We start from the raw sequence: 67,587 nt of genomic DNA, 5'->3' as shown, positions 1-67,587 counted from the left end.
CCTTACCAATTTGATTATGACGAAAGAGATTTAAAATAAAAATTAAAGATGAAAAAAAAAACTGATTCAGAGATTTAACTTGCGCAGTCATAAAAATTATAAGAAAATAAAAACCACGTCTTAAGCTATATAATAAGTTTGTTTTAATCTTCAATTTTTATTTAAATAATCTTTGTATAGAATTATTTCTTCCATATATAAAACGTATTATTATTATTTTTTTCTGCAATTATTCCATTCAATTTTTATTTGTTGATATCTCTCATCAAATAAATAGATAAAAAAAAATTAAAATACATTTTAAAAAATTCATCTTTTTATAGATTTTTAATTATAATATTTAATAATGAATTAAATTTATTTATAAACCTTTTGAAAAATATGAATTTGTTCTTTATATTTTTTTAATTATCATATTTAATAATAACTTAAATTAATTTTAAAAATATTAACACACAAGCATAATGAGACGTGCTTTTCACTTCTACTACTTTATATACAAAGAAAAATTATTATTTTTCTCTAATTTTATTTTGTTTTTATAATTTCTAAGTTCTTCTCTTTCGCATTTCATTTATTCTCTCATTAGTCTATTAGCTCAAATTTATTTGATATTTAAATATCTTAAATAATATCTCAAATTTAAATCAAACAAAATATATATATATATATATATATATATATATAATTATCTCATTTTGTGTCTCAAAATCTATCCCTCTTCATAGACATTTTAAATATTTTCATAAAGTTAAAACAAAATAATCATTTCCATCCTCCAACTTTTTACTTAGGAGCTCTATCACATGTAGCATCATCTACTCTCGTGTAAATACACGATCATCACATATTAAGTAAAATAAACACAATACAAACAATAGGGTAAACTAACTATTTTTAAAATTAAATTTCTAATATAAATATAACTTTAAATATCAACATAAAACCATCCATTCTCATGCATTTTCACAAAACCATCAAGTGTCTATCATAATTCATAATTCATCTTTCTCATGTCAAACTTCTACTTGTTGGGTCTATTAGTGTCTAAGTCCAAGAGGGGAGGGGTGAATTGAGCTTATAAAATTTTCGCAAGAACACACAATTTTTCAGTATTCCAGAGGCAAAAAGAACAGATTGTTTTTACATGAAACAGATTGATTATTCAGAGCAGTCTTGGCACAATTTGAATTTTGTTCAATGTAAAATTGTGTTCAACAAGAAATATAACAGAACCATATCAGCTTAGTATTGTGAGGATGAAGGATACAGCTATGCTTAGAAATCAATCAAAAGCTACACAACACAAGATTTCAAGAAGTATGATCCTTTCTCAGGTTTTAATGAATGATCAGTTTGTTCACAGTTCACTTAAACCATTATATGCAGCAACCTTGTTTATGATAAGAAAACTTTAACAAATCAGGAAGAACAGTTTTCACTTAACCCAGAATTAACAGATTCAATTTAAAAAGAACAGATTTAGTTCTTGACAGAATTAAGCAAAAACCAGAAAAGAGTGCAGGGATGAGAATACAAGATACACACGTTTTTATACTGGTTCACTCATACAGAGCTACATCCAGTCTCACCTTACCCCAAGGTGGAATTCACTAAAAACAGTACCAATCACTTACAAAACCAGCAGTTCTTGAACACTACAAGAACAACACACACAATGCTGAAAAACCCTATTTCAGCACACCTTGCACTCCAAGAAACCCTATCAAGGAGTGACTAACACTTACACCTTTACAAAACAGAATAAAGGAAAGATTACACCTGAAAAGAAGATGCAAGAACTCAAAACCAGTAGTTCAATTTGCTGCAGAACTGCACCAGCACCTTCACCAAGATTCAAGGTTTCCTAGAACAAGCACACTTGAAAATCTCTTTGGAAAACCTTTCAAAAACTCTTTCAATCCTTCTTCTCACATGGAAATTGTTTGATCTCTGTCAAAAGCGTAATTCCTCAGCACTTTTTCATGTGAGAGAGACATTGTTTATATAGAGAACAGTTTCTAACTTCTTTTCAAAAAACAGTTGAAAAGCAGTTAAGAAAACAACAGATTCAGTTTTGAACTTAACAGATTTATTTTGTGAAAACTGCCAACTCAGCTTAACAGAAATAACTGTCTGAGTGGTACCTTTGGTGCCCTAACTAACTTGTGAAAAACCTTTCAGTAGACCAAAGAATAAACCTGTTCTTTCATAGTAAAACAGATTAAAGTATACCACACAGGCCAGCTCAGCTTAACTGAAATAACGAACTGAGCTTTCCCTTGGTGCCCTAACAGAAATTTAGAAAAGCCTTTTAACAGAGAAGAAATAAACAAATTCTTTCTTCATAAAAACAGATTTATTTGTGTACTGTTTTAAAACTGTTAAAACCATTTTAAAAAGCTTTTCAAAAACCATTTAACAAAAGCCTTTTTTAACAGAGAAGAAATAAACAGATTCTTTCTCCATAAAACAGATTTATTTGTGTACTGTTTTAAAACTGTTAAAAACATTTTAAAAAGCTTTTCAAAAAACCATTTAACCACATCATGTGCTTGATCTAGACTTGGTTAGGCATCTAGGATAGGTTACACAGCAAAAGGCAATCATACACACTTACAAGCCTAATTACAAATGAATCTAAAAACCTATTACAATCTTCAAAGCACTCAAGCCATTTTCTTCATCAAACACACATCAAGCCTTGGTAGGGAAGAAGCTTCCTCCAGCTTCAACACTACTGACTCATAACACATAAACACTTGACTGTACTTCCGAAAGACTCGTGTATTGAAATTAGCATCCATAGACTTGCACTTGTCATACTACTCGTTGTGAATCCACACAGTCATGCGCATAATCATCTCATATGATAGGGTAAATTCATATGACCTGAAAGACCAGATTATATTTCAAACTGCAGACAAAATCATATAAACCTCCTTCGACTCTCACCAACTGAATAACTTCATCTATGTGATTCCATTATATCAGTAGGGTCATGTATGTTAGAATTAGTGGCCTAAACAAGAGGGGGGAGGGGGGGTGGATTGCTTAAACAATATTTTCGCAAGGTTTGAAGGTAGAGTGAAAAGTTTTGAAACATCAACCAATTGATTTTTTGTCAACTCAATAAAATTATGTTTTAAGTTTATTTCTAGAAAATCAACCTATTGTTTTACGAAACAACCAGTTGTTTATACCAGCAGAATTTAAAACAAAGTTAAAATAGTTTATGAGAGTAGAGATAGAGAGAATCACACAAGATGTTTATACTGGTTCACTCTTAACCAAGAGCTACATTCAGTCCTCAGCTAACCATTAAAGTATTGCACAAGGTTATACGAAAATATCAGCTGCACCTTTCTCTTTCCTTTCCCAAAAAACATAAATTGTCAGCCTGCATTTTCTCCAAAACAGAAAATCCTTCTTTCGAGATCGGGCAACCACAATACACTTCCACACCTTCCAAACTAGGCAAATCCATTAAAAAAAAGGTCGTTCCATATCGCAGTGTTATCAAAAAGTTATTAGCTATCAACATCATAGATGTAACACACTCTTCTGTGGTGAATTGACTAATAAAAAATTCTCTTGGAACCCGACCTTCGCCATGCCTTTACCTTCATCATTGCAATAGTTCCTTTACAAATATTCATCAAACCCATGAACACCAATGTGATTGCCATTCATAAAAAGCTTTGAATTTCCAAGAAAACAACATAATATATTCCCTTATGACCAGATTTTGAGGCATACATATTGCATATTTGACCAACAACTGATTTTGAAAAGTAGAAACAGGTATAACCATGCATAAGCAATTATGGAAACTTTATTTAGAGGTGCCAGAGGCAAAACAATAGGTAGTTTCGTACTTTCAACAGGTTGTTTTACTGTGACAACAAAGAGTACATTTTCCAGAATCAAATAATCACCTTTTAAAGTGATGAAAAATACAATATGCAATTTGTTCATACCTTAGCAAAGAGAACCCAAATAGATTCACCCAAAAGAATACTTTGAGATGTTCATATGGTCACAAGGAACACTTACATAAGTTGAGAAATGAAAACACACATACTTTCTTTATTCTTGAAGTTTCTATTTTGAGCAACCATTATGCATGTGTCAAGGATCTCTCTTGACTTTCAAAAAGCCCTGGAAGACATATGCAATTGAAAAGTGTAGGCACAAAGACTGACTTTACTCTTGATGTTTTTCCTTTTGCCAGTCATTCTTCAAACCCAAAAGTGATTCTTGGCTGCCAAGAATCCCTACAAGAAAAGTTCAAGAAGCAAGATTTGATCCCCTGATAAATTTGGGTCCAATGATGTTAGTAGGAACCTTAGAAACCTTAGAAACCCATTTCAAAATACCTTTAGGAACAAAAAACCTCCTCACTTTGTAGAATCTAATAGTGTTGTCCCTTTTCATGCAGTAAAAGAAAATTTCAACCGGTTGTTTCGACAAAACAACAGATTATTTTTCAAAGAAACTAGAAAAGGGTTTTGAAACTGATTTGTTCTTGCTGTTTGGGTTAAATCCCAATCCAGCCTATCTTAAAACACAATTTTGCGAGGCAAGAACAGTTTCAAGATTTGATTGGCCTTTGGAAAAATTGTCCATAGTTTTTAAAAGATAGTGAACTTTCTTTTGATGAGATTCACAATTTTCATAAAAGCTTGAATCAACACCCTTACAAGAAGAATTTTGGTAAATCATTTCCAGTTTTTCAAAATCAGTTTTTGAATTGTTTAACTCTTTTTCAAAGGTCTTGACTCTATTTTCCAACTTGTTGTTTAACCCTTTCAACTGGTTATTCAAAAGGGCCAGCCTATTAGCTTCCTCGTGAATTTCTTTGAAGGAATCAAGAAGTTGACTATAATTTTCAAAATTAATAGAAGTGCTTGAACTTACACTGCTTGATTCTTTCCTTTGCCATTAAACATAGATTAGTTTCTTCATCTTCCTTAGATGATGAACTTGAGGATGAATCATTACTATCTTGCCAAGCTATGTAGGCTCTTCTTGCTTTGCCTCTCTTTTCAATTTTCTTGATTGCCCTCTCTCTTTGCTTTCATTGTCTGGACAATCAGCCTTGATGTGACCCTGTTTACCACATCCAAAACAAGTATAGTTTGTAGAATTGAAATTCATTTACTTTCTTACTATTATACCTGTGTGATGGTTGATTCTTGTCCCGATTGTTCTTCTTCAAGAACTTGCTAAACTTCCTTGTGAGCAAGTTGAGAGTCTCACCATCACTGCACTCACTTGAGTCTTGACCATCTTTATGACCAACAACTCTTAAAGCAATGCTCCCTACATGTTTTTCTTCATTTTCTTGGTCATTTAGTCGGTTCATCTGAAGTTCATGCTCCCTTAACTTTCCAAACAAGGAGGTTATGGTCAATGTAGTCAAATCCCTGGATTCAGAAATTGCACTGACCTTTGGTTGCCAAGATCTATCCAAGCTTTTGAGGATCTTGATGTTCAGTTCATCCCTTTCAAAGATCTTGCCAAGGCTAATGAGGCGATTCACTATGTGGGTGAATCTTTTCTACACATTTGAGATGGTTTCCCCTTTAAACATCCTGCACATTTCATATTCTTGGATCATGACATGCTTCCTTGCCCTTTTCACATTAGTTATGCCTTCATGGGTAACCTTAAGGGTGTCGCACATCTCCTTTGTAGATGCACATTGTTAGACCCTGAAAAATTCATCAGGATTCAAAGCAAAAGTGATAATGTTCTTGGCAATGCAATCATATTGAGCTCTTTTACTTTCACTCCCAGTCCATTGGGATCAAGGTTTTTCAATGAAAACATCTCAGATTCCTCTATCAATTGATTAAACAAAAGTTTTCATTTTTACCTTATAAAATTAATAGTTCAATCCACAAAATAAAGGTGACATGCTTATAGAAGCACCCTCCCCAAAAGGTAGTTTTTCAGCCATTTTAGAAAATGTTTTAGGATCGAAACTTGAGTAACTTTCTAGAACTACTCAGCTCATGATGCCAATTTTTAGAATTAGTGGCCTAAACAATTATGTTCAACTCAATAAAATTTTGTTTTAAGGTTATTTCTAGAAAATCAACTCGTTGTTTTCACAAAACAACCGGTTGTTTATACCAGCAGAATTTAAAACAAAGTTAAAACAGTTTATGAGAGTAGAGATATAGATAATCACACAAGATGTTGATACTGGTTCATTCTTAACCAAGAGCTACATTCAGTCCTCAACTAACCACTAAGAATTCACTATATAATCTAACATAGACTACAAAGCACACACCAAAAGCGATGATCTTGAACCCCTCAAGAACACACACCACTTTTTGGCAACACCACAGTTTCCAGAAATACCTTTTTGAAACTGCCTTACACAGGAACACACAAAAATACAATGTTCAAAGAGAAGAGAAGAGAATACATATGGGTATACAAAGCTTACGTTCAGAAGAATACAAAACCCAATCTTATTCCACACACTTGAGATGAACCAAAGCTTTTGAATTTTTGAAAAACGTTTTAAGTAATCTCTCTTTCTTAGAGTCTTGAAAAGAATGTCAAATAGCCTTTATCTAAACCCAATCAAGTGGTCAAAGTTGTTAGATAAAAAACCAGAAGTAGTTGAAAGCATTTAAAGTAGTTTAAAACACAACAAAATTCTATTATGAAAACAACATTCTTTTTTCCAAAACAAGTTATTGAAATAAATTTTCTGTTATGGTTTTCATAAAAACAACCAGTTGTTTTATCGAAATAGCAAATTGTTTCTGTTTGACAGTAAAGACAAAACAAAGGAAAGCTTTTCCAAATCATTTTAAAAACCACTAAGTGTCAAACAACAGGTTGTTTTGACATTTCAACAGGTTGTTTCGACATTTCAACAGGTTGAAATTTCACAGCCTTTTAGAAAACCCTTCTTTTAAAAAAGATAAAGATTCAAATGAACTTGCATCATCTTAAGGAGTGAATTAACAAGTTAAAAACTATTAGACAACACACACACCAAGTAGCAAGGTCATCAAGGTTTCCACCTAGATTTGGAGGCATCAAAGCATCTTGTTGAACAAGGTATAGTCTCATTCACAGGATACTCACAAATCAATCCACCCTAATAACAATATTGACATTGTATTTTCTTTCATGAAAATATTATGTATTGATCACACTTTCACATCATTACATACTTCATATAACACATTAATACACTATTCAAGTACATCTCACATGAGCTTTTAAAAAAATCCATATATATATATATATCCTAAATTAAACTCATAATTAATTACTTTTAATCATATTTTTAAATAAAATTTAAATTTTTCACTTAAAAACAATAAATAATAATAAACTAGGCTCTAAAAAGCAAAAATAAAAATTAACCTTTTTTTACTGGCTTGAGCGAAAATGAGTCTCGCCCCAAGCGAAAATTCTCTCGCTTGAGCGAGACTGAGATCCTCTCTTGCTTGAGCGAAAATGGAGCCAAGAGCACCTCATATTTTCATTCTACTCTCGCTTGAGCGAGAATTTTCTCGCCTAAGCGAGATATGCATAAAACAATTTATAAAAAAATCTGATTTATTTCACATTTTCATCCGAAAAAATCTCATTCAAACTGTTATGTTATCAAATATACCAAACCAAAGTAACAAATTCCTTGCTAGAGTTGGATAATTACTCTAATATAACTACTCTATAAATCTACAATACCATATATCCAATATCTCTAAATCAAAATCAAACAATCAATACTCATCAAACATTACCCTTTAAGTGATTCATCAAACTATTCAAATACATTCATTTACTTATTCAAATCAAAACCAATATAATTCTACAACATCTGCCACTTTTACAATTTCACATTTTAATCTCAATCAAATTCTAATAAACAAAAGAAGTAATGCTGCAAGAAAAATTGGAACTGGTGACCACGTCACTCCCACATCCAGATCTTCTAACCTAGGGTTCTATCGAAAAGAATAAAGCTAGCTTCCCCTACCTTAACTTGAGGAAATGCTCACGAAGAGCTCCAAATCCTAAAATTGTTCAAGGGTAGCTTAACCTGCATCACAAAGTCCTGATAAATAATCTAACTATATTAGTAGGACCATGAGCTAACAAAGTATGGTTCTAAAGATAAATTCAATTATTAAAATTTCATTTTAAAAGAATCACTATCTTTTTAAGTTTTTATTTTTTATTTTTCTGTTTTGTCTCTAAGATTTTAACTTCCTCATTTATCATATTAACGATTGGAGTCCACCATTGGACTCCTGACATCGAACTCTAAGATTGTGTTTGGATTGGGGAGAGAATTTGAGGGAGTTGATTAATTACTCAAAGAAAAAAGAGACAAAATGAACTTATACTATCTGAGATTTTGATTGCACAATCTTATGCTTCGTTTGCATCCAAGTGAATATTGAATTTTCTATTTATATACTCTTTTAATTTTTAATAATTAAATATTTTAGTATCATTTAAAATATATCACTGTTGTTTTATAAATCCTTACAAATATATAAAATTATTACAAGAATTGATGTTTAACTTAAGAATTGATGTTTAACTTAATAACAAAATAACACGATAAAACGTTTCGTTAAAAAAATGAAAATAAAATAAAGTAAAAAAATATTAGTTAGCAATTAGAGAACTTCATGTTCTTATTTTATTTGTGTCGTGCATTTATCTGATTTAAAGGTGTTTTTGATTGATGGAGAAATTGAGTAAATAAAAAAAATTGAAGAATTAAATTTAGTAACGTAACTGATGTTCCTTTTTTTGTTTGAAATGGTCTACTAAATTAAAATAATCCCAAATCTTAACAACAAAACTTTGTCTTTTATTTTATATAAGTTTTGTGAGTTGGGTTGTAATTGTAGTGAAAGTGAAAAGAAAGAAATAGTTGACTTAAATGTGGACTAAAACAGAAAGTGGTATAAACAAAGTGCCTTCCTTCAAACTTCTCTCTCAGTGTGGACCCCACAAGAGACGTAGCAAACTGGAAAACGTGTGATATGTTCCCTTTCTTTCCCCAACTCAAATCCTTTCTTATCTTTTGCCTTTTTCTTTGTCTCTGCACCTTCCCAACACTTTTTTTTCCCCAACACTTTTAGTTCATAAAATATAAAATGTTTTATCTTTTATAAGTAAAAAATTAACTTACACACGAATTAAATTAATGGGTAACAATTTCTAATTTTTTACTTTTAATTTATATATAAACTCACAGAGTTAATTTTATTCTTAAAAGTTTCTTATGAAAAAGTCTTACAAATATGCATTTAAGATGTTAATATATGTTTGGACTTAGTAAAGACACTTTTTTTATAAGCATCTTAATGATAGTTTATGATTAGACTTTTTTAGTTTAACAAATCAAATTTGTTGAAAAGAATCTAACATTAGATAAATCTTAAACTTATCCTTTAAAAGAAAAAAAAATGTTTCCAAAATAAAAATCATAAATTTTTCAATTAAAGTTAAAAAATGTTAAAAAATAAATTTAAATATAACTCAACTTCACATTCTTATTATAAAGGGAGGTTGGGATGATTATAATTTTATTTTATTTTTATATTTTAATAATTAAATATCATAAACATAAGACCATATTTGTGAAAATGATTTTTATTAAGTAACATAATATAAATCTAATAAACTTTATTAAAATATATTTTAATATTATATTAAAAAATAAACTTTCTCGTAAAATTGATTTAAAATAAGAGGTTTTCAATTTATATGCTTTTATTTGATTTTATTTTTACTCTACTTGAAAATCACCTACTGCAAAAGTTACCAAAAACATGGTAAAAAGACAAATACAAAATAATTTAAAAAATTATTGTAATTTATGTGTCTATATAAACGAAAATATATTTATGTGTACAGGATGAGTAACCTATTTAAGTGGGTGAGCTAATTTTTTGAATTTATCAATTAGTTTAACATATTTAACCTATCAATTCGACGAATCATACTTCAGGCGATCCAGACCATCTAACATGTCCTTCTTTATTTTTAATACTTTTAAAAAAATTCATATTTTTTAAATTAAAATTAACGGTGATAATGTTTTATATAAATATTTTATAAATGATTTATTAAAATATTTGTTGGAGATTCCACATCGACTAAAGATGAGAGCCTTTCATAGTATATAAGTGGGTGCAAATCTTATGAGCTGGTTTTATGGGGTTGAGTTAGGCTTAAAGTCCACTTTGTAATAATATTGTTAGTATTATTTTTATTTTATTAGATATTAAATTTTTTATTAAAATATTAAACTTTTATTTTTCTTTATATTTTTATTATAAAAAAATAATATCAATAATTACAATCAATACACAGATTTTAAATAAAAATAAAAATGAGTTAGCAGTTTTAATTTCTAATCTTGACATCAAAATGACCCGGATTAAACCGTTTTACCACAAGTATTTGTGAATGTGAAAGAAGATGGAAGATTTGAATGCGTCTTGTTTGGTTCCCAAGGGACCCAATTTAACTTCTGAATTAAGCTCCTAACCCATCTTTCAATCCAACAAAACAACAAGACCGGATGCCAACCTTTTTCTTCCACACAGTGCTGCACGTCACATCCACCATTATTGCTCCTCTTTTTCATTCTCTACAAATTATTTATAATAATACCAATCATCTACCTCATACACTTGCTACGCAACTCCCCTCCAACCTTTCCCCTTTAAAGCTTCCAACTTCTTTTTCATCCATGGCTCTTCAACCTCCCAGGTTTTAGAAGCTCAGCTAAGCACAAAACACTGTTTCGCCCTTCAATATTTTTCATATGGGTCTGAACAAGCCTCATGTGCTTATGCTGCTCATCATCATGCTTGTTTCAACCACACTTATTGAAGGAAGGACACTTTCCTTGATATCTGGTCAAGGTAATTCAGAATCTTAGATTTATTCAATCTCATGTTTGTTCAAGACTTTCATTTTAGTGTAATTATTATAAAAGGTGTTTGTATTTGCATCGGGATGTTCTAATTAAGCTATTTTTCTTGTATTATTGTTTTATGTGTTTGATGTAATTGCAGGGTACTCGAAGATTTTTGCAACTCTTGGAGTTGTATGCAAGTGCTGTGATGGAGGTGCCTGCACTAGTACATGGACAGAATCTTGCAATAATCTACAGTGTTATCCTTGGAAATCACACTAGCTAGTTGTTTTGTAGTATTAAATTATATACTATTATTAAGTCTGTGTTTTGTTCTGTATAATGTGAACAGTTTGACTTTTTGAATCAAAATTTTGAGAAACACTCATCATGGTTCTTAATTTGTGGAAAAAATCAATAGCTGTCATTAATAGATGTAAGAACTCTACATAGTTTTTTGTGCTTTGGATTTGTGTTCAAAATAAACAGGTGAAGTGTAGTTATCAGATTTAATTGATGATCAGTGAAATTGACGACCATACAAATGTGGTTGACTGAGACTTTTGGGGTTTAGAAGGACAAGAAACTGGCTTCCACTGAAAGATGGTGATATGAGTAATATTTTACTATTCTGAATATGACATAGGGAGATAAAAATATTTGTTGGGGGAAAAATACAAACGGTGTTTCAGTATGGTAAATTGATAAAGATTTTATGCTTAACTCTTAATGTCATCTGGTTATCTTTGATTGGGCTCAATCACATAACACCAAACATTGGAACTGGTTTTGGGTTTGTTTTTGTTGAATGAAAACAATTATAAGCAATCTACTTCCTTTATTTTGCCAAATAAAATATGTACCCTTTTCTATGCAGATAAAAAGCTGCAAACCTCGATGCTTGAAGTTGTTTTCATTAGGTTTTCGATCACAACTGTTCCTAGTAGTAGAGTACTGTGTTTTTGTCCATGTTGAATGAACATGTGAGTTATACAGCTAGTGAAATCAAATTAGTCATTTCCCAATAAAAGGAACCGAGGAACTTCATGTTACAGATGCAGTATCTTACAGGCTTCTGAAGTTACTCTAATAGTTACAGTGAAAGTTTTATCTATACTCTGCATAATGCTTATTAGGAAATTAAGGTTTCATTCGTCAAAGAAATGGTTTGCTCTGGGTTCTTTATTATAAAAAAAAGAGGTTAGATTTACATTTTTCTTAAAAAAATTAATTAATAGATGCTTTAGAAAAAGTGTATTAAACCTAATAATCTGTCATGTTTATATAATAATAATGAATATTTTATATAAATAAAGTTCCAAATTTATATCATATTTGATAAATTCAAAATTTCTTTTATTTGAGTTAATTCAGTTGTTATAATTTTGATTAAATAATGAAGAGAGAAAGATAATATTTAATAGTTAATGACAGGAAAATTTATAAAAAGAATACAAATCTTATGATTCGAATAGAATTTTTTTTTTCTTTTGGTATTATTTTTTTCATTGCTTTATTATTTTAGATTATATTTTTTTTTCTCAATTTTTTGTATTTGTCACAAGAAGACACATTCTATGCTTTGTATGTTTTTCCACTTTTAATATAATAACTTAATCTTCTTTTAAATTTCCTTATTTTTAATACTAATTTTTAGAAAATAAAATAATGTAATATCCAAGACTTATTCAGAATTTTATGTTCCTTGAAGTACTTGAGTTTACTAACTCTTTTTATAAGATAGGTTACTAAGTAGAGTTCTAAATTAAACTAAATTTTCAGACAAGTGATATTCAATTTACAAAAACATATAAAGTTAAATAGGTTAGGCGTAGACTTAGTAATTATGATATAGTTAAGGTACATGTTTCCACCAAATGAAACAAAATTGATAATTTCCTAATAATAGGAACAGAGGAACTTTATGTTTGAGATTTTCGTTGCACTTATTATGTTGCTTGTAAGTAAACTATAGTCAATAATGATGCATTTAAAAATAATTCTCACGAAGAAATACAAGGAAACACCATTAGAGCCAAGAATCTTGAAAAAAAAAAAGTTAAAGACTTGGATTGAGTAGGATTCTATTACTAGACAAAAAAAATCATGAAAAAAAAATTAAATTTAAAAAAAAAAAATAATTAGTTACTATAGTAACTAAATTAAAAACCATTTTAAAAGTTAAAAAATTTTGATTTCTAAATTAGTTTTTATTATTATTAAATAGTTTCTAAATTGGTGTCTAATTAGCAACCAAGACTTTTGCTACCAATTATTTAGTTAAAAAAATTTGGTAGCAAAAATCTTAGTGGCTAATTAGACACTAATTTAGAAACCATTTAACAATAATAGAAACTAATTTAGAAATCAAAATTTTTTTAGTCTCTATAATGATCTCTAATTTAGTTCCTATAACAACTAATTATTTTTTGTCTCTAAAAATTGGTTTTTATTTCATGATTTTTTTAGTGTATTTTTAAGAAAAAAAAAGTTATCTAACCCAATTTGTAAGCTAATTTTCCCTTTCACTGATTTTACCTCTTCTAGAGAAGTTTACAACAAATTGGAGTTTCAAATTAGGGTAATAGTCAAGAGTCAAGGCACGTTGTTGAAAGAAAAAAGGGTTAATTCTTCATGAAAGATAGTACTACCTACTAGTAAGTGGCAATCATTTGGATTTTTAAGTTAATTTTTTTTAAATGTTAGTTATTTAAGTATTAATTATTTATTATCTTAAGGAGTTACTAGAGATTTTTTTTTAACTTTCAATGTAATTGTTTAGGTTATTTTTAGGAGTTTATTTGTGTTTTTATCTAATTCTATATTTTTTTAATTTTATTTTATTTTTGGTGTGATGAGACATGCTGCTTAACATGAGTTTTAATAAAAAAAAATAATTATTTTTGTTTCTAATGGAAGTTTCTCTATAAATATCATATTCTCTAAAAAAATAGAAATATAATTAAAGTCCTATTTATATATATGACTTCTTTGTGATGTAAAAAAATATTTAGACACTGAAACCATAATTCTAAAACGCGACTAACCCCATTTTTTTTTCTTTTCTAAATTTATTATTTCGGAACATTTAAAAAAGTCACATCCAATGAACCTAAAAAACAAGTGTTAGATATTAAATATGTTTAGTACAAGCTATGAAGAGAAGACAATCATTTGAATTTGAAGTTTATTATAGTGGATTATTTGTAACGTTCTTCCATGAAAACATATTTATAAAACCCACTATTATAGGACCCAGCATGTATGCTATCAGAAACATCTTGGGCCTACAACAATGAAGCAGTCAAGAGAGATAAATGCTTCACCAAATCCAAATTATTGTATCTCAAGCTATCACATGTTCCGAGTTAGGGTACATACTATAGCTACTTTTTAAAATAATTTTTTCATTTTATTTTTTATTAATATATTAGGCAAAACTTTATTCTATTTGAGTTGATAAATTTGTTTCAATTAATTTTGTTCAAACAAAAGGTTCTAAAACAAGTTGCATTTTGAAACTCATTTGTGGATAATACTTTTTAGTGACAATTTAAGTAAAAAAAAAAACAAAAATCAAAGGAGTAGAATCTTCCAAATTAATGGTAGTCGCTAATACTACTCACATAAAAATGATCAAAAGAAGTGGGATAGTTAATTTGAGTGATTACAGTAAACATACCTTATAATATAAATATAGTGCATAGTTGTTAATTTATGATTTTAAAGAATAATATTTAATTAATAAGATTGTTAAAATGATTTACTGATAAATTTTAGAATCTAGATTAGTATTTTATTTAATCTTATAAAATATACTAGTATTTCATTTTAAACAAGATGATTGTATGATCTATCAACCATTTATCAAGTTGCATTCTTCTTTATCATTTCTTTCTCTTCCAATATTCACTATGATGACTTTAGGATGAGTTTCAAATAATTTGTTTATTTCTTGATAGTTTTCAAACTTTAAAATTGTTGAAAATATCAAATGATCCAGTGTTGAAAATGATTATACGGTCTTATCATATCATTTAATGTAAGCATCTAGTGGTTTGATGTGGCCATTCAGCCATTTGGTGGACTGTCTAGTGGTACGTGGAGATTGTCTAGTGGTATGAGGAAATCATCTAATGATCCACAACTTTCCAGTAGTCTATGAAGATCGCCTAGGGGTTTATGAAGTCTGTATAGCATTTTACAAAGATCGTCTAGTGGTATGTGAAAATCATCTAATGATGCACAACTTTCTACTAGTCTATGAAGACCGCTTAAGGGTTTATGGAGTCTATCTAGCGTTTTACAAAGATTGTCTAGAAGTTTCTTGGTAATCACCTAATAGTTTTTAGTGATCGTCTGACGATTCATTCTCTTTATTTTTTTAGATACTCTTGGTTCTCTATATATTTGACCAAGAACACAGTGTGAACTTTTGTTCTTTGTTTTCATAAATCACTACAAAAAAACTTGTATAATGCGGCGGTTTTAATATGGCGGTTATTAATAACCGCCACAATCTGCCGTATAATACGACATTTTAGTAACCGCCACAATGATCCTTTAGAATATGGCATTTTTAACCGCCATAATTATCCTTCAAAATAAAATTCCCGCTTTTGCTTTCCCTCCTATACCATTCCTCTTTATTTTCATTTAAAAAAAAATTAAAAATTTGTTAAAAATTAATTTTGTTTTTGACCAGCCTTTGACCAGCCTTGTCTCCCACTCTTTGGACCAACCTTGTCTCCCACTTTGGAAACCAACTTCTTCTCCCTCGTGTCTTCAAGAAACCAGCAGCATTTTGTCTTCCTCTTCTTTGGAAACCAACATTGTCTCCCACTTTGGAAACCGTCTTGTAGTGTCTTCATGAAACCTTCACCTTCTGTTCTCCTTCTCCGCTAACGCAACCTTCACGACCCACGAAACCCTCAGGCGAGCTTCACGAAACCCTCTGTCCGCCATTGCCGCTCCGCTCAAGGTTGTTCCTCTGACCTTCAAGAAACCCTGAGTCCGCCATTGTCGCCTTCGCGCCAGGTTTTTCAGGTCTGTGCTCACGAAACCCTAAACCTCTGTCTTGGGAGTGTATTTTTTGAAATTGTTATAGGTTAAAATCGTTAGCAGATTTGGGATTCGTTGGTGGAAGGAATGCTCATTATCTCTCAATGAGATCTTTTTCTTCTTTAGAAACCAATAACTTCGTTGGTTTGGATTTTGTGGTTCTGTTCAGCACAAGGATCTCTTAATTCACTTTGAGAGTTTCCATATCACTCATTTGAGAGTTAAACAGAGCAGGTGCTGGCTGAAGGTGCTGCTCCAAGGGTGATCGGGTTTGCTAGGTGGCTTCCAGGTAACTCTGATGCCAGACTTGGAGGTAGAAGCCGATTGGAGGTGTAAAATGGAGGTTTGAAGTTGGTTGATGTTAGACAAAGAATGCTGGTGAGGTTTGTGCAGGTCAAGGTAGAGTGGCGGTAGCAGCATTTGGTTGATGTTAGACAAAGAATGCTGGTGTGGTTTGTGCAGGTCAAGGTAGAGTGGCGGTAGCAGCATTTGCAAGAAGCTTTAATTATGAGGTTTTGTGTGTGGAGCAGAGCAAGTGGTATGCACGATCACCTTGGGAGCTACAAGGAGAAAGGATCTTGAATTTGGTTGCAGAAATTCTGTTTTAATCATTCAATTTGTTGGTGTGTATACGTTGGAATGTAGAAGTACACAAATCAAATTGTGGTCTGCTGCTGGAATGTAGAATATAGAAGAATGGAAACAGAATGGAAGTATGGTTGAAAGAATGGTAGCAAGGGTGTAGAGCGTTTGTGTTGGGTATGCAGATGAAATAAGGAATGGAACATTGTTAATGAACCCTGCAGGTGGCCATGTAAGGTATATTGGATGTCAACAACCGATGCTGGTTCATGCAGGGTCATGGAAGATGAAGAATGTGAAGTCACTACATATCAGTAAACTAGAGTGTGGAAGGGAGGTTCAGCTTTGGATTCAAATTCTTAGACGTTGCCACCATCATTTTTATTATACTTGGTTTTACTGCACAAGTAACATAATGAGTGCTGAATTGTGGTATTGAGGGGACCTTAAACAATAGTTTCTTTAGACCATATGTGTAGGTTATTGGGTTGGTAATGATCGGGGTAAAAGGAAGAGGCCCGTAATATTCCTGTGGAAGAATCAATCAGTTTTATGCTTTGATAAAAGTATATGCCCATCAAATAAAATTATGAATAAACTAGATGTAAACAACTTGGAAGCAATGACTTTTTTTCTGTGCATGTGATAAGTTGCTTCACGAGAATTTGCTTAAACAGTGACAGTGATCCATTGGTTTTTTTGTGTTGGGTTTGGTCCCAAAGCAGTATAGGAACATGAAGGGAACATGAATGTGAGTTATGGATTATTGATTGGATCCTTTAAGATAGAATTTGGGTGAAGAAAAGCTAAGAAAGTGGGAAAATACCAAGGTTGCTGCTAAAATTATGCAGAAAAAACCTGCACACAACGTTTTTGACAGCAGGCACAGGGTGATTGTGTGCTAGCACTTTTATTTCCCTGATCAAGGCTTTTCCTGTAAAAACCAGCATGCTCAAAAGATTATGACCACAAAAAAGAGAATAAACTTCCCATAAGTGTAGCTAGATATAACCACTAGTGATACTACTCCTGCCACCAACCCTTACCAAACTTACTCAACATTTCCACATAAGGATTAATCATCCACCAAGGGGAGAAATCTGCCAACAGAGAAGTCCAATGCTTAAAAAAGCAGCTGAAAACAAAAAACCACCCCATTAAGTACTAGTTATTACACTTGCTTCCTATTGTTTGAGCCTGAGCCGTAAGACAACACCTCCCATTTATCCAATGCCCCTCATAACCATCTGCACACCTCCAGGCCCTCCCACAACAGAAACCATTATAGCATTTGCTGTCTGCCATGCATAAGACCGGAAAAAAACTTACCAGGGCCCAGAGAAAAAACCCCTACCTGCAGATCCTCTTTGCCATTCACTACTTAAAAACCACACCCTTTGCTGCCTGTTGTAGCTTTAAGGAAGCAAAGAAACATCATCAAAAAAACTACTACCGTACCACCAAGAAAGCGAAACCTCAACCCCAGCTGTTTCAAATTATTCATAGCAGAAATTGTAGAGGCAGAATAGAAATTATTCATAGTATTTTATTTGGATCAATTGACACCATTGAACTCTATAAAATGAATTATCTCAACTTGTTCTTGTATGTCTGCATTGTTTAAAAATTATATCTTAAAGGTTATTTTTATGTATTTTCCAATGTGTAACGTGTTATTTTTTTTTTTGTTTTCTTGCAGGTCTATTTTATTTCTTACACCATACTGTTCCCGGATAATATTGCAAATTCAGGTTCAACCCCAGGAATTTATTACAGGTTTAGCCATTTATTTTTATTCTACTTAAGCATGAGTCGGTTTTTATATGAATGGTTAACTACAAAAAGCAAGGGTTCATGTCTTACTTCAACTTTTATTATATATTAGCCTTTACAGACTTAGTTTCATTAATTTGAAGATGACCTGCACGTACTTAAATTTTGATTGCATTGTGTTAGCTTATAGAATGATAATGGTTATTTATAATGGTTATTTGATAATGATTATTTATAGAATGATTAAGAAATTCATAGAGACAACAATTGATCCAAACCAACTTGCAAATTGGTTTGGATCTAACTTTATATTCAACCATCCAGATCTGTTTTGAAGCGTATAGATTGGTTGTATAATTAAAATTTTGTTTGTGTGACCCATAAAATTTACCAAAAGCTAGTTTGGTAAATGTAGGTTCTGATTAACTATTTTATGTAGTTAACACATTTATGTAAGTAATTTTTTGTTATGGTGTTTTGTTTTGTAGTCATGCCAATTGATAAAAGTTGGATTTCTAAACCACGAAACACCATTGAATATGCAAATGGTTTGAATGAATTTTTGGAATTTGCATTTGGACATGCTAATGGTCTTGTCATAAAGTGTCCGTGTTCAAAGTGTGGTTTCAATAAGTGGCAAACAAGGGATGTAGTTCAAGAACACTTAACATGTAGCACTTTTCCTCAAAACTACCAAACTTGGTATATGCACGGTGAAGGACTAAGTGGAAATGAGTCTGTGGTTGTTCCAAGTGCGCATGTCATTGAAGATGTCATAGAATCTCATAATCCAATGGAAGACATGTTGAACGATGCATTTGGGTTTGTGGGGCACCACGATGATCACATTGATGAGGGTACTCAAGATGATGGTGTACAAGATGATATGTTGCATGGTGAAGGAAATACAAACTTTGATGCGTTGTTGAAGGACAATAATGAACCACTATATGAAGGTTGTACCAAGTATTCAAAGTTATCATTCATGTTGAAGTTGTATCATATAAAATGCATGTGTAGAATGAGTGATAAAGCAATGACCATGATTCTAAACTTGCTAAAGGACGCATTTGAACATGCTAAGTTTCCTAACTCATTTTATGAGGCCAAGAATGTGATTAACAAACTTGGTCTTAATTATGTCAAAATACCAGCTTGTCCAAAAGATTGCATGCTATATTGGGGTGAAGAGAATGAAAGCTTAGAAGAATGTAAACGGTGCAAAATGTCTAAGTGGAAAGATAAAGATAAGAAACAATATGCAAAGATCTTGCGTTACTTTCCATTGAAGTCAAGATTGCAACGATTGTTTATGAGTTCTAAGACAACTGAATCTATGACATGGCATGCATCAGAGGATAACCAGGATGGGTTGATGAGGCATCCTAGAGATTCCGAGGCTTGGAAAGCATTTGATGTATTACATCCAGAATTTGCAAATGATCCTCGAAATGTACGACTGGGCTTAGCTAGTGATGGCTTCAACCCTTTCGGAACCATGAGTACAAGCTATAGTATATGGCCAGTAGTCCTCATCCCATACAATCGTCCTCCTTGGGAGTGTATGAAGCAAACCTCTTTTATCCTATCCATGATAATTCCTGGAAAACAAATGACAGGAAACGACATTGATGTATACTTACAACCACTCATAAAAGAATTAAAGGAGCTCTGGTTCGATGGAGTGCAAACTTTTGATTATTCGAAAAAAGAAATGTTTACATTGCGAGCGGCTTTGTTGTGGACAATTAGTGACTTCCCTGGCCTAGGCAATTTATCTGGATGGAACACGCACACTGGTCTTGCTTGCCCAACTTGTAACTTTGACACTGAGTCTTCTTTGTTGTATAGGGGCAAATACAGCTTTATGGGACACCGTCGATTTTTACATAAAGAACATAGATTCAGATTGAGTCGTTCTCTTTTTGACGGAAGAACTGAACTAAGGGAAGCACCAGAACATTTGTCAGGGTCAGACATATTTAAACAAGTTGAGGGTATCAATGTTACATTTGGAAAACCATTAGAACCTACGAATACAAGTAAAAGGGGTCGGGGAAAGAATGTTCTTGAAGTTGTTGGAGCAGAACAATGGAAAAAGAGAAGTATATTTTTTGATCTTCCTTATTGGGAGACGAACTTGTTACACCATTGTCTAGATGTCATGCATATTGAAAAAAATGTTTGTGACAATGTTTTGTATACATTACTCAATGACCCTAAGAAATCAAAAGATAATTTAAAAGCCCGAAAGGTACTTAAAGAAATGGGTATAAGGAATGAACTTTGGCCAGATGAAAGAGGAAGATTTCGGCCAAGTGTGTTTTCATTGTCAAAACCAAAGAAAAAAACGTTTTTACAAACACTGAAAGATGTGAAAATGCCAGATGGATACTCGAGTAATATTTCAAGGTGTATTGATTTGAAAGCTGGAAAGATTTTTGGCCTTAAGAGTCATGATTGTCATATTCTTATGGAACATTTACTACCCATTGCCATACGTAATGTTTTACCAAACAATGTGACTGCAGTGATAGTAGAACTATGTTCATTTTTTCGACAATTATGTGGCAAAAGTTTAAGCCAAACCGAACTTGATAAACTTCAGTCCCGCATCATTGAAACTCTTTGCCACATGGAAATGTTGTTCCCTCCTACCTTTTTTACAGTTATGGTGCACTTAACTTGTCACTTAGTTGGTGAGGCCAAACTTGGAGGCCCGGTTCATTATCGTTGGATGTATCCCATAGAAAGGTAAATGTTTTTGGCACACATAGATTTTGAAGTTTTTTTAAGCTTCATATTTGATTATCCTAATTGAAAAATTATTTTATAGGTATTTGGGACATTTAAAATCATATGTTCGAAACAAGGCACAACCTGAAGGTTCCATTGCCGAAGGATACCTAGCTGAAGAGGTTCTGACCTTTACCTCTGAATATATGGAAGGGGTTGAGACAAGAAGTAACAGGCCTTCACGTGTGGATGATTCTTGTAATACAAATATGCCACAATTGAGTACCATTTTCCCACCAATTGGTAGAGTAGTAAGTGCCTCTTCAACTTTTGAGTTGTCAACCATGCAAAGAACTCAAGCACATCGATATGTGTTATTTAATTGCCCTGAAGTTACCCCTTTCATTCAGTGAGTGTTAACACAACTATAAATTTAATTATATTCAAAATGTGTTCTTAATGGAATCATTAGTAACACATTGGTTATGATTATTTTCTTAGGGAATTTAAAAGTCATTTGCGAAGGAGGTTTAGAGGGAGAAGAATTTCAAATATAGAGATAGAAAGGATTGTTAATAAGGATTTCATGAATTGGTTTCCTCAAAGGGTACGTAGAAACTGTTTTTATAATTGTTTTATTAAAGTTTGTAACATATGTTCACACATTCAATCCTTATTTTTGTAGATTAATAACCCAGACATTTCAAGTACAGTGTCAAATGATCTTAAGTATCTATCTCAAGGTCCGACTCCACATGCTAGAAGATTTTCTGCCTTCAATGTAAATGGATTCAAGTTTAGGACCGAAAGTCGAGAACATGGGTTAAAAACCCAAAACAGTGGAGTTTACTTAACTTCATCAACATCATGTGTTGCAAGTATGGCTGATCAAAACATTAGGGAAGCGGATTTGGCATACTATGGAAAATTAGAAGATATAATTGAGCTTAATTACTATGGTCGTTTTAAAGTGACATTGTTCAAATGTAAATGGGCTGACACCACAAGAGATAGGGGGCTTAGAAAGGATCCGTGGGGTTTTACTTCTATTAATTTTTCAAGATTAATTCACATGGGAGATCGTGAGGAGCATGATCCATATATTGAAGCTTCACAAGCTGAAATGGTATATTATGTTAATGATGAAGTTAACAAGGATTGGAAAATTGTCGTCCACTTGAAACCACGAGACTTGTATGATATGGGAGAAGGAGATAATGAAGTTTGTGAACTGGAACCATGTCCACAACAAGATTTAAACCATTTTTTCAGCGAGTCTGAACATTTGCCATTGTTTAGGGATGATGAAGATGATGAATTATTAAACGAGGACAACAATGATCACGAACTTCATGAAAATGACTCAATGTCAGAGTAATAATAAGCTTGGTCTGTTAATAAAACTGCACATGTATGGTTATTGTTAGTTGCACATCTATTTGATTATGTACTTTGATATGCATTGTTATATCTTGTTTTTGTATTTTATTCTTTCCTTTTTATGTGCAGATATGCCTAAGCCTAAGAGGATTAAGAACTTGCTTAAGGCAATTGGTGGACATAGTTCAGACACATCTGTGAGGAACTATGTTCAACTTAATGACACGCCTCAAACTACACGTCAACAAATAACTAAATCTGGTCAACCGCATATTGGATCTCCATTACCACAAGCATCTGGACATACACCACCACAAATCTCAAAATCTGCACAACCACGAGATTTACAACCTACTTTTGAATCAGCAGCGCTACCACAAACTGAGTCTACTCAACCACCAATCTCACAATCTGCACAACCTGAAGGCACATCTGAGTATGCACAACCACACACATCTGACTCTGCACTACCACATACATCTGAGTCTACACTGCCACATACATCCGAGTCTACACAACCACATACCCCTCAATCTGCACAACCGCATACATTAGAATCTGAAGCAGAAAGGGTGGCACCAAAAAAAGGCAGACATTCAAACCACTATTGGTTTGTTGATACTATAGGTAAACATATGTTAATTTTGTTGTTGTGTTTTTCTTTTTCATTTAATTACTTTCATTGCAGATACCTTAATGTATTATACTTTATAGATGAGCATGGAGTTACTCAGAAAACGAAGCTCAAGGTTAGGGATGCTCATAATTTGCCCATTGGAACACGTGTGGTTGTCAACTATGATGATAACTTTCAACCCATTGGAGAAGCATGTGGTTTGCTTGCTGGAGTTTGTGGACAGCTAGCAGCAAATCATATATTGTTGCCTATAAGTTTTGAAAGTTGGTCATCTGTGCCTGATACTTACAAGGATACTATATGGGAGAGTGCATTGAAGGTAATTGACCCTACATTCAATAAAACATTAAATATGTACATTCTTATTTCAGTTTTTGAATATATATGTGGACTAACAATTGTATTATTTGAAGAGTCGTTTTTGCTTCATGGTAAATGAAGATCTCGCTAAGAGAGATGTTATGTTCAAAATTGGCAAATTGTGGAGGGAGTATAGATGCAAGCTCTGGAATGAATTCTATGACCCAGTGTTAAGCAGAAATGACTTGATAAAGAATGTTCCAGATGGTCTTAACATGGAGCAGTGGGCTATATTTGTGGATTATCGTCTCAAGCCTTCCACAGTGGTACATACTTTTCATTTCATATATTTCTCACTCAACTTGATTTTAAATTTGCAAAAACTGATTTCATTTTATTGTGTAGAAACTGTGTAACAGGAATAGAGAGATAAGAAAGAAACAAACTATTCCTCACACTGGTGGAGCTATGGCATTGTCAAGAAGGAGGGATAATGTGGTATATTTACATATATGTAGCTTTGTGAATTTGGCATATATTTTGATTTATAATATATTATGTATTTTTGTAATTATATTATCCTTTTTGGAATGTATAGAAAATTGAGACTGGTAGGAACATTGGCCGAGCTGAGATGTGGAAGATCACACACAAGAGGAAGAATGGCACGTATGTTAATGATGAAGCTATGGAGATTGGGGTAACTTCTAATTATATCAGTTTTGAACCTCTCATTTTCTTCTTTATGTTGAACAGAGTAATTGTTTTCTGTATATACTATTTTTGAGACATACTATTTTGGATTTGGATACTGATTTGGATATTGTTTTAGACTATTTTGGACTATTTTAGATACTGTCTTAGACTGTTTTGGGTTATTTTGGACACTGTCTTGGACTGTTTTAGGAACATATTGTCTCTACCATGGGTATATATTGTTTTGGACTGTTTTGGATTGTTTTGGGCTATTTTGGATACTGTCTTGGACTGTTTTGGGAACATATTGTGTCTGCCATGAGTATATACTATTTTGGACTGTTTTGAGCTATTTTGGATACTGTCTTGAATTGTTTTCGATTGTTTTGGGAACACTTTGTCTCTACCATGAGTATATATTGTTTTGGACTGTTTTGAATTGTTTTAGGCTATTTTGGATACTGTCTTGAACTATTTTGGATTGTTTTGGGAACATATTGTCTCTATTATGGCTATATATTGTTTTGGACTATTTTGGACTGTTTTGAGCTATTTTGGATACTGTCTTGAATTGTTTTCGATTGTTTTGGGAACACTTTGTCTCTACCATGAGTATATATTGTCTTGAACTGTTTTGGATTGTTTTGGGAACATATTGTCTCTATCATGGATATATATTGTTTTGGACTATTTTGGATTGTTTTGGCCTATTTTGGATACTTCCTTGGACTGTTTTGGGAACATATTGTCTCTACCATGGGTATATATTGTTTTGGACTTTTGGATTGTTTTGGGCTATTTTGGATATTGTCTTGGACTGTTTTAGACTGTTTTGGGAACATATTGTCTCTACCATGGGTATATATTGTTTTGGACTGTTTTGGATTGTTTTGGGCTATTTTGGATACTGTCTTGGACTGTTTTGGGAAGACGAACATTAAAGTTGGTTGCTTCCATTTTTATGTAGGATAAAATTGATGAGTTAATGCTGGAAAATCCAGAAACTGCATCACATATATCTCCAAATGATCCTGTTGGTGTCATTTTTGGAAAGGAGCATCCAGGGAGGGTCAGAGGACTTTCATATGGAGCTTGTCCTACCCTTGCTTTCAAGAAATCCACAACAAGGGTAAGCAATATGAATAATGGTTCCTCTAGTGGTGGGTCTTCAACAAATGTTGAAGAAAAGGTAGAAAAGATGGCAACAGAACTTGCAGTTGTAAGGAGCCAAATGCATACTATGCTAGCCTACATTGCTTCTAGACCAGACGTGCCGGAACATTTTGCTGCAATGACATTAAATTTGGTACAAGCATCTATTAATGAGGTATAAATTACTATACTTAAAATTTTATTATAATATTGTTTTCATTTATTTTTTAAAAATTGTCAATTAATTTTAAACATATTTTAACTTATTCCAGGCACCGGATGTTGCTAGTGGTGCTCCATCACCAAACCAGAATATAAGATCAAGTGGGATTGAGAATTTACTTCTAATATGTTTAGAAAATGAAACAATTTACATTTTGACAATTTAATTTACTTGTTGTTTGGATTAGTTTGACATTATCAACTTTGTTATTTCAATGAATGAATGAACTCATCTTTTGATTATTATATTTCTCAATTTTAAATATATTATGAAATTAGTTTATGTTATAACTTAATTATATATATTATGAAACATAATATCAAATTAATTAATATTATAAAATCAAATTATAAAATAGAATTAAATAAATTATTATAAATATTAAAAATAAAATTAAAGTTTAATTATAATATCAAATTAAATAATATTATGAAATCAAATTATAAAATAGAATTAAATAAATTATTATAAATATTAAAAATAAAATTAAATATTTAATATTCGAATTATTACAGTTATAAAGTGGCGGTTAAAACTGCCACTATTTACGTTAGAATTGGTGTACCCAGTTTTAAAATTACGACATTTATAACTGACGTCAATTACACGCTTAAAACCGCCACTTTATACAATGCATAATATGGCGTCTGCTACAACGGTTCTTAATTGACCGCCACATTAAACTTTGTGGCGGCAAGAATTCTGGCGGTATGCGGTACCGCCACAGACGTATAATGCGGCGGTTAAAAACGCCAGTTTTTACGAAAATAACCGCCGCATTATACACGTTTTTTTTGTAGTGAATGACGCTCTGTTTTCATGCACGTCTGTGAATAATGTTTGTTTGATTCTTTTTTTTATATCAGTTGCTTGTTTGTTTGTTTTTAATATGAATTGCCATACTCAATATGGTTTCAAAGCTGGTTAAATCCTACTCTCTTTCAACTTTCTTCCTTCCTTTCTTGTTTCATGTGTTTTCTTTATTCGATGGAGTCTTCAACAACAGATATACAACACACAATGGATTTCTCCTTTAAGCCTCGAGTATGTATTATTTGCACTCTAGAGAAAATTCAGGCACAGTTCTTGTCTTTCCACCTTTGAACGAAAATCAATTACCATTCATGGAGTCAAAGTATGAGACACACGCTGGTATGTAATGAACCTTGGGAAGATGCAACTTGATGATATTGTCTTGTATCATGAACACTCTTTCACCAGAGATTGTAGCAAGTGTGTCTACATTAACATTGCCAAGGTTTTTTGGAAAAATTTAAAATAAATGTTTTCCAAAAGAGATCAATTTAGGATCTCTAATTTATTACAAGAAATTCATTCGATCAAACAAGGAGAGAGGGGCATAACAAAATTATGTTGAACAAGGTGCTTTAATGTTTCCAAATCTGCTTTGAAGACTTGAAGAATCTGTTGTTATTATGTACGTTTTATTTAGTAGATTTTGAGTTATTAATTTAGACCTAGTATTGATCCAAGTTCATTTTATTTTAAATCTGTTTTGAAAACTTTGTTTTCTAAAATCTTTGTTAATTTTAGTCAGCCGTTTCAAACTTTCAATCAGTTGAAAAAACTTATGTTCAAAGTCTGATGACTACAACAATTTTTTCAATCAGTTGATTAACTGTGACAACCGATTGAATTACACTTAATGTTTTTCAAAGGATTTGAAAAAGCTTTGTTTTCTTTTGTCTTTTATGTGAGACAAAAACAATCAGTTATTTCGATAAATAAATTGGTTGGTTTATGCCCTGTCCTTAACAGAAAAAGAAATCAATAAAGTGGTTTTAACATAATTATGATATGTTTTCAAAAGTGTTTTTAAATGCTTTTAACTATTTTCACTTAATGATCAAATAACTTTAAATACTTTTAAAGTCTATATAAAGATTTTTTTTTATCATTTCAAATGAAAAGAGAGTTTTATCAAAGTGCTTTTGGATCATTGCTTGTGTGTGATGTTGGAGTTGAGTTTTCTATTCAATTGTTCTACTGCTTTGTAAATTCAGGTGTATTCTAATTCCTTCTTTGAATACTGTAATTATGTGTAAGATAATTTCATAAAGAGGTTATTGAAGTTATGGTGTTGTGTGTTCTTGAGGAGTTCAAGATCAACATTCTTGGTGTGGTTTATAATCTAGTTTTGATTGAATAGTGGATTTTCAGTGGTTAGGTGAGGACTGGATGTAGCTCTTGGTTAAGACTGAATTATAAATCTCTTTGTGTGAATCTCTCTTTCCTTACTCTGATATATTGCTTTAAATTGTGTTCTTTATATTTTGTTGCTTTAAACAGTTAGTTGTTTCGACAAACAACTAGTTGATTTTTCTTAAAAAATTGCTAATTTGTTGAATAATCCAGTTGAACAGATAAATTAATTGATTTATTTTATATATGTTTTCACCCTACTTCCAATCTTTGCGAAAATCTTGCGAAAAAAATTCACCCCCTCTTGTTTAGGCCATACATTCTAACAAATTCTTTACCGATCTTAAGATTCTTTGGGAAGAATTGGAGTTCTTTAGGCCTATTTCAAAATGTGTTTACAATATTACTTGTAATTATGTCTTATTTGGGATCATCATGAAGTATAGAGATGTTGAGCATGTCATGTGTTTCATGAAGGGATTGAATGAAGTCTACAACACTATCACATCTTAGGTTCTTCTTATGAGACTTCTTCTAGGTATAAATCGTGTTTTCTCTTTGGTCGTGAAATAAGAGAGACAACTAAATGGAAACGTAAGTATGTCCCAATGATGATAAGTTTGTTATCAACGCTATTGAAAAGCAAAATAATTGAAATAATGAGAAGCAAAGTAATTGGAAACCTAAAAAATGAGGAGGTGGCTAGAAGAACAATGGTAGGGGAAAAGGATGATTCTCCACACAAGGTAAAGATTGTACCTATTGTAACAAAACTAATCATATTCTTGATAAATGTTACTCAAAACATGGATTTCTCCCTTCGTATAAGAAACAAGAGTTTTCTGGTAATGGTATTGATAAAAGAAGTGAGAAGGTCTCGGGATTGACAATAGTTCTAATTCAAGACTAGGTAGTAATCCTTTTACCCGTGAACAAGTTCAGAAGATATTGAGTCTTTTACAAGAAACGACCAACCATAATGTCAATCAAATACGAAGTCATAATGGTGATTTTATGAAACAAGCACAACAAGTAGGTAAGTTTTCTTAGATTCTTGATATTAGTGTCATTGATCATGTCACTTACGTTAAAAATCATTTGATCTCCTTTTATAAAATCAAACCCATTTGCATAAATTTGTCTAACAATACTATTGTAACTACCAATTTTGCTAGAACCGTCAACTTTGCATAAAATTTTATCATTTTCAACGTTCTTTATAAATAAGAATTCACTTTTAATTTGATTTATGTGCAACATTTGATTGAATACTTAAATTGTAAACTAATATTTTCTTGTAAGAGTTGTCAAATTCAGGACAAAGCTTCATTCAAGATGATTGGTCGTGCTGAATTAGATAAGGAGCTATACTACCTATGTGACTTTACTTATAATCAGTTCTGGATAAATAATGCTCAAAATTGTAGAGACTCTCAAATTGATATTTGACACTATAGGCTTGGACATCCCTCTGTCAGGATTCTTAACAATTATGCAAATATTTTCCTTATATTAGATTTTCTTCTAAAATTGTTTGTGATACTTGTCATTTGGCTAAACATCATAAGCTCCATTTTTACTCTAGGAATATTTATAGTGCTTTCAATCTTATGCATGTAGATATATGAAGACCTCTTTTTGTTGCTTTTGTTTATGAGCATAATTATTTTCCCACGGTTGTAGAAGATTTTTGGAAGATTGTCATCAGAATATTTGTTGAAGATGGATGAAGCTTCTTCTTTTCCAAGTCTTAGTGTGTGTTTGATGTAGAAAATAGCAAGTTTGCTTTGAAGGTTGTAATGTGTAATTAGGTGATTTTGTATATAGGTTAGAGTGAGTTTGAGGTTGTCTTTTGCTTCATGACCTACCTTATATGCCTAATCAAGGTGGTAAGATCAAACACAAAGAGTGATTCAATGTTTTCCTAAAAGCTCTTTAAGTTTTCTCATAAAATCAGGTTACTGCACAAAAATAAATATGTTTATTTGTAAAACAATAGATTTATTTTTTTAACTGCTGAAAGGTTTTTCAAAATACTGTTAGGGCACCAAAAAGTTTGTTTCAACCTTTTTTTTTATCAACAAAGAATAAAATAAAATAAAGGAGATACTTCAGGGGTATCTCAACCCGTATACAGAACCACGAAACCCAAACCAACTAAGGTTATTGGTTTCTTAAAAAGAAAATAAAACTCATTCAATCAATGAATATTCCTTCCACCAACCCATAAACCTACACAATTGGTCTAAAGAGACTAGTACTTACGGTCCCCCACAATACCACAAATCAGCATCCATTATACCACGTATGCAGCAGAACCAAATATAATAATAATGATTGTGGCAGTATCAGCCAGTTATTACTGTTAAGATGAGCTGACAGTTTTTTCATAAAAATAATATGTTTGTTTTGCATCTAATTTGTTCATTTTATAACAACTTTTTAACTGTTTTTTGAAAAGTTGTTAGAAACTGATTTTTCTATATAAAGAAAGGCTCTTCTCACATGAAAGGTTGTTGTGCAATCACGTTTTAAACAGTGATCAAAAGTTTTCTTTGAGAGAAGAAGGATTTGAACGAGTTTTTGAAATGTTTTTCTAAAAGAACTTCAAGAGTGTTTGTTCTTAGTGTGTTTTGATCTTGGTGAAGCTGTTGGTGTTGTTGTGCTGCAATTTGGGCTACTAGTTTTCAGTTTCTTGCATCTTCTTTCAGGTGTTATCCTTCCTTAATTCATTCTTGTGTAAAGGTGTTTGCGTAAGTCACTTCTTGATAGGGTTTCTTGAAGTGCAAGTAGTGCTGAAATAGGGTTTTTCAGCTTTGTGTGCCTTGTTCTTGTAGGTTTCAAGAATTGCAAGGTGTTATATTTGATTTGAACTGTTTTTAGTGAATTTCACCTTGGTGTGAGGTGAAACTAGATGTAGCTTTTTATGAGTGAACCAATATAAATTGTGCTTGCATCATTCTTCTCATCCCTGCACTCTTTTCTGATTAATTGGATAATTTGTCAGGAAAGAAATTTGTTCATTTAAAATTGAATCTGTTATTTCTGGGCTTGCTCATACTGTTCTTCTCTGTTATGGAAAAATCTTTTAATCACAAATAAGCTTTATGAATCTGAGTGTTGACTGGTTTAAGAACAAACAATTTCTTTATAATATCTTTGTTAAAGATTCACTTTCTTTAAAGAATTGTATCAAAAGAACTTGTGTTGATCTCTTGATGTAAATCTTGTTCTTATAATTGTTGTAAAAATAACTCATCTTGTTCTGGAGAATTTCTTTATTTGATCTGAATGCTAATCTGAACAAGTTCTGGTTTTGTTAAAGTGTGTTGAAAAATAAATTTGTTCTTTTCAAAATCAATCTTTTCTTTTTCTTCAGAATTTCTGTAAACCAGTTTGTGTTTGCGAAAATTTTATAACTTCAATTCACCCCTCCCCACTTGAACTTAGACATTAATAGACCCAACAATATTAATAATTATGTTAAAGATAAAGGTAATATCATATATCCTATCTCATTTATTTTATCTTATAAATCATTATATAACAAACAATTACATTTTACTTTGGCTATTTCCAACAATGTTGAGCCCCAAAATTATAAGGAAACATGCGAAAACATGGGTAAATGCTATGAAACGAGAAACAAAAGCGCTTTAGACTAATAACACTTGAAATCTAAAAATGCTACCACATGACAAGGTACCTATTGGGTGTAAGTGGGTATACAAACTTAAATACAAATTTGATGAATCCATTGAAAGACATAAAACTCGTCTTGTAGTTAAGGGATATATTAAAGTTGAAGGTATAAATTATTTAGATACTTTTTCACTATTGCAAAATTAACTATTGCAAAATTAACTATTGTAGAATTACTTTTATTGACACCAAAACACCAAATTAGTTTTACATTAAATTTTTTATGGTTAGAAAAAACTGTAAGGAAAGTTATCTTAAAGAAAACGATTGGCAAAATAAGTGAATGTGAAGCCTCCTCCTCATCTATCAGGTATGACTAGGGGTTTGGCGTATGGGGTTAGGGTTTTGGCGTAGAGGCACGTGGGTGTTGGTCGGTGGTCCTCAATTGTGCGACGACGTGGCAATTTGCAGACGCTGGTGGTGGTGCGCGGCGACAGGCGCTATCAAGTTCTGTGCGGTGGTGCTTACAGTGGTGAGGCTCGCTCGTGCAGCCAGTGCGAGACGGTGGGTGCGACGGTGGTGGGCGGTGTGCGACGCAGTGCAATGATGAATAGTACAATGCAGTGACGCAATTTGGCATGCGTAGTTTTGCACCTGCGTGGGAGGCGCACATTTGTTCATGGTGGTGTGCGAATGCTGCACTTGTGGCAGTCGAAAGGGGTGTTGTGAAATGTTACAGTTTTGAGGTGCTATGTAGTTTTTCATTGTGACATGGAGGTTCGGGTTGTCCGTTTTGGAAGCAGCTTGTTAGCCTTTGAGAATGGCAGAGGGCTTTGCGGGTTTCCTCATCCCATGGGGTTGTTTGAAGGATAAAGATGTGGCTCCTAATAAGAAAATGATGACAGGAAAAGTAAAACATTTGCTCAAGCTTTGGGAAATACACGCGACATTCTTTTGTCCTAGCTACCTACTCCTTATATTAAGGGAGACATGGTTGTTATCCGGGTTGAAGAGGAAGATTACTTGACTGGTCTTGAGGATTACAAGACTCATCTACATGATAGGATCATTTTATCTAAGGGGGATAAACCTCACACACACTTTGATTTAACTAAAAAGTTGCAGCTTACATGGAAAGCTATTGGACCATGGAAAACTATACCTCTTGGGAAGGGCTTCTATGAGTTTGAGTTCTCTTCTTTAGAAGACATGTGGTTTGTTCTCGGGGTTGGTTCATGGCAGTTATCTCCTGGCTTCTTGAGATTGTTTTCCTGGACAAAAGATTTTATTCCATCTACTATGAAAAGCACTAAAACCTAGACCTAGGTTAGCATTTATCATTTGCCTTTGGAATATTTGAGACTGAGGGCGATATTTTCTATTACTAGGGGCATTGGTACCCCTTTGTTTTTGGATGATCATACCATGAAAAAAAAAATGTTTTTTTTGCTAAAGTGTTGGTGGATATTGATCTTTTGTCCTCTCTTCCGAATCAGCTCTTGGTTGAATGATCAGGATTTGTATTTATAGGAGACGTGGAATATGAATGACTCCATCCATTTTGCTCTCACTATAAGATGATTGGGCATGAATTTACGTAGTGTCGTGTGTTTCATGCCCAGGGTCGTGTTGCTAGTCCTCAACATAATTCTTCTCATCCTGATGAACGGGAACAAGAGAGGGTTATCTGGGATCCAGTTGTTCCTAAACAACATAAAGAGTATCGAAAGAAATATGTATTGACTGTTTCGCCACCAATGCTTGTTGATGAGTCTACTGGTAATCTGACAACGGATGGTACTGGTGGGACTAATGTTGTTTTACACTTGGGTCCACTTGATTATGCTAAAGTAGATGGCGATATTGGTAATCAACCAACGGAGGTTACTGGTTAAGTGGATCTTGATGAAGAGCAAACTGAAGTGGTGAAGTCATCAGATGAGATGAACAATGGTTCACTTAGCAAGATGGGTTTCACCAAAATTAGTGGAAGTTGGGTAAGCAAGGATCGTGATCAAGTTGGCTCATCAAGTGGTGTTCAGGTTGAAAATGAGGATGAAGAGAAGGTTGTTGTTGCTGGTGAAGATGCTGGTGTTAATGCTCATGATGATGAAACTGTTGGTGCCTTTGATGTTGGACTAAGTGCAGGAAACATGGGAGAACATATCACATCAATGTCACCTTTTGAAAGGTTGATGGTGAGTAGAATGGATAGCTTTGCTGATGAACAAAGGAGTCTTCATGAGCTTTGTGTGATGAGCATATATTTATTCACACTCAATAGCTTTAATCATGGATTATTGAACTATAATAATAAATAAATCCATTGTTTTAATTTAGATTCATATAATTGGGTTTATTTGGGCCTTAACTATTATTATTGTTAATTTTGTGTTTTTAGAGTAAATTATCTGGAGGAAGCATCTACCTTTGTGAATGGGCCAAATATGCAAAAGTCCAAGTTGCTTCTTGAACCAAAATAGGAAACAAACTCCGAGGAGAAGAAAGAGAAAATAAAATCTATAATATCTTAGAAACAAAATTGGAAGCAAATCTTCTGGAAAATAAAGGAATTTTGGAAACTTGGAAACTGTTAACAAAATATAAACTAAAATATTTTCCCAAGATCCTTGGAGTAGAAAAGCCTATAAAAGGACACAAGCATCAAGGAGAAATAGGGAGCTTCATAGGGTTTTCTTAGTTTATTCTCTTCTTTGTAATTCTTTTGTTTTGCCTCTGCATGGAAGGCTAAACCTTTTTTATTGATTCTTTTGTAATTCCCCATTGAGTTCTGAGGTTTTGTTCAATAAAAGTTTCAATTTTTAATTCTCTATAGCAGTTGTTTTGATAGTCTAATCTCCTGGAAAACTGGTTTTTGTGAGAGGTTGTACTTGAACGCATGATTGAGAGTCTTTCTTATCTTAAACTTTGGTTTCTTAGTTAGTTCACATTGTTCTAATTAATTTCTTGGGCGCATGATTCAAGAGAGAGGAGGTAAGCATTCCCATGGAGTATACGCATGGAACAAAGTGGGTATTGATTAAACCAGTAGACGCATGTTTTACTGGTGAGTTTCAGTTGAATTAGATTGGTGCATGTTCAATATGGTTTATCTCTGTTGGAGGATTGAGAAAAGATTAATCTTTAGAGAACCCGTGAAGAATTCAATGGTGGAAGAACTTGGGGATCAACCGCTTTTTATTTGCTGTTTCAAATCTCTTTTATATTTCCTGCATAACTATCTTAACCCCCTTTTTATTATTATTGTTATTACAAACTTTTCATTGCTTGCAGATAGGTTTTGAATTTTGTTCACTGGAATCACTATTGGATTCGTTGGGAGACGACTTGGGGTCATTTGACCATAATTATACTATCATCTCTCTAGTGTTAGACAAGTCTACGCAAGAATCATATTAATTTGACAACAAAACGACAGCTATCACTGTGCAACAAGGTTCCACACCATGGATGTAAGGTTTCAGAATCTGGATAAACAAATTGAAGTTGTTCAAAATCAACTCTTTGGCCTTCAATATGGAAAAGAAGATTAAAGATCTTTTATGATTCTCTTTCTTTAATTGTTGGACATTTTTTTCTTATTCTGTTTTTATCCCTCCCATTATTCTATTTGTGAAGACCAATAGGGGGAGAATATGTTGGTTTGTATGTTGGTTTATAAGTGTTTTATCTGCTAGTTTAAAGCTGTGCAGAAACTCTAATTTTGCATCTCACTTACACTGGTTTTTCACACTGATTTTGCTGATTTTCTTTGTGAAAATCACATATTGAAAACTGGTTTAGTGGTGCAAGGGAATCTGGATATGATTGCATTGGTACTGCATGTTTTTGTTAGAGTTAAGCCGTGTCTAAGATCAAGAGGGGAGGGGTGAATTGAGCTTATCAAATTTTTGCAAAACAATCTAATTTACTATGTAACAGAGGTGAAAAGAACATATTGATATTAAACGGAACAGATTGTTTTTACAGATGAATCTAGCACAATCAAAACAGATCAGCACAGTTTAGATCAACCACCAACAATACCAGAACCAAATTGATTAACTTTCTCAGTTTATAAAGTTGCAGTTTAAAGCACAAAATTAATCAATTTTTACTAAACATAAGCCATCTAGAGTAATGAAACAAATGTCACAGTTTAGTTAAAGGAACCAGTTCACCCTTCTTATCCTATTACAGATTCACACAGCAGCTTGATTTATGATTAGAGGATTGATTAACAAGTTAGAACAGCAGATTTAACCAGGTCCAGAATTAATAGATTTAGTTTCAATATAACAGATTTCTTTCTTTACAGATTATATGAAATTACAGAATTAAGAGCAAGGATGAGAAAAGAAACACACGAGAATTTTTATACTGGTTCACTCATCAAGAGCTACGTCCAGTTCACCTCACTCCAAGGTGTAATCCACTAAAAACCGATACAATCAATTACAAACACACAACAGTTCTTGAACCCTTCAAGAACCTCAACAATCAAGGCTGAAAAACACTATTCCAGTTTACCTTGCACTCCAAGAAACCCTATCTAGAGTGACTAACACTTAAACCTATTACAAGAATGAATAAGGAAAAGATTACACCTGAAACTGTGTTGCAAGAACATAAACCAGTTGTTCTATTTGCTCCAAGACAGTATCATCACCTTCAACCAACCCAAGGTTCTTCAAGAACAAGCTCACATATATTTTCCTTTTGAAAAACCTTTGCAAAAACCGTTCCAATTCATTTTCTCACACAAAATGTTGTATCTCTGTCAAAACTGTGATTGTTCAGCCTCCCTTCACGTGAGAGGGGCATTTTATTTTATAGAGAACAGTTTCTAACCACTTTTAAAAAAACAGTTACAGAGCAGTTTACAAAACAACAGATTGATTATGAAAACAACAAGTTAAAAGATGATAAAGCTGCCAGCTCATCTTAACTGAAATAACAGACTGAGTTGTACCTTTGGTGCCCTAACAGAATTTCGAAATGCCTTTAACAGAGACAAAATAAATTGATTGCCTCTCAATAAAACAGATTTATTTTTGCACTGAATTAAGCCATTTAAGAAAACTTTAAAAAGCTTTTCCAAACCATTTAACCACATCATGAGCTTGATCTTACTACCTTGATTTGGCATATAGGATGGGTCATGCAGCAAAAGGCAACCTTGTCAACACACAAGCCTAAACAGCAGAATCATCTAAGACATATAGCAACCTACAAAGCAAACTAGCTAACATCTACATCAAACACACTAAGGCTAGGTGGAGATGAGCTTCATCCATCTTCAACAATCTCCCCCTGTTTGATGGAGACAAAACCCCTTTGCTTTGCATACTTTGATGATCAAAACCTGCATTGTGCTAACTGCCAAAACCTGCACAACAACTTTTAGAAATAAAAACAGAATATAGCATTTGTGAGTTTTGTGCTACCTCCCTGTAGCTTGAACCAGAACATCAACCTTTGTGAGTTGTTTCTCTGTTCTTCTCCCCCTTTGGATTCATCAAACAGAATAAAGCATGGGATAAAGACATAACATAGACATTCATAACAGTTCAAACATACAACCAGTATAGAGTTCTATTACAACCCAAAATAAAACTGACTAAAACCAGTGCAGAATAAAGACTAACAAACTAAACCCAAATTGTTCAACAAAATATAAAAGATAAAGATTATGAAATTGGATCACTTGTTGTGGTAGTAAAGCTCAGCTAGCTGCTCCTGAACTCCTTCAATTTGGTCATCCAGGTGTTGAAACCTGGCTTGAGCCATTTCATAATGTGCCTTTTGGTCATATGTGAGTATGTCCAGCCTGCTTAGAACTTGTCTTTCAAACATGGATAGAGGTTCACCTTTATACACAGGTTCCTCATATGCAACCAGTGCATTTTGGCTTGTAGCAGCAACATCCTCCTTTGCAGAAGAGTGGGTTGGTGACTCATCCATGTGCTGCACACCATCAACATTTTCTTCTTCTTCATCTGCTGAATCAGCTGCTTCATTCTCAGCTCTATTTGCAGCATTCCTTCTAAATACCCAGCTGTCATCCTCCTTTTGGAACCCCATCTTCAAGAGAGTGGAGTTGTCTATTTCACTTGCTGCCTTAATGGTGTCATTTCTCTCATTTGCAGTGTCAACTTCAAAATAATCAATTAGCTTTGACACAAAAATAGCATATGGAAAACGATAATCTAGAAGCCGTGTGGATTTGAGCATATGCTCTACCATTGTACTCACCCAATTTACCTTGAGTTGATTCATTATGCAGTATAGCATAATCAAATCCTCTTCATGAAGAGTAGCATGATTACTCCCTCTTGGAGTAAGCTGCCAAGTAATTATGTAGGCTAGGAGTCTTGGAATTATTGTGAGATTTCCAGCATGAAATCTAGCTACTGGTTCAACAGGATTTCTAACACAGCTCCTATAAAACTGCATTTTGTTGAACCCTTGAATTCCAGCAGTATTCCCTTTGCTAACCTTCATTCCTGAATACTTGATTCCTCCCACATTGCTCCATATTTCCCTTGTAATTTTCAGCTTCACACCTTTCACATGGGAGACCAGATTTTTGCCATCTTGAACCAGATTGTTGTAGAACACTTTCACCAAGTCTGGATAGACATTTCCAGTAATTTCTAATAACTTTTTCAGCTTTTGATGCTTGAGCAGAGTTTTTGCTTCAGTAAGATTTTCTTCCCTTAACCATGAAAATTCCAGCACCTTGAGCACATTGACTTGCTTTCTGCTTGTCTCATGGATAAACCTAGTCATGGCTTCAGAATCTCCAGCAAACCATTTTTCCAGGATGCCTTGGCTGCTGTTGGATTGCTCTTTGGATTTCTTTTTTCTGTGTGATGAGGATGCCATGCTTGATCTGTTGTTACCTGCTGGTTAATAACCGTAAAAGCAGTCAAGGATAAAGTGAGAGAGAGAAAAGTAAATATTTCTCTTTCCTAGTCACAGTAGTGATTCTGAAACAGAGAGAAAACACGTTAAAAAAATAAAATAACAGATTTAAATTGTTACTGCAGTAGACAATTTAAACTGATGATGCCCAATTCATTTAATATTACATAAAACCTATCTTTTGCAAGTGGTTTAGTGAATAGATCAGCTAGTTGAAATTCAGTGCCAATGAATTTTATATCACAAGTTCCATTAGCTATATGTTCTCTTAGAAAGTGATGTCTAATTTCAATATGTTAAGTTCTTGAGTGCATGACATGATTCTTAGACAGATTTATAGCACTAGTATTATCACAATTTATAGGTATCTTGTTTAATAAAATTCCAAAGTCACTTAGCTGCTGCCTTAGCCATAAGGTTTGAGCACAACAACTTCCAGCAGCTATGTATTCTGCCTCTGCTGTAGAGAGAGCAACATAAGCATGTTTCTTGCAATGCCATGAGATTAGACTTGATCCAAGCATGTGACAAGTCCCACTTGTGCTTTTCCTATCAACCTTGCAACCTGCAAAGTCAGAGTCTGAAAAACCAATTAAGTTTAAAGATACATTGTTGGGATACCATAATCCAACATCCTTAGATCCTTGCAAGTATTTCAGAATTCTCTTTGCTGCATTGTAGTGTGATTCCTTTGGATCAGATTGATATCTAGCACATAAGCACACAACAAACATAATGTCAGGCCTGCTAGCAGTTAAGTATAACAAAGAACCAATTAAACCCCTGATTTTCCTGCACAATCTTGTTCCAGCTGGCAGCTTGTTGAAATAGGAGTGCTGATTGCTTTGCATTGATCCATATCAAACCTCTTAAGCAGCTCCTTACAGTACTTTTCTTGACTTATGAAAATTCCATCCTTGAGTTGTTTCACTTGTAATCCAAGGAAGAAATTCATTTCCCCTAACATTGACATCTCAAACTCACTCTTCATTGTTTTCACAAAGTCTTCACACATCTCTTCATTTGTGGATCCAAAGATAATATCATCCACATAGACTTGCACAAGTATAATGTCTTCTCTTTTCTTCTTTATGAACAGGGTTTTATCAGAATTGCCACGGTTATATCCTTGAGAGAGCAGAAATTCACTTAGCCTCTCATACCATTGCCTAGGTGCTTGTTCAATCCATATAACGCCTTCTTAAGCATGTATACATGCTCTGAATTTTTATGATCTTCGAACCCTGGAGGCTGAGATACAAACACCTCTTCATTAATGTAACCATTTAAGAATGCACTCTTGACATCCATTTGAAATAGCTTGAAACCTTGTATGCTGGAAAATGCTAGGAGTAATCTGACAGCTTCAAGACGTGCTACTGGTGCATAGGTTTCACCAAAATCAATTCCCTCTTCTTGGTTATAACCTTTAGCAACCAGCCTTGCTTTATTTCTAGTGATAGCCCCATGTTCATCCATCTTGTTCCTGTACACCCACTTGGTTCCTATGATATTCATCTCATGCTTTCTTGGAACCAAAGTCCACACTTCATTGTATTCAAACTGGTTCAGTTCTTCCTGCATTGCTGTTATCCAATTGCTGTCTTGTAGTGATTCTTCCAGACTTTTAGGCTCAATCTGTGAAACAAAGGCCACTGTTCTGCAGAAATTATTAAGTGAATTCCTTGTTGAGACTCCTTTCTCAATTTTACCAATTACATTGTCTAGTGTAAGATCCCTAGGTGTCTTCCATTCCTTAGGCAATCCTGCATTCACAGTAGATTCTTTGACAGAATTTTGATTAGTTGCATCAAGCTCACCAGATTGATTCTTTTGCAAAATGCTTCTTAAATAATCCATACCAGGTTCATCCAGAACAGATTTGGGCACAGAAAAATATGTTTCATCAAATACAACATGTATAGATTCTTCTACTGCAAGCAATCTTTTGTTATAAACTCTATAAGCATAACCATTTATAGCATATCCAATATGTATTCCCTCATCTGATTTAGGATCAAATTTCCCCAGATTGTCTTTACCATTGTTTAGAACAAAACATTTGCAGCCAAAAACCCTAAGATGACTAATGCTAGGCTTCCTACCTTTATACAATTCATAGGGAGTTTTCTTAAGAATTGGTCTAATCAAAGTTCTGTTAAGCACATAAGAAGCAGTGTATACTGCCTCTGCCCAAAAATATTTAGGTAAACCAGATTCATTTAACATGGTCCTAGCTAACTCCTCTAGTGACCTATTCTTCCTTTCAACTACACCATTTTGTTGGGGTGTCCTAGGAGTAGAATAAATATGTGTGATCCTATGTTTTTCACAATATCTATCAAATTTTGCATTTTGAAATTCTCCCCCATGATCACTACAAATCTGTTTTATCCTATTTTCATTTTCATTATGCAGAACCTTAGCAAGTTTATTAAAGGCTTTATATGCATCATTTTTAGAAGCAAGAAACAAGGTCCATGTATATCTTGAAAAGTCATCAACAATCACCAAGGCATAGTAATTTCCAGCTAAGCTAGCAGTCCTAGATGGTCCAAACAAGTCCATATGTAAAACATCCAAGGCTTTATTTGTAGAAACCACATCTTTAGATTTAAATGAAGTTCTTATCTGTTTTCCCTTTACACAAGCATCACACAATCTGTTATTCTGAAATTTTATGTTTGGTAAACCAGAAACTAGTTCCTTAGACTTTAGCTTATTCAAGTGATTTGTGTGAATATGAGCTAGCCTCCTATGCCACAGCCATGACTCATCACTTTTAGATAACAAACACTCATCTTCAGAACAGCTCTTTATAATATCTAAGAGATAAATGTTGTTTACCCTTTTTCCAGTGAACAACACCTTACCAGAAATTTCATTTGAAATTGTACAAGTGTTGGCTTCGAAATTGACCTTGTATCCCTTGTCACACAGCTGGCTAATGCTTAGAAGACTATGTTTTAGCCCTTCAACATACAGTACATTCTCAATAGTGGTTGAGCCTTTAGTACCAACATCTCCTCTTCCAAGAATTTTTCCTCTATTGTTGTCCCCATATGTGACATGCCCTTCAACTTTGAGTTTCAGATTTATGAACTGGGTCACATCACCAGTCATGTGCTTTGAGCAGCCACTGTCCAGGTACCACTGATTTTTCCTGCTCTTTTTCTTCAAAAATACAGATTTAGCACATATAGTACCCCTTTTAGTCTGGGGTTCAGCATGATTAATACCTATCCTTAGGAAGCCATTTGGCCAATCCTTTAGGAACAAGGTACCTTCTAGCTTTACATGTTCTAGATATATGACCAGACTTCATACAGTAAAAACATGTTGCAGTATGCATTGTTTTTGAACAACTAAAAGAAGAAAAACTTGTTTTGGAAGGAACAAAAAAACTGGACAGCTTTTTCACATTGCTTTTCATTTCAGAATTATATCCTAGACCATTTTTATTAAAAACAACATTCTGTGAACCTAATAAAGTTTCAATATTTTCTCTTCCTTTGGTGAAATTTGAAAGTGTTTTTAACAAATATTCAACCTGTTTTTCCAGCTTCTTACAATTATCACAGGTTTTTATTGATGCATGCAAACAAGTTAATTCAAGGCTAACCAATTCAGTTTTAGCTTTGTGCAGTTCTTCTTCAAGAGCTTTGACCTTAGGTTCAAGTACCCTATTTACTCTATTCAATTTGTTGCAAATTACAGCTAATCTGTTTGCTTCATCATGTGTTTCCTTAAATGCAATTAACAGCTGATCATAATTTTCAGAATCAGTAGAAAAATCACTTACTGAATCAGAGTTATATTCTTCATCATTCACCATAAAGCACAGATTTGCTTCCTCACTTTCGGTTGAGGAATCACTAGATGAAGATACATCATTTTCTTCCCATGAGATGTATGCTTTTTTGCCTTTGCTTCTTTCACTCTTCTTGCTTGCTGATCTTTCTTTGTTTTGATTGTTTGGACAATCAACCTTTATATGACCTGGTTTACCACATCCAAAACAAGTGTAATTTGAAGAATTTGAATCATTGGATTTAGGATACCTCTTCCTTTGTTGAGTTCTGTCACGGTTTTTCTTTCTAAGAAATCTGCTGAATTTTCTGGTGAGCAGACTCAATGTCTCATCATGTTCAGGATTCTCTTCTTCCTCACTTGTATCATGTTCCATGATAGTTTTCAAGGCAATTCCTTTGGCTTTCTTCTCCACAGTTTCTTGTTCTTTCAATCTTTTCAGCTCTATTTCATGATCCATCAGCTTTCTAAAAAGTGCAGTAGTGGACATCTTGGATAAATCTCTGGATTCTGATATTGCTGTTACCTTAGGCTGCCAGCTCCTATCAAGGAATTTCAGCACCTTTATGTTGAGCTCTTCCTTGTCAAAGACTTTACCAAGGCCAATGAGGTGATTTACAATATGTGTAAAGGGTTTCTGCACATCTGCAATACTTTCTTCTGATTGCATTCTGAACAGTTCGTATTCCTGAATTAGTGAATGCTTCCTTGCCCGTTTCACATCATCAGTCCCTTCATGAGTTACCTCTAGTACCTCCCACATCTCCTTAGCTGAGTTGCATTGAGAGACTCTAAAGAACTCATCCATATTTAGTGCAGAGGTGATGATATTCTTGGCTAAGGAGTCATATTGGGTCTTCTTCTTCTCGGTTTCACTCCATTCAGACCAAGGCTTCTTTATTGTTTCTTCTTTGACAACCTGCATAGGTATAAAAGGTCCACTGACCACTGCATCCCAGATCCCCATGTCAATAGACTCCATAAAGATTTTCATCCTGATTTTCCAGAAAGCATAGTTAACACCATCAAACATAGGAGGTCTATTAATAGACGCACCTTCAGCAAAAGGCATTTTAAACTTAGACATCATGCATACACTTGAGCAAAATACAAGCCCTAGCTCTTGATACCAATTGTTAGAGTTAAGCAGTGTCTAAGATCAAGAGGGGAGGGGTGAATTGAGCTTATCAAATTTTCGCAAAACAATCTAATTTACTATGTAACAGAGGTGAAAAGAACAGATTGATATTAAACGGAACAGATTGTTTTTACAGATGAATCTAGCACAATCAAAACAGATCAGCACAGTTTAGATCAACCACCAACAATACCAGAACCAAATTGATTAACTTTCTCAGTTTATAAAGTTGCAGTTTAAAGCACAAAATTAATCAATTTTTACTAAACATAAGCCATCTAGAGTAATGAAACAAATGTCACAGTTTAGTTAAAGGAACCAGTTCACCCTTCTTATCCTATTACAGATTCACACAACAGCTTGATTTATGATTAGAGGATTGATTAACAAGTTAGAACAACAGATTTAACCAGGTCCAGAATTAACAGATTTAGTTTCAATATAACAGATTCCTTTCTTGACAGATTATGTGAAATTACAGAATTAAGAGCAGGGATGAGAAAAGAAACACACGAGAATTTTTATACTGGTTCACTCATCAAGAGCTACGTCCAGTTCACCTCACTCCAAGGTGTAATCCACTAAAAACAGATACAATCAATTACAAACACACAACAGTTCTTGAACCCTTCAAGAACCTCAACAATCAAGGCTGAAAAACACTATTCCAGCATACCTTGCACTCCAATAAACCCTATCTAGAGTGACTAACACTTAAACCTATTACAAGAATGAATAAGAAAAAGATTACACCTGAAACTGTGTTGCAAGAACATAAACCAATTGTTCTATTTGCTCCAAGACAGTATCATCACCTTCAACCAACCCAAGGTTCTTCAAGAACAAGCTCACATATTTTCCTTTTGAAAAACCTTTTCAAAAACCGTTCCAATTCACTTTCTCACACAAAATGTTGTATCTCTGTCAAAACTGTGATTGTTCAGCCTCCCTTCACGTGAGAGGGGCATTTTATTTTATAGAGAACAGTTTCTAACCACTTTTAAAAAAACAGTTACAGAGCAGTTTACAAAACAACAGATTGATTATGAAAACAACAGGTTAAAAGATGATAAAGCTGCCAGCTCAGCTTAACTGAAATAACAGACTGAGTTGTACCTTTGGTGCCCTAACAGAATTTCGAAAAGCCTTTAACAGAGACAAAATAAATTGATTGCCTCTCAATAAAACAGATTTATTTTTGCACTGAATTAAGCCATTTAAGAAAACTTTAAAAAGCTTTTCCAAACCATTTAACCACATCATGAGCTTGATCTTACTACCTTTATTTGGCATCTAGGATGGGTCATGCAGCAAAAGGCAACCTTGTCAACACACAAGCCTAAACAGCAGAATCATCTAAGACATATAGCAACCTACAAAGCAAACTAGCTAACATCTACATCAAACACACTAAGGCTAGGTGGAGATGAGCTTCATCCATCTTCAACAGTTTTTAGTTTTTTTGCAGGTACTATCAAATTCAAACAGAACAACACAAGCAAACCAGGGATTTGTCTTCATCAAATAGGGGGAGCATTTTCAAAATCTGAAAATCAACTAAAACAGTTTTGTAACTTGGGCATTTTCATTCCTTTGGCTTTGATTCTTTATTGGCTTTCTCATACCTTCAAAGTTTGTGAAAAATGTTTATAAACAGTTCACCCTCCCATCTTGTTTTAGGCCTACAATTCTAACATTTGCTACATATATTTTCTCTCTAAATTTAGTAAATTTTCTTTATATATTGTCACAGCTAATTTAGGAAGAGGAAATTTATAATAAAACAATTTTAGACTAGCATTCAAAATATAACTACTTTTCATTGATTTTTACAATAATTATTTTTAAAATCGTATTTATATAATCATTTAATTAAATGATCGAATAGAGTTGTTTATATTATTAGTGCATAAAACTGTTTTTTTCTATTTTCATATTTTAAATAATAATAACTCTAACTTTGGTTTTTGCAAGAAAGTAGTGCAATTCTTTTCACAAATTACGATTTTGGGTTTTTTTTTTTACAAAAATGGGTGTAGACGACCTTAAAGTGAAAATCGTGTCCTATGGATACAAATTTAGATTGAAAAAGACTCCACGTGAAATTCGTACTCTACCAGGGCGATTTTTTCAATTTCGTTAAACAGAAGTCGTATAACACCCTAACAACTTTCTTAAATTAACTTTAAGTGAAGTTCGACATGACCCAGCTTCGGTGTAAAATAATACAACTAAAGTTATACTACCTCTGTATGACTTCAGTAGTATTATTTTATATTGAAATCGTACGAATCATGTATGACCTCCCACTACAAAATATTTTGTATAAAGTGTCGGTTATTAATAACCGTCACAATTTGCCGTATAATACGACATTTTACTAACAACCAAAATTATCCTTTAGAGTATATCATTTTTAACTGTCATAATTATCCTTCAAAATAAATATCCTGCGTTTGCTTTCCCTCCCTACACCATTCCTCTATATTCTCAATTTTTTTTCTAAAACTTGTTGGAAACTGATTTTTTTTTTTTTTGAAAAAGTGCTTTCACTCTTTGGAAACCAGCGTTGCCTCCCCCTCTCTGCTAACTCTCTTCCCTCTCTCTCTCTCAGCTAACGTGACCTTGACAAAACCCTCACGCGACGTTCACGAAACCCATACGCAACCTTCACGAAACCCTAACACTCACTCCTCTGTCTGCCATTGCCGCCTCTGCGCAAGGTTGTTTTAGGTTTGTGCTCGCGCACCCTAAACCTCTGTCTTGGAAATCTATTGTTCGAAATCATTATAGGTTGAAATTGTTCGAAATCTAACTTATGATTCTTGATTCTTGTTTATTGATTGTGCAACACACACTCGCGACCTTCACGAAATGCTCACGCGACCTTCACTAACCCTTCCTCTGGCGTTCACGAAACCCTAATGCTTACTCCTCTGTCCGCCATTTCCGCCTCCGCGCAAGGTTGTTTCAAGAAACCCTAATGCACCCTAAACCTTTGTCTTGGAAATATATTGTTCGAAATCGTTATTGGTTGAAATTGTTCGAAATCTAACTTCTGATTCTTGTTCATTGATTGTGCTTTTTCTTTGTACAGTGAACCGAGTTTTGAATTTTGATGTGCTTTTGCTTTGTACAGTGAACCGAGTTCTGAAGTGTACCTCAAATTCAAGGCCTACACGTTATTACCTACAAGTTCCCGAATTCTACTCCCATGATTTGTTTGTATATTGTTTTCTAATTTAATCCTTTTGTAATCACTACTTCTCATTTTATTCTAAGAAATAGAAGGTGATTAAGAAATAGAAGGTGAAAATAACATTAAGTTTTACCAGAATGAAAAAGGTGTGTAATTTGTGAAAGGGCAGAGCAGATGATGGTAACGGAAATGAAGTATATGTTAATTTTGCTATTGTGTTTTTCTTTTCATTTAATTACTTTCATTGCAGATACATTAATGTATTATACTTTATAGATGAGCATGGAGTTACTCAGAAAATGAAGCTCAAGGTTAGGGATGCTCACAACTTGCCTAGTGGAATACGTGTGGTTGTCAACTATGATGACAACTTTCATCCCATTGGAGAAGCATGTGGTTTGCTTGTTGGAGTTTATGGACAATTAGCAGGAAATCTTATATTGTTGCCTATAAGTTTTGAAAGTTGGTCATTTGTGCCTGATACTTACAAGGATACTATATGGGAGAGCACACTGAAGGTAATTGACCCTACATTCAATACAACATATAATATGTACATTCTTATTTTTTATTTTTTTTAATATATATATGGACTAATTGTTGTATTATTTGAAGACTCGTTTTTGCTTCAAGGTAAATGAAGACCTCACTAAAAGAGATGTTATGTTCAAAATTGGAAAATTATGGAGGGAGTATAGATGCAACATCTGGAATGAATTCTATGACCCACTATTAAGCATAAATGACCTAATAAAGAATATTCCAGATGGTCTTAGCATGGAGCAGTGGGCTATATTTGTGGATTATCGTCTCAAGCCTTCCACAGTGGCACTTACTTTTCATTTCATGTATTTTCACTAAGCTTGATTTTAAATTTGCATAAACTGATTTCATTTTACTTTGTAGAAACTGTGTAATAGGAATAGAGATATAAGAAAGAAACAAATTATTCCTCACACTGGTGGTGTTATGCCATTGTCAAGAAGGAGGGATAATTTGGTACATTTACTTATATATAGCTTTGTGAATTTGGCATATATTTTGATTTATAATATATTATGAATTTTTGTAATTATATTATCCTTTTTGGAATGTATAGAAAATTGAAATTGGTAGGAACATTGGTCGAGCTGAGATGTGGAAGATCACACACAAGAGGAAGAATGACACATATATTAATGATGAAGCTATGGACATTGGGGTAAGTTATAATAACATATATCAATTTTTGGTTATTTTGGATACTGTCTTGGACTATTTTGGACACTGTTTTGGGAACATATTGTCTCTGCCATGGGGATATACTATTTTGGACAGTTTTGGACTATTTTGGATGTTGTCTTAGACTATTTTGGACATTGTTTTGGACTGTTTTGGGAACATATTGTCTCTACCATGAGTATATACTGTTTTGGGCTATTTTGGATATTGTCTTAGACTATTTTGGACACTAATTTAGGAACATATTATCTCTGCCATGGGTATTAATTGTTTTGGGCTATTTTGGATGTTGTCTTGAACTATTTTTTACAGGCAGTTTCTTCTTGCACCCCTACGTTTTTCTTCCTGCACCCCTACAATGTTATGCAAAGACTAAACTGTCCTTATTATTTTTTAAAAACCCTAAAATGCCCCTAATTCCTAAAAACCCTAAAACTCTCACTTTCATTTTCTTCCTCCCAGCGCAGCCGCAACTCCCATTCCAGATCTTCATTCCATGCGACGCCATTCCAGAACTCCACATCTCTTTATGCTTTAGGGTGATATTGTCAACTTGAAGGTAAGTAAAATTTATGGTTTTTGGATCTCTACTTCTATCTTTTTTTTTGGATTTTCGTTTCTATACTTCATCTATAATATTTCAAATAATGCACTCCAGTAGTTTTACGGAATAAAAAATCCGTATATGTTTTTTTCACATTCCGAATTATGGAATCCGTAGAAATTTTGGATTGATGTTTCCAGTAAAATTTTGGATTTCTATTTCCGATAATATTTCGGATTGATGAATCCGTAGCACATTATTCAATTCTGGATTGATGAATCCGTAACACATTACTCAATTCCGGATTCATCAATCCGTAGCACATTACTCAATCCCGATCCTACTTCTCTACCTTGCTCCGCACAACTACAAAGACCCTGCATGCACCAACACCTGAGATGAATGAAGAAGATGAACAGTAGCAAAGAAAATCCAGGGCCCCTTTTCAAATAATAGATCAAGGCCAGTTTTGGAATTTTAAAAATTGTGGGGGTGCAGGAAGAAGAAGACTTTTTTACATTGCACAATAAACAGTTGATCACAGATATAAAATGTGACGGTTATAAACGCCAAGGTATACGAAAATAACTGTCACCACATACATGTTTTTTTGCAGTGTCCACTCTAAAGTCGTTCACATGGTATACGACTTACTCATTTTCGTATAAAAAAAAAAATTACCCAAAATCATAATTTGCAATACTTTGTAAAAATCTCTAAATTCGCTCTTTCCATTTTCCTACAAATCCATTTAGGTCATAATAGTATCAACTTATATCATACTTTTGTGAAATTAAAAAGAAAAAGTAAAAAAAAAATAGTTTCAGGAGGTTTACGAGTAGGGACCTTGTAGGTCCATTGATCAACACTGGGCCAAGTAAGGTCCACTAACCCTAAAATCCAAAACCCAATTTGAAGTATATCCTGAATGCGTGAATCCACCATGTTTCATAGTTCAACGTCCTTCAAGTTTTGTTTAATATCTAAGGAAAAGGAGGAAATATGGCTCTCCTATTTTATTTGTATGGTTTGATGATGAAAGGAAGAATAAAGATGGCACATAACAAACTGAAAGTGCTTCTTCCCTTGACTTGAGTTGAGAAATCCACCACCATAGTAGTAGCTAGATGGTTCAAATTTGGTGAAGAATGAAGATGATTGGGGACAGTAGCATGTGGGAAGAGGTGGAAGATAGGAAGAATGCACGTATAGGAAGGGTAGACCCTTAGTAGTGAGTGATGAGTGTATTAGTGCCTCTTCAGAGACTCAACCTTCAACGTGGACCCTTCTTTGTGCAATCTTCCCTTTTCTTTTGTCACCATTTTCAATTCATGCTAATGGGGGACCCCTTCCCATTATTATAAACCTTACTTACCCACTTTAATTAATCAACCATCACTCTTTTCACCATTTTATTCTATTCTCATTTGGCCCCATTCATGGAGCTTATCCCCTATTTCAATATCTCAACTTGTGGGTCTCCCCTTACATTCTCTTAACCTCTTTATCCAAAACTTCAAAACCCAAAAGTTTTCAAAAAAATCCTTATCCAAAACATGTGTTTCATATCCTTTTCACAACTCCTCTAGTGTATATCCCATCACGCCATTTCTTATTCAAAACACTTATGACAAATCATTTCCAACAATACATTCGCACTCAATGATCAACCGTTTATTGCGCAAATAAAAGGATGCTTTTATTTTTATTTTCATTGCATACCTAACCCCATAATTTCATATTCATTTAAACTTTTTATTAACTTAAACATCTGTTTAGCAACTAGTTGGAGCCCTCAAAACTATTCTTTATAACTCACTCTCTTTTCAGTAAAGGCATGTCATTGTTTTCTGTAACAAGTTAACAAGTGGAATTTTGGTTTAACAAGAACCATGAATGATTAATAAAAAGAAATAAGATGATTACTTTTGAAATGTACTAAACAAATTTGTTAATAATAGTAAAACTTTTGGATAAGATGATAATAGAAGGAAGGATCTGAATTGATATTGCAAATAATGTTATGTGGTTGATCTATCTTGACCAGTGTGCCCTTTTGAAATTCCAAATTTAGACTATGAGTGTCTTTGTCTGTCCAATTCTTCCGAATGGCTTTCCTTTTTCTATTGTATGTGTTAATAATGGGAAGGAACAAATGATGAGGTATTTTAAGGTGGTATCTAAAGAAGAGCAAAGAAGGGTGACCTAGTTTAGGTCCAACAAGATAAAAAGTTAAGGTCACATTCACATAACAATAAGTCTAATCCCCATGAAAGAAGATTCAAGATTTTGAAAATCATATATACTTTCTTCTAGTATCATATATATTTAGGCATCCTCACATGCTGTAAAAACATCCAAATAATCAAAGTTATAATGCTTCAAATAATACAATTTCAATTCAAATTTAAAAGTTAAAAAACATAATTTCTTTCACACACTCTATTTTCGTCTTTAAAAACTAACACAACTTAAATCTGTCCAAATCAATATTCAACCAAGCTAAATAAATAAATAACGAAAAATAAATAAAATACATTAGCGTCTCTAATACTTTTATCTATATTTTAATTAACTTTTTAATAATCCATTTTTTAAAAATTTTAATTTTAATTCTTTAACATATTAATTATTTTTTCATAAATAAGTGTATAATAAATAATAAAACATATAATAATATTTAAATGTAATTATATTTAAATTTATTTTAGTATGTATTTTTTTTAGAACAAAAGTTCAACACCTTAAAGTTTTAATTAAGTGTAAAAATTATTAAGTGTAAAACATTATCAAATTTGATTTGTAAGACGACAACCTTATTCAAACATCATATCATGTAACATGGAAGTGTTCTGTTTTACATATAATACAACAATCTACAATCTTGTTTTTGTTTAGGTCTATCTAGAAATAGATGCGATAAGATGATAAACATATAGAAGTAAGTTAATCTCGTACCTCACAAAACATATATGTTTATTCTATGTTGTAGGAATTGTCTTCCACTTTCGTTTGCCAAAGAGATTCATTAAAGATGTAAGTTAAATTCAACATTAAAGATCTTTTGGAGTTCGAGCTAAAGTTGTTTTTCTTCAGTAATTCCTTAACATTGAGCATTGACAACTCTCAATATGCTATTTGTTCTATACAACTCTGCACAAATAGGCAAAGTCAAGGCAAGACACATTGCCCAAGGAGAGATAACCATATCCAGCTATTTAGAAGATTAAGTAACTTAAGAAAAGCACTTAATGTCATTTGATGCATCCTAATCAAGCAAGCTCTTCTGATGCAAAAGGGAGATCCAAAAGAGTCGGATTTGTTCACCGACCGGAAACAATCTTTCAATAAATATTTTTTAAGAGAACCTATATAAAACAACTTAAGAAAAAGGAGAAAGAGACCAACTATGTTATATAGTGCAAGAACATTGCTAAAAAATTTTAGCCAACAAACAACTTCAGAAAGAACATTAGTAATGTTTGTTTCAGCATGCTAGAAGACACGACGAAAATCTTATATCCATCAACAAACAACCAACCTCTCTAGTGAGCAAAAGCTTGTAATCAATTGATAACACTTATACAACCTATACATCTTAGTTAAAGGTGATTGTTTGGTAGGGAATACTCGATTATTAGTTAGGAGTAATTGTTGTTCAAATAATACTTAGTTAAGTTAGGAGTGACTTGTTAAAGAATACTTGATTTAGCCAGATGAATGACTAGTTAAAAGAATACATGATTAAGTGATGAGTAGTTTGTGGAAAGAACCCTTGAATGGGGTTAGTCAGGAGTGGTTGTAAGCTGAAAGAATAATCGTGTTAATCCAGGAGTGACTTGTGAAAGAATATTGGAACAGGGTCAACTAAGAGTGAACCAAAAGAATACTCATTAAGCCAAGAATAACTTATGTAAAAAATATTCAAGAGGTTAGCAAGAGTTACTACGAGTCCAAATAATACTCACTTTATACTTCGCATCATTAGTTTGCTTAGTGAAACTCAATTTGTTGATTGAGAACCAAATGTAGTTTGTTGCAACAAATGAACTAGTATAAAAATACTCTATATATTTTCTCTTTATCTCTACTTTTTTATATTGCATGTTATTTACATTTGTAATAACGTAGAGGAATACTTGTTAGATGATCAAGTGCATGTAAATCGCTTAAACTAGTAAATAAGTTAAGAACTAAAGTTGCATATGTTACACTTGATCAAACATAATTTCTAGTGATAGATTACTTAAATATATATAACCTTGTTTGACTTACTTCATTAGATGTAATTATTTTCAATTAACCTCTAGATATATGAAATTATTATTTGAACCGTTCCCACAAGCCGATACTACCAAAAAGTGTCCATCCTTCGACTCCCACCAACTGAATAACTTCATCTATGTGATTCTATTATATCAATAGAGTCAGGATCGTCTCATTCACAGGACGATCATAAATCAATACACCCTAATAACAATCTCAACATGGTATTTCCTTTCCTGAAAATACTATGTCTTGATCACACTTTCACCTCATTACATACATCATTTAACACATCAATGCACCATTCAATCACATCATATTTTAAACTTTCTAAACAATCCAAATATATTTCAAAAGTCACTTAAACACATAACTAAGTTCTAAATATATGCTCTCTAAATCAAACATCTCATTTAAGTAATTCAAAAACAGTTCAACTCATTTATATCATCATTCAAACACTTTCACTTCTCAATCACAAACACTTTCAACAAATTAGTCACCTTAAAATCAATACAAAAGATTCAAAATCTACCATTCCAATCAATATATTACTTTACTTTTCAAAAGAGACAATCCTGCAAACAAAAATTGAAATTGGTGACCACGTCACCCCACATCCAAATCTTCTAACCTAGGGTTATATTTTAAAAATAAAATTAGCTTCCCTTACCTGGACTTGAGCATATGCTCACTAAGAGCTCCAACCCACCAAAAGTTTAAGGATAACCTAACCTGCACCACAAAGTCCTTATCACAAATCCAACTATATCACTAGGACCCTTATGAAAATAAAAACTCACATGCAAACTTAAACTAAAAGACAACCCTAACCAAATCAAAACCAACTCAAAGGAAAATGAGCCAAGAATGAACTTACTCTATATGGGATTTTGATCGGGCAATCTCGCAGAGTTCACTTCCAAGAGTCCAATGACAGACTCCGATCGTCAAACTGATGAACGAGGATGTTAGAATATTAGAGAGAAGGGAGAGTAAAGGAAAAAGGGAACAAAAATTAACTTACTTTATCAAAGATTCTGATCAGGCAGTCGTGTAGATCTCGTTGTCAGGAGTCTAATGGTGGACTCCGATCGTCAAACTGATGAGCGAGGAGGTCAAAATCTTAGAGAGAAAAGAGAGAACAGGACAAAGAAACTTCTAGAGAGATGGTGGTTCTTTTCAAATGAAACCTAAATAACTAAATTTCTATTTATATAGCTTTTTCCCTTTCAATAATAAAATATTTAGGTGTCATTTTCTAAAACTATTTTTCTCGGTCCTTACAATTCAACCATTATTTCATGCATTTTTTTTGTTTTTATATAATTCTACTCTCTATTAAAAATGCTCTCAAAATAATATGCAACTATTTATATAAAAACTAATTAATATCTAAAAATAAAATTTAGATTACTAAAAAAATAAATAAAAATAAAAATATTAAATATATTAATAATTTTAATGAACTCATAATATTATATTAAAATTTAATATTTAATTATTTTAAATAATATCAATTATAATTCTAAGGTTATAAACAGTTAATAATATTATTATAATTAAATTTTAAAATAATTATTATGTAAATATATTCAATTGTATATCTTTTTTAAATAAAGTAAAACTTTTCTAAAAAGATAAAAATTTTCTCTGAAGTGTGGATATTTTAATTATAATTATTAAACATATTAATGAAGAGAAAAATAGATGATTTTATACTGTTTTTATATTGGAATAGTTATAATAATTATTATTATTATATATATTAATTAATGAGGAGGAGAAAGATGAGTCTAATGTTTATAAATGTTAATGATTTTCTAAGAGAGAATTAAATGCACCTATCACCTCATTAAATTTAAATAATTTGAAATATTAAAATTAAGAGATCATTTCTTAGTAAATAGATCCATGTTTTATAAAAATTATATTTCCCATTAATTAAAAATCATTTTAATAATTTTTTTTGAATAATTATTATCAAAATAGACATTTTATCATATATGACAAATAATATCTTGCTATTAGAATATGCGTTATAAAATTTAAAATTCTTAACCTTAAAAATTGAAAAATATTTTTTTATGCTTTTATCAACAATTAAAAGTTATTAGAATATGAATAGATTTCTTATTACAATAAAAAATGTTAAAATAATATTAAATATATATATATATATAAAATAAGACCCATATAAAATTAACTAAAATATTATATAATAACTCTTAGGGATTATTTAAATATTTTGTAAAATTTAATTGACCTTGAACTTGGAAATAATGGTTCAGAAACAAGTCAAAAGTGAAGGTCTGCAAGAAAACAATGGGCAAAAGGGTAGGTTTGTCATTATCCAATAAGGAGAGTAAAAGATTGGGATTTTGCTTTTAGGCTCCATCTAGTGGACCCACCTATCCACGTGGCATTCATCTGTTGAGCCTCTTGACACTATGAATGTCTCTTGAAGGTGATCAAACAGAGAGAGTCACACCCATATCTGTTCTCTCTGAGTTTTTCTGATGAGAAAGAAAGAAAGGAAATCACAAAAATTACATTAAAGTACCGAAATTTTCACCACAGAACCTTACTTTTCCACCTTATAAAATAAATAGGTGTGATCAAACGTTTCAATTACAACGTTTCCTCTCTCTCTCTTTAGCCACCACCCTTTCACGTGTCCTTCTCTGGCCTTGTTCGCTCTGTTTGTTTCCTAGGAAAAGGAGAAACCTCAATTGGGTTCCTTTGTTTTTCTTGTTTCCTTGTTCTCATAACAAGGTTATTCTGAGGCGGTCTTTGATGTTTCTTTGTGGGGGGGTTTCTTACGTGAAGTTTTAACCTTGGTTGAAGGGGTGAGGCAGAGATTATTGACACAGAGGTTAAAGGGTGGTGATATTTGAAAAATGGAAGGAAGGAAGCAAATGGGTTCTTCTTCTTTTACTTCTGAGCTCTTTGGGTCCAATCAGTCCCATGAACTATCTGAAACTGGAATTTTTGAATCTATGTTTTCTCCACCATCTAAGGTATGATGTTTGTTTGGTTTGATTTTTGATAGTTCAATTTAATTCAATATATTTTTGCTTATGTGCATTTTATTCTTGATATGAAGGATTTGGCTGTGTTTTATGATGCTTTGTTGTCCTGCTATGGACTATGGTTTGTGATTTAACGTTTGATGTGTCATTAAGCAATATCCACCACCATCATCATTTTGTTATGATTCAGGTATTAGGGAGAGAGTCTCTGTGTTCTGAAGTAAGTAAGAAAACTGCAAGTGAGTGGTGGAGCTCAAAAATTGGTAATCCTGGTTAGTATACTCAAGTTTGGTCACTCTTCTTACAAGTTTTGTCAAGTTTCTATAGACTTTTGGCAAATGTTTTAAAATGTAATATTAAAAAAAAGATCACATTATCTATTGGCTCTGTTTTGATGCCTGTTTAGAATTTTCCTTGTTATGTCTCAGTATATGCTTACTGCATCCTTAGTAGTGTGTCCTTGATTCAATTCACCAAATTACTACACATTCCAGAGTTCTGAGAACCAGTTAATACTTTTATATTAAAAATTCATATAAATACTTTGTTTCAAATAGAATTTAACTGTTTTTAAGTCAAGATATTTTCATATGTGGATGGAACCGTACGTAATGGATATGTATTCAATATTTCAATTCCTTAAAAGCTTCAGATTAATCATTGAATATTATTTTTTTTCAATTTTTCTTTGCTGTGAATACAGATTACATCAGCAAGGAAAGTGATGGTGAAATTCAGAACACAGCACATAAGGATATGAGTTCTATATATCAGGAACAAAAAGTTCAACCATGTCAGCTCAGCTCATCAATACATTATGGTGGCCAGGACATATATTCTCGTCCTATGAATACACAGGATTCGGGATTCAATTCTATGGTGATTACAGTTACTATTGTTTGTATTTATATAGTTATTTTCAGAGCGTATAACAAAAGACCAGAGTATATATGTGAGTATGAAAACAATCATGTCTTGCTAACTCAAATCAAATGTAATTATCTTGTTAAACTGATCCCTTTATATAGTTTAAGACAATTTGAGATATCTAACCAAGAGTAATTAGTTATTATTTGTGTATGTTGTACTTTATTCGTTTGACACTTTTTTTCATACTATTAGGAAAGCCTAACATGTTTTTTATTTAGATGTACAAGAAAGATGAGGTTGAAGATGATCCAGGAAGTGCTTCAAGAGGAAACTGGTGGCAAGGTAAGATTATATATAAAATAGAGGTTTGTAGTATTAATTTCACAATTGGCCTCTACTTTTCTAGTCGTCGGTCACAAGTTTTTTTATTCATTTTCTGTCTTGTAACTTCTATCCACAGGGAGTCTGTATTATTAAGATCACACTTGCCAAGGGATATACTCCTTTAAGGTATACGAGCTTCTTATAGCCTTTTGCCAAATTGTACTCTAGATATCTGATTATTTTTCATTTCCTTAAACTTTTTACTTAGTATGGTTTATTTGAAATCAAAGAAGCGTTGGAAAATGAACAAAAGGATTATGAAGGGTTTGAAATCAACTAGGCTGAATCAGAAACTAGAAGAAAAACATGGAACTACCTGATCTTACTCTCCAATTGAGTGGTGATAAAGTAAATGAAAATACGAAGGAGACAATTGCTTCCATAGGTGATAAATGTCATGAAAAACTCTAATTATGTGATTTGGTAATAGATTAAGTGTGGAGTATAATTCATGCAAATCCTGTAAGCTTTTGATGTTTCATTGTGATTTAGGCACAATCTAGAGTTATATACTAGATTGTGTTATTTCTTCTTATTTAGAAAATCTTTGGTGAAGATTTGTAAATAGGCAGCTTCCACAGTTGCATAGTATAGAAATTCATAAGGAAAAGTGAAGAAAGAAGAAGGGTCATGAGATGAAGACCTTATTCATTTTAATATATATATACATACAATCCATATACATTTGACCATATTTTTGAACTGCTATTTACGTTTCCTATTTTATATGTAACATCTTTTGATTTTATGATTTGTTATTAGTTGCTTGCATTTATGCAGGTAAATGAGAAGATAGTTTAGCAGTTTAGGCCATCTTTTGTTGCGTGGACAAGTTATGAATATGGAGAACGTTGTGGATGGCTTGGCTAGTTGCTTTCTCCAGCCACAACTGAATCGCAGTATGAACCCGTAGCATCATACGCATTTCTTTCCAATAACATGTAAAGAGTATAGTACTCAAAACTGTGGTAATGTAAAAGTTGTATTGTATGGTATAGGAACTTCATGCATCATCATCAGCTACTCTCTTATGTGGCTGAAGCTTTTAAGCTTTTACTTTAATGGGAGAAACCCTCTTTTACTGGTTTCCCCTCTACTTTGTATTTCAGATGTTGTAAGTGAAAACTGATCATTTATGTATATATACACACACACACAGATATATATATATATATATATATATATATATCATCTGCCTGCTCTTATGAAGCTGATATCACTAATTTACCATGTGAGGGAAGTCCCTTTTATTGCTTACCCTTCTAATTTTTTGTTTTCATTATATCTTCTTTTTCTGACCAAGCTTTGCATGCTTTTTTATCCTTGCTAACAGTATCTCTTGGTAAAGTTTTGATTCATGGATTATTTTTTACATAAAATTTTCCACCCTTCCAAAATGTAACATTTCATGTTAGATAGAGGGAAGATGTGACACTTCATCATGTAAAGGAGGATTTGGCTATCCTAAAGTATGAAGGGAGTGTTTAGAGCATTATTGTGATTCTAATTAGCACGCCAAATAGTTTTCAAAGTTTTGAAGGTGAGAAATCACGATCATCAAACCATGCCACTCATCTGTTTTTCCTTTATTCACATGATTCAGTGATGGTGTTGGGAAGGTGATAGATTCTTGGTTATTGTTGGTGCAGATTGATGGGTAATAAATAGATGTTGCCGTACTGGGAATAATAAAGTAGTAGTGAAAAGAATGATAGGGAAGCCAAGAAAATGCCACGCAGTGCTACAAGTTTAAACACCCCTTAACAGAGTGCACGGTCCACCACCTTGGAAGCTTATTTATGTAGTAACATGTTGCAACACTTCTATAATATTTTTTGCATCCATGTGGGACACCACATCTACCACTCCTTCTCTCTCCTCGTCTTTAAGATTTTTGTGTCTCTGTAGTTTTTGGTCCAATATTAAGATGAACACTTAATAAGTGCTATCAAATTGGATCAACTAACTTTATAACATGATATATCAATTTAATTCAACTATACAATAAAATAAATATAAAATTAAATATATTTTAAAATCAACAAATTTATATAAATAAATGTTATTTTTTATTAAATACTTTTTATTTTTAATGTAAAAGGGTTAAAGAAAATATTAAGATAAAGTTGAATTGGGACGATTTGAACTCGTTCTAGGTCATGCTTACTCCTAATATATATTTCTTGATTAGGTAGGATTTGGAAGTACCATAACCATGTTTGAGAATAATTTCACTATATAACTAACATATTTTTGCCATGGTCATATAACTAACATATTTTTGCCATGGTTTAGGAATTTCAATACCGAATAACTACAAAGTCGTTATTGAAACTTAATATAAGATATTAAGTTGAATCAAACCAAACACTTCCAATACCGTTACTATTTCTTTTAAAAATTACTTTATTTCTATATTTCCAAATCACCAATCCAAATTACTTTTCAAACTCTCACAATCAAAATTAGTTTCCAAACTCTCACACTTGATATTATTTTTTTATAAATGTTAATTGTAGTTGCTGAAATAATTATGGATAATATGAATTGAAAATAATAGTTGCTGATGTCAATTGAGAAAAATTCGTATCAATTTTAATGAACAAAATCTTATGTTCTTCTGATAGAAAAATAACATTCAAAATACCATGTACTATATTTTTAATTGTATTTATTATAAGTAATTAAACTGCTCTATCTAAATAAGAAAAATTAATTTAAAAAATTTAAATTAATATATCAAAACAAAAATATTTAAAAAATTATACCAGTACTAAACGAGCTATGTTACTAGGCTTCAGTAATCGACCGACCGATTGAAAACACATTTAAATCAGTTATAATAAATAATAGTTAAGGAAGTTAAGAGAACTCTCTGAAAATACAAGACATATCCCACCAAATCTAAGTAATACGGTAAGAAATCAGGAAACCTCCCAGAATAAAGCTAACACTGATATACGATAGATTTGACCCATTACAATCGATAGCTCATGACTAAACTAAACACTATAAATAAACTTTTTACAGAGGTATAAGGTACGTTTTTAATCAGTTCTTAATATACACTTTGTACACCGAATACTTACTTGATTGTCAGTGTATCTTTTTCAGGTCAATCCCGACTAAACACCAACACTTAAAGAATGAGACTTGGAGGGAGGAGTATAGAAATGACCTAACCACCAACACGTCAACAATTACACAACCAGTTTCAAGTACTATCTATGCACACTCTGTTTGTACAAGTACAAAAGTAAAACAATTTGAATTTAGTCTATATTTACACTTTTTTACAATTATACATTTTTCTATCCAAACCCATAATATATTTAAGTTATATTAGTTTTTATCACTACAAGAAAAAGTAATTTTAACGTTTATGGTGGTTTTAACTCCCGTTAATTACCCGCGGTTTGTTTTTCCCCTGGAAGATGCAACATCGTTAACGGATTACGATGGCTTTAAGTAACCTCTGGAAGTTCAAATTTTACCGGGGGTTTTAAGTAACCCTTGAAAGTTCAAATTTTACCGACGGTTCTGTAAACCCCCATTATTACTAGGGGTTCTGTAAACCCCTGTTATCACCAGAGGTTCTGTAAACCCCCGTTATTACCATGGGTTCTGTAAACCTCATTATTACTAGGGGTTTAAGGGTATTTTAATATGTTTACTCTTGTGGCTATACGTGATACTATAAGGTTGTTGATTACTTTAGTTGCAAATATCTTTTCAATTTATCATCTGATTGGTTTTTTTTTTTCTTTATGATTTATTTCTTATCTAAAAAAATTAAGTTAGGCATGAAACTCTTTGTTTCACCAACACATTACCTATTGAGTAAATAAAAGTACTTATAATTACTTTTTACCCAATTACAAAATCAACTTTTGATGTTCATTTGTAAGCATTTTGATTTCTATTTAAATGTGAAACATTCTCTTTTGATACATGTAAATGATATTATATTGTCTTTACTCACATAATTCCTTCCATTTTAGCACTTTAAGATTATGTGTTCTCTCTACACGGGTGTTGTGAAAGCAAAATTTATATGCAACATCAATTTTTTCTTAGCACTCATATGAACCAAATGGAAGTTTTCGAAGTGATTCTTTAAGTCCTTATTCTGAACGAACATGAATCCTAACCATCTAAAACACAAAGACCATACCCTTTATGCAACACTGCATTCTAAGAACAAGTGTTGAGTCGTCTCTTTCGAGCCTTGGCACATCTCACATATGGTTGAACCAACTACCACTCCTCTCCTGATTAGACTACTTCGAGTAGGCATTTTATTCAAGAGAACCCTCAAGACTATAGATAGAGCATTGGGAAAAGCTTTAGCTTGCTAAAATTGTTTTAAGATGCCAACAGGGAGACTAGAGTCTTGGTTTGCTAGACATTCATAAGCAGATTTAATAAAAAAACTCTCCCGTGATATCACCTCCCCAAATATGGTTGTCTTTTATCTCCCTACTAATGATGCTCGTAGATATTTTCCTAAAAAATTCTTCTTCTTGCAAAGCTTCCCATTCGAACCTGGTTCTCCTCCACCTTAGACGCCAGCTCCACCCTAAGTCATCCCACACCCCTACCTCTCCCACAGTCTCCTCTTGATCCAAGGATATTGAATACAACATGGGATACAAAGACATGAGATTATCTCTACCTTACCACCTATCCTCCCAAAGTCTAGCTCTATCCCCAGAACCAATTCTCCATTGTAAAGCTTCTTAGAACCACCTTGATTTCTTCCCCTCACCGCAGACTTTGGTTAGATCTCGCCACCACCAAGACTAAAGATTCACCTGGATATGCCGTCAGCCTGGTTCCAATCCATATTTTGAAACTAAGTTGTCTTTACACTTTCCTTTTTCATCACTCATTAACTGCCATTTCCATTTTGCTAGTAGAGCACTATTGAACAATCTTATATTTTTAATACCCAACCCACCTTCCTCCATAGATTTGCAAACATTCTCCCAACTAACTCAATAAATAGATATGTTATCCCTTCCCCATGTCCAAAGGAATCTCTTCTGGATGCTAATAATATTGTTATAAACCGCAGTCAAAGCTTTAAAAAAGGATAAGTAGAAAAGAGGATACCAATTTAATTAAGCAAATCCTTCCCGCCAACGACAAAAATCTCCATTTCCAAACACATAGCTTGTCGCGTAACTTATTTAGAATTGGCTCCCAAAACTGCTTCTTTCTTGGGTTTCCTCCTACTTCTATACCCAAATACTTAAAAGGTACCCTCATCAAAGTACAATTTAAAGTTTTTGCATAAACTTCTATGGAGCTACTTTTTTCATTTATACCAACCAACTTTGATTTATGGAAGTTGATTTTCATCCTTGATGCAATCTCATAACACCTCAGGATTGCTTTGATGGCAAACACACTATTATAAGAGTCTTCACACATAAACAAGGTATCGTCAGCAAATTGTAGCACGCAAGCTTCAACCTCATCCCTTCCTACCTTCAAACCTTTTAAGTAAGTTCATCTTGAGCGCTTGCCTTACTAGCCCAGCCAACCTTTCAACAATAATAAGAAAAAGAAATGGGGTTAGAGAATCTCTCTATCTCAACCCTCTAGTGGGTTTAAATTCTGAAGTGGGACTTCCATTGACCAAAACTGACACCGAAGCAGACTCCAAGCACCTTTTGACTCACTTAATCCATCTACTGTGAAAGCCAATTTTGTAACATATGAAGAAGAAAGTCTCACCTTACCAAGTCGTAAGCCTTTTCATAGTCCACCTTCAGGCACAAGCCACTCCTCCTGTACCTCATAAATTCCTCAACAGCCTCATTGGCCACAAAGACACTATCTAGCATTCCTCTACCCTTTAGAAAGGTCAATTGATTATCATCAATAATCATAGGCAAAACTCTCTTAATACGGCAAGATAGAACCTTAGTAATGATCTTATAGATAGCTCCCACGAGTGATATTGGTTTGTATTGATCAAGCTTAGAGGGATCTCTTACTTTAGGTACTAAGGCTATAAAGGAAGCATTACATCCTTCGGAATGCACCTCGTATCCTAAAAATGAATCACGACATCAACTACATCCTACTTAAGAGTATCCCAACTATTTTTGATAAAAGTGAAGTTGAATCCATTCGATCCAAGGCTTTTTGAGCCTTCACACTGCCAAACTGCTTCCCTTATTTCTTCCTCAGAGAAAATCGAGATCAGGCTTGAACTATCCTCCTCCGACAGAGTCTTAAACTCAACATCCTGAAATCAATCTTCAAATAGTTTTATGGCTTCCCTGTGAACAACTTCAGGATCTTCACACCATTGATTTCCTACCTCGACTCCTTTGACCTCATTTCTAAGTCTTATCTATCTAATTATTGAATAGTAATACTTAGAATTTGAGTATCCATGCCTAAACCACTGCGCTCTAGCTTTTTGTCTACAAAGAGACTCGATATTTTTATCAATCATCTTCAATTGGCTAATGAGATCCAATCTTCTCAATTTAGCATTATCATCGAGAAGATTATTGTCATCTTTGATGTCAAGATCCTCAATTTCCTTCAGGATCCTTTTCTTGTTTGTATCCAAGCAACCAAACACATCCTGATTCCACACTTTAAGATTTGCCTTCAGGATCTTTAGTTTTTCTTTGAGTTTGGAAATACTATCCCCCTATACACAATACGAACTCCATTTATCCTGCACCAACTCCTTGAATCCAAGCTCCATACACCATGCATCGATAGTCCTTAAAGGCTTTAAGCCCCAGTCTTTGACCAAAGATTTCACCAGTATAGCACAGTGGTCCGAAACCACTCTTTGTTGGATATATTGTTTGCACATGGGCCACTCTAGGAACCACTAATTAGAAACAAGCACTTTATCTAGCTTGCTCTTTACTGAACCATTTGCTTTGTACCTAGTGAACTTGTTACCGACTGTTGGTAGCTATACCAGATTGTTCTTCTCAATGAAGCTATTAAAACCACTAATTTCCTTCTTTTGGCTACCCCTAACACCTTTCCTTTCATTTTCATTTCTGACTTCATTGAACACCAAGCTAGATTCAGATGTGCATTTTTAACGCTCAACAAATTTTCCCAAAGCACAACTTTTTCATTCAAGTTGCATGTTGCATACACGTTTATTACAACACATTTAGACTTAGACTTAATATGCTCGCCAAAGATTGATATGTAACCCTTTCCCACCATATGACTATCATAGCAGAAAGCTTCTCTGTGCCACATAGTTAACGTAAACCCTGCACCACTTTCACCTTCATTATGTAGCCATCCAACATTACTATCTCCCCACAATGAAAAATATTTGTCATAAAAAAGGATAAATGTTTTTACCTCTTGTAGACATAATAAGTCCACGCCCTCCTTTACAATAATTTTCCTAATATAATTTGCTTTAATACCCTCCCCCCTCCCAACCCTCTTATATTAAGACTGACAATAATCATAGGCACCCTTGGTAGTCTCCCTCCTCAAACTGCTTCATAGTCTACTTATCCCTTTCCTCCATACATTCAAACTCCTTGACTACCTTCACCTCATCCACAGAACTAGACATCCTTAAATGTTTACCAAACTCCCACATTTCAAATGAGTCGTCTAAGTTCCCACCCATAGCCTGTTATTACACTTAGAAATGTCACCATCAGAGATAACATTCGAGTTTATACTTACCCTTGATGACAAGTTATTTCCATAGTGCAAGGACCCAACTCCCCCTTTTCATCTTCACCTCGGACGCTTGCTTGACTTCCCCAATTCCCACAATGCTCGCAAATTACATACCCGCACTGGGGCAATGAGATTGTCCTCCATGCACGTTCCACAACCCCCATGCAGCTTAAACCCTAAATCCAATTCTGCTCCAACCCTTCCAACATCTTCGTCGCCAAATCCGCAATTGATGAGATTGGTTTGTGGGCTCTCTTCAATTGTATGAGATATAAAGGTTTCCCGACCTCCGCCCAAAATAGGCGACTCTAGGTGTCGCTTCGTCTCCCACTCCAATTGAGTTTTCAAAGGTTCATGCATTTCCTGGGATTCTCCTTCATGACATCGGTGTTCCTTCGCACTATGAACTCCTGCATCTAACCTCCTTCACTGCCACAAATGATACCCCCCATGTCACACGATTTGGTCTGGGCTTCCTTATTTCGCAAATGGGCCTCACCCGCATTGGGCCTAGCTGCATTGTCAAAAGAGGACTCAATAGGTTCAATTAGGTTATTCAAAGCCATTTGGATTGTCAAGCACACAAAGTTGACTTTTCGTTGGACAGGGAAAGTTGCCACACCAGCAGAGGTGGCCTACACACGTATATCCTCTTTATTACAAGGAAGCCCACCTTTCTTCTGCTCATCCTTACCATGCACAGACAAACATTCCTCCCATAGCCCCCCTTTTGTCGCTTTCATTAAATGTTCTTGGGTATCCCTTTTGTGATCTTCGTCCCTCCATCGCATCCCTCCGTGATTACCATCTCTGTCATCGCTAATTTCACCTAGAGCAGTGTTTCTTCAACAACATAATCCTTTGATGATATACTATCAGAGGAAGCATAGTTTTTGTATAAAAATTTGCATGGATTACCTCTTTGCCCAGGGATTTCCACTTCTAAGGAAATATGGTAAACCTGATCATTAATTCGATAATACTTAGAGATTCTTGCACTATCGGACTTACGAAGCCTCACTTAAATTCTTGCATATTTGAGATTATCCCATGCCTCTGTGGTTTCATCAATAACTACTAAAGAAGCCACATCTCCAACCACTTTAGAGAAGCAATCCTTACTCCATAAAGAGATGGGTAAACCATAACATCTAGCACATACTATTTTATGACCAGCTACAAAGGATTCTGACCAGGGATTTATAATCTCAAAAAAGCTATCAAACCATTCTTTATTGATCCTAATTAACTCCTCCATTCAATCTCCTTCCATTGGAGTTAACAGGGCCAAGTTGTCTCCCAAGTATCTCACTCTAACCATACTCATCCCTCCCATAATAAACTCTTCACACAGTTGTTAAAGGTAAGATTAGGATACATATGACCAACCATGCTATTGACCATCCATGGTAGAACTTGCTGCTTCGTCTCAACTACGGGTCCTTTCCACTTCTCCTTTGGGGAGCTTCTCACAACCTCTGCAGAGGATCGCTTTCTTGTATTACACTTCCAAACCTCCTTTCTCTTCTACCCCTCCTCCACTCTGTTTAAGATAGGAGCAGGACGAGGTTTTCTTCTTGCCTATAGGACCAAGAGCTTCCTAACCAACATTCCTTCTATATCTAGGAATATTAACGTAAAGCTTCATATTACCTATACATATTTGGTTTAGCTCCTTCTCTAGCCTTACCACATTCGCCACCTCAAGGAATCGCACAAAATCAAACCTTCTACCCCACCTGTTAAACCTTCGTGAGATGAACACTTCTTTCACCTTTGTCCACTTCTAGAAGATATTGAGCATATCGAGCTCCCCATGACTATCCGAAAAATTAGAAAAAAAGAAAGTGCATATGTTACTCGAGGAATGACGTTGCTTGCTGCCTACGAATCTCCTCTGGCTCTCCTCCCTCCTAAAGATTACGTCCCTCGAAGCTCTATCATGACCTCTCTCACGGCCTCTCATCCCTCTCCTATAACCACAAGATAAAATGATAAATTTTATTTTTATTTTTTACTTGTATTTTCTTGTATAACTCGTGTCTCAAAATTAGAAAATAAAATTTTGTAGTTCCACTTTGATATTAACAACTCTTTTCCTGTTTTCATATATTTGATACGCTGAATGTGTTTATGTGTTTGGATTTTATATACACAGGTCACACACACAAACAAAAGATGGCAAAGTGCCAAGCCAAGTATGAAACAACAGCAGCAGCATATAAAATATGAAAAAAATCTAATAATTAAGCAACAAGAGTAAAAATGTGTGTGTCTATATATATACAAAGACTTATACGATAATTAAATGTTAGAATTAAACAGAGAAGGTAAGTCTTAAAACCGATCTAAAGTATTTATTAAAGGGGTTCAGTGAAATAATAAAAATAATTTCAATATATATGAGTATAAGTTTGAGATGAATTTTGTTGAGACGCAGTAAGGAAAGGATGATAAACATTTGTAAATTCGAGAGTAAGAAAAAATGTGCTTCTTTCATCTTTTTCATTATTTTAATAAAATTGTATTTTAATTAGTTATTAAATTGCGATTGGTTAAATATAAGAATAACGTGTTGAGTAAGTGTATATATAAAACCTACTCGTACATGAATAATTTTACGCAATCATAAATATTATATTTATATGTGATAAATTTGTTAATTTTTATAATAGCTGTTTTAAAAATTATACTAGCGATGATTTTCTTACAGAAGAACAAAGTATTTAGTAATTAAACTCGTAAACTTTTTCTGTATCACCAGTTTTTGGACCAAAAAAATCGGTATGACAGATTATATCTGGATCTATCATCAAGTCATAAACAGATATAGAAGGATAATGTAAAAAAGAGTTAAATGGGCACATGAAAGGAAACACCGAAAGTACATATTTTATTCATACAGTGAGCTGCTTCGTCTTATTCACTGCAAAGTTACAATACAACAAACATGGAATTTTGTAGCAGCTAACACCCATACTCTATGTACGCCCTGTCATCTTTCATTTCCGTGACAACCTTCACTCTTTTAAGGAAGTGTGTAAGCTGCAAAAGTTACCATTTTACATCAGAATTTGCATGCATGTATGATGTAGCTAGTTATAAAATAATCCGTCAAAAATAATGAAGAGTAATCTTAATTAGCAGTATACTATTCGAAACCCGTTTTAATACTTATTTCTAGTCATATATATTTTAGAACATTTTTTGCAGTACATAATGTCTC

At 33.3% G+C, this 67,587-nt stretch overlaps 6 protein-coding genes and 1 long non-coding RNA gene across 7 annotated transcripts in view; 5 read left to right on the top strand and 2 right to left on the bottom strand.

Annotated features, from left to right (window-relative positions):
- The first annotated feature begins 18,919 nt into the window (after positions 1 to 18,919).
- Positions 18,920 to 22,457, top strand: LOC137824604 (uncharacterized). Its single transcript, XM_068630269.2, has 4 exons — positions 18,920 to 21,097; positions 21,180 to 21,488; positions 21,581 to 21,686; positions 21,765 to 22,457. The coding sequence occupies exons 1-4, from the start codon at positions 19,050 to 19,052 to the stop codon at positions 22,455 to 22,457; spliced, it is 3,156 nt and encodes a 1,051-aa protein (XP_068486370.2). The 5' UTR covers positions 18,920 to 19,049.
- A 1,075-nt stretch (positions 22,458 to 23,532) lies between these two features.
- On the top strand, positions 23,533 to 25,633 carry LOC150025431 (uncharacterized). Its single transcript, XM_090294026.1, has 4 exons — positions 23,533 to 23,722; positions 23,802 to 23,894; positions 25,060 to 25,419; positions 25,517 to 25,633. Exons 1-4 carry the CDS (start codon positions 23,558 to 23,560, stop codon positions 25,631 to 25,633), a joined length of 735 nt encoding a protein of 244 aa, XP_090150152.1. The 5' UTR covers positions 23,533 to 23,557.
- A 12,427-nt stretch (positions 25,634 to 38,060) lies between these two features.
- Positions 38,061 to 43,081, bottom strand: LOC150025430 (uncharacterized). The gene is made up of 2 exons (XM_090294024.1): positions 42,002 to 43,081; positions 38,061 to 38,177 (listed from the first exon to the last, which is right to left on the bottom strand). The coding sequence occupies exons 1-2, from the start codon at positions 43,079 to 43,081 to the stop codon at positions 38,061 to 38,063; spliced, it is 1,197 nt and encodes a 398-aa protein (XP_090150150.1).
- A 2,990-nt stretch (positions 43,082 to 46,071) lies between these two features.
- LOC150025429 (uncharacterized) lies at positions 46,072 to 47,745 on the top strand. Its single transcript, XM_090294023.1, has 7 exons — positions 46,072 to 46,111; positions 46,245 to 46,368; positions 46,597 to 46,864; positions 46,980 to 47,171; positions 47,253 to 47,345; positions 47,446 to 47,547; positions 47,692 to 47,745. Exons 1-7 carry the CDS (start codon positions 46,072 to 46,074, stop codon positions 47,743 to 47,745), a joined length of 873 nt encoding a protein of 290 aa, XP_090150149.1.
- A 7,114-nt stretch (positions 47,746 to 54,859) lies between these two features.
- On the top strand, positions 54,860 to 57,803 carry LOC137825946 (uncharacterized). Its single transcript, XM_068631765.1, has 6 exons — positions 54,860 to 55,397; positions 55,600 to 55,681; positions 56,113 to 56,288; positions 56,558 to 56,621; positions 56,740 to 56,789; positions 57,444 to 57,803. Exons 1-5 carry the CDS (start codon positions 55,278 to 55,280, stop codon positions 56,754 to 56,756), a joined length of 459 nt encoding a protein of 152 aa, XP_068487866.1. The 5' UTR covers positions 54,860 to 55,277; the 3' UTR covers positions 56,757 to 56,789; positions 57,444 to 57,803.
- A 190-nt stretch (positions 57,804 to 57,993) lies between these two features.
- Positions 57,994 to 58,516, top strand: LOC137825947 (uncharacterized). Its single transcript, XR_011083382.2, has 2 exons — positions 57,994 to 58,203; positions 58,313 to 58,516. It is a non-coding gene; the product is annotated as an uncharacterized LOC137825947 (long non-coding RNA).
- An 8,717-nt stretch (positions 58,517 to 67,233) lies between these two features.
- Positions 67,234 to 67,587, bottom strand: part of LOC137823988 (Bifunctional inhibitor/lipid-transfer protein/seed storage 2S albumin superfamily protein) — a 996-nt gene continuing 642 nt past the window's right edge. The window contains exon 2 of the mRNA XM_068629394.2: positions 67,234 to 67,406. Within this exon, the coding sequence (XP_068485495.1) occupies positions 67,390 to 67,406 (17 nt within the window). The 3' untranslated portion in view covers positions 67,234 to 67,389. The remainder of the gene's footprint in view (positions 67,407 to 67,587) is intronic.

The sequence above is a fragment of the Phaseolus vulgaris genome, chromosome 8, assembly GCF_051622355.1.
Source record: "Phaseolus vulgaris cultivar YP4 chromosome 8, ASM5162235v1, whole genome shotgun sequence".
Classification (NCBI taxonomy): domain Eukaryota; kingdom Viridiplantae; phylum Streptophyta; class Magnoliopsida; order Fabales; family Fabaceae; genus Phaseolus; species Phaseolus vulgaris.
This window is presented reverse-complemented; position numbering and strand designations above follow the sequence as displayed.

Coding starts and splice junctions, on each gene's coding strand:
- LOC137824604 (XM_068630269.2), top strand. CDS start 19,050: ATGCACGGTGAAGGACTAAGTGGAAATGAGTCTGTGGTTGTTCCAAGT. Junction 21,098..21,179: donor TGGATGTATCCCATAGAAAG/GTAAATGTTTTT, acceptor ATTATTTTATAG/GTATTTGGGACATTTAAAAT. Junction 21,687..21,764: donor TGAATTGGTTTCCTCAAAGG/GTACGTAGAAAC, acceptor TTATTTTTGTAG/ATTAATAACCCAGACATTTC.
- LOC150025431 (XM_090294026.1), top strand. CDS start 23,558: ATGTTCAAAATTGGCAAATTGTGGAGGGAGTATAGATGCAAGCTCTGG. Junction 23,895..25,059: donor CAAGAAGGAGGGATAATGTG/GTATATTTACAT, acceptor ATTTTTATGTAG/GATAAAATTGATGAGTTAAT. Junction 25,420..25,516: donor TACAAGCATCTATTAATGAG/GTATAAATTACT, acceptor AACTTATTCCAG/GCACCGGATGTTGCTAGTGG.
- LOC150025430 (XM_090294024.1), bottom strand. CDS start 43,081: ATGCCTTTTGCTGAAGGTGCGTCTATTAATAGACCTCCTATGTTTGAT. Junction 38,178..42,001: donor AAGAATATAACTCTGATTCA/GTAAGTGATTTT, acceptor ATTAACCAGCAG/GTAACAACAGATCAAGCATG.
- LOC150025429 (XM_090294023.1), top strand. CDS start 46,072: ATGCTTACTCCTCTGTCCGCCATTTCCGCCTCCGCGCAAG. Junction 46,865..46,979: donor TATGGGAGAGCACACTGAAG/GTAATTGACCCT, acceptor TTTTGCTTCAAG/GTAAATGAAGACCTCACTAA. Junction 47,172..47,252: donor ATCGTCTCAAGCCTTCCACA/GTGGCACTTACT, acceptor TTTACTTTGTAG/AAACTGTGTAATAGGAATAG.
- LOC137825946 (XM_068631765.1), top strand. CDS start 55,278: ATGGAAGGAAGGAAGCAAATGGGTTCTTCTTCTTTTACTTCTGAGCTC. Junction 55,682..56,112: donor CTCAAAAATTGGTAATCCTG/GTTAGTATACTC, acceptor CTGTGAATACAG/ATTACATCAGCAAGGAAAGT. Junction 56,289..56,557: donor ATTCGGGATTCAATTCTATG/GTGATTACAGTT, acceptor TTTTTTATTTAG/ATGTACAAGAAAGATGAGGT.